Source organism: Dendrobates tinctorius, unplaced genomic scaffold, assembly GCF_039654945.1.
Source record: "Dendrobates tinctorius isolate UK_male_01 unplaced genomic scaffold, ASM3965494v1 ptg000151l, whole genome shotgun sequence".
NCBI classification, from domain to species: Eukaryota; Metazoa; Chordata; class Amphibia; order Anura; family Dendrobatidae; genus Dendrobates; species Dendrobates tinctorius.
This window is the reverse complement of record NW_027361818.1, coordinates 6,775,649-6,847,737: the sequence shown is the minus strand read 5'-3', so window position 1 is coordinate 6,847,737 and position 72,089 is coordinate 6,775,649. Positions and strand designations below refer to the sequence as shown.

At 46.0% G+C, this 72,089-nt stretch overlaps 1 protein-coding gene across 1 annotated transcript; it reads right to left on the bottom strand.

The window, feature by feature from the left end:
* Positions 1-34,856: 34,856 nt before the first annotated feature.
* LOC141049905 (extracellular calcium-sensing receptor-like) lies at positions 34,857-45,089 on the bottom strand. Its single transcript, XM_073546744.1, is given in 5 exon segments — positions 34,857-35,810; positions 43,138-43,520; positions 43,522-43,910; positions 44,194-44,485; positions 44,791-45,089. Coding segments are annotated over 5 exon segments (2,280 nt in total). The 3' UTR covers positions 34,857-34,893.
* Between the last annotated feature and the right edge of the window lie 27,000 nt (positions 45,090-72,089).

The following is a 72,089-nucleotide window of genomic DNA, read 5'->3' as shown; positions in this document are numbered from 1 at the left end:
CGATCCCCAGGATTGGGCGTTTTCTTTGACACCTGAAGATCCTGTTTTGACTAATGTGGATGCATTTTTTCAGGCCTTGGGGTTGTTGTATGATGAACCTAATGCCGTTGATCAAGCTGAGAGAACCCTGTTGGCATTAAACCAGGGTCAGGATCCTGCAGAGTTGTACTGTCAGAAATTCCAAAAGTGGGCGGTCCTTACTACATGGAATGATAGTGCATTGGCAGCTCTCTTTCGGAAAGGTATATCAGAGACTGTAAAAGATGTTATGGTGGGATTTCCTGTTCCCTCTGGACTGGATGATTCTATGTCATTAGCCATTCAAGATCGGCGTTTACGTGAACGTAAAACTACACGGGAGGCGCTGCCACCTGTTGAACAAACGTCTGAACCTATGCAATGTGATGGGGTTTTGTCTAGGGCGCAACATCGGAAGTTTAGAAGGCGTAATAAGCTGTGTTTTTTCTGTGGAGATGCCTCTCATATTATTTCTGTCTGCCCTAAACGAGAGAAACGTTTTGCACACACATTTGATGTGGGCAGTATGCAACCTAAGTTCCTTTTGGCAATTACTCTGATATGCTCCTTGTCCACATTTTACACTAAAGCTTTTGTGGATTCAGGAGCAGCTTTGAATCTAATGGATTTGGACTTTGCTAAACGTTGTGGTTTTTCCATGACGCCTCTGCGGATACCTATTCCTTTGAGGGGTATTGATGCTACTCCTTTGGCGGAGAATAAACCTCAGTTTTGGACCCAGGTGACAATGTGAGTTGCCCCAGACCACCAAGAAAATTGTAAATTTTTGGTGCTGCATAATTTGCATGATACTATTGTTCTGGGGTTCCCCTGGCTGCAAACTCATAACCCAGTTTTGGATTGGAAATCTGTGTCTGTGGTGAGTTGGAGTTGTCAGTGTGTTCTTAGGGACGCTCCTGTTTTCTCCACCTCTCCTCAGTCTCATGATATTCCTGATTTTCTGGCTGATTTTTCTGATGTATTTAGTGAGAGTAAGTCTGCATCTTTGCCTCCTCATAGGAGTTATGACTGTGCAATTGAGTTGATGCCTGGGTGTAAATTTCCCAAGGGTCGGCTTTTCAACTTATCTGTACCCGAACATGATGCTATGAGATCCTATATTAAGGAGTCGTTGGAGAAGGGTCATATTAGACCATCCTCTTCACCATTAGGCGCTGGGTTTTTTTTTGTGGCCAAGAAAGATGGTTCATTAAGACCTTGTATTGATTATCGTTCCCTTAACAAGATGATGGTTAAATATCAGTACCCGTTACCTCTGATGTCTGATTTATTTTCCAGAGTTAAGAGTGCCTGCTGGTTTACTAAGCTTGACCTCAGGGGGGCGTATAATCTTATTCGCATTAAGCACGGGGATGAATGGAAGATGGCGTTTAATACTCCGGAGGGACATTTTGAGTACCTGGTTATGCCTTTTGGGCTCTCTAATGCCCCTTCTGTCTTCCAATCCTTTATGAATGATATTTCCTGAGACTTTGTGGATAAGTTTTTGATCATCTATCTGGATGATATTTTGATCTTTTCTAGTGATTGGGATTCCCATGTGGAACATGTCCGGAGTGTGTTCCGGATTTTGAGGGAGAATTCCCTGTTTGTTAAGGGATCGAAGTGCCTCTTTGGTGTACAGAGGATTTCATTTTTGGGATTTATCTTATCTCCATCGACTATTGAAATGGACCCGGCCAAGGTACAGGCCATTTATGATTGGGTTCAGCCTACTTCTTTGAAGGCTCTCCAGAAGTTTTTGGGTTTTTCTAATTTCTATCGTAAATTTATAGGTAATTTTTCTAGCATTGTCAAACCACTGACTGATCTGACCAAGAAGGGAGCTGATGTGCTGAATTGGTCTCCTGAGGCTGTCTCAGCAATTCAGGAGCTTAAGCGGAGATTTACTTCAGCTCCAGTTTTACGGCAACCTGATGTCTCACTTCCATTTCAAGTGGAGGTAGAAGCTTCTGAGATTGGTGCAGGAGCTGTGTTGTCCCAAAAAGACCCTGTGACTTCTAAGATGAATCCCTGTGCCTTCTTTTCTCGAAAGTTCTCCCCATCTGAACGCAACTATGACGTGGGGAATCGGGAATTGTTGGCCATGAAATGGGCATTTGAGGAGTGGAGACATTGGTTGGAGGGAGCTAGACATCAATTTGTTGTCCTCACCGATCACAAGAATCTGATTTATCTGGAGTCGGCGAAACGCTAGATGGGCCTTGTTTTTCACGCGTTTTAATTTTGTGGTCTCTTTTCTTCCAGGCATTAAGAATGTTAAGGCAGACGCCCTTTCTAGGAGTTTCTTTACTGATTCTCTTAATGTGACCGAGCCTACTACTATCCTAGGTGAGGGGGTAGTTCTTTCTACCATTTCGCCCGATTTGAGACGCGCCCTGGAGGAATTTCAGGAGGATAAACCTGAGCGTTGCCCTATGGGAAGATTGTATGTTCCTGACCAGTGGAGAAAGAGAGTGATGTCTGAAGTCCATTGCTCCGCATTGGCTGGTCATCCAGGTATTTTTGGTACCAGAGATTTGGTGAGTCGGTTGTTTTGGTGGCCTGCCTTATCTCGTGATGTCAGGAATTTTGTACAGTCCTGTGGGACTTGTTCTCGGTCTAAACCCTGTTCTCGTTCTAGTGGGTTGCTGATGCCCCTGCCGGTGCCCAAGAGGCCATGGACCCATATCTCAATGGATTTTATTTCTGATCTTCCTGTCTCTCAGAGAATGACTGTTATCTGGGTGATTTGTGATAGATTTTCGAAGATGGTCCATCTTGTACTACTCCCAAAGTTGCCATCTTCCGCTGAGTTGGTGCCCTTGTTTTTACAACAGGTGGTTCGGTTACACGGGATTCCTGAGAACATTGTGTCCGATAGAGGGGTCCAGTTTGTTTCCAGATTCTGGAAAGCCTTTTGTTCCAATTTGAGAATTCAGTTATCCTTCTCCTCCGCGTTTCATCCCCAGACTAATGGACAGACTGAGAGAACAAACCAGACCCTGGAGTCTTATTTAAGATGTTTTATATCTGCTGATCAAGATGATTGGGTCTCATTTTTGCCCTTGGACGAATTTGCGCTGAACAATAGAGCTAGTTCTGCCACTCTGATGTCACCCTTTTTCTGTAATTTTGGGTTTCATCCTCGATTCTCTTCAGGGCAAGTGGAATCTTCGTCCTGCCCAGGTGTGGACACTGTGGTTGTGAGAATGCAGCAGATATGGGACCAAGTGGTGGATAAGTTGTCACTCTCTCAGGAAAAGGCCCAGCGTTTTTCCAACTGGCGTAGGACCATTGGTCCCCGGTTTAAAGTGGGTGATATGGTTTGGCTGTCGTCTAAGAATATTCCTATGAAGGTTGCATCTCCAAAATTTAAGCCAAGATTTATTGGACCTTATAAGATTTTGGAGATTCTTAATCCTGTTTCTTTTCAATTGGCTCTTCCAGTTACGTTCAAAATCCATAACGTATTTCACAAGTCACTGTTGAAGAGGTTTTTTGAGCCAGTAGTTCCTGTGGTGGCACCTCCTGATCCTGTATTGGTTAAAGGCAATGTGGAATATGAGGTAGAGAAAATATTGGATTCTCGTTTGGTTAGACGGAGACTCCAGTATTTGGTCAAATCGAAGGGTTATGGCCAGGAGGATAATTCTTGGGTCTCTGCCTCTGATTTTCATGCCAATAAATTGGTTCGTGCTTTTCACCGGGCCCATCCTGATCGGCCTGGTGGCATGGATGAGGGTTCGGTGACCCCTCCTCAAGGGGGGGGTACAGTCATGAACTCATTTTCTGCTCCACCAGTTGAGAGTTCACCTTCCGTTCTCCCTCTGGTGGTGACAGGAGGTAGTGCTGTTGGTTTAAGTGGTAGTGATCTGCCACCTGATGAGGAAGATAACGATTGGATCTCTGGAGTATCAGACTGGATATAAGACAGCCAACGCCCTATCCGGGTGCTGGTGATTCAGTCTGCTTCTCAGGTCCTGGACTTCAGCTCTCTTCCAGTCTTCTCAAGTTAAGTTTGTTTTTTGCTAATGTTCACAATTGCGCTTGTTGGTCAATTCAGTTTTTTGTGTAATCAGCCTGCCCCTGCTGGGGCAATGCTGAAATTCCACTCCTATTAATCAGTATTTGCCAATCTGCTTTTTGTCCCTTATTAGATTGGCCTCTTTTTTTGCTCGTTCTCAGAATATTTCAGAGTACTGATATAGGGTTCGAAGTCTAGTGACTTCAGGGTGAATTTTGCTATCAGAAGTGTTGGACAATATTTTTGTATGTTTTTTTTGGCAGATTGCAGACAGTGTCTTTCCTTTTCTGTCCTTTTTAGTTAGCCGGGCCCCATCGTTTGCTCAGCCTATTTTTCTGCCTTTGTTTGTATTTTCATCTTGTTTCACCGTCAATACATGTGGGGGGCTGTCTTTCCTTTGTGGTCTGCTCTGGGGCAGTTAGTTTTCCTCTTTTCCTGCTTTAGGCTTATGTAGTTCCCGGGTTGTGACGAGGCGTCTAGGACCAACGTAGGAACGCGCCATGACTGCTGCTAGTTGTGCGGTTAAGATCAGGGATCTGCAATCTGCATAGTTACCAACTTCTCTGGTTTTCTGAGACTTAGCTTGTTGTCTTTTTTTCCTTCTCGGTTTCCCATTCATAACAGGGTCCTCTGCATGTGTGTCACCTGTATCTGCGGGGGACCCGGTGGTGAAGTGCACACAGGAGAGTGGAGATGGTCTGCAGGAGAGGCTGGAGCAACAGTCTGCAGCTGCCAGCACATGCTCTGCTGAAAAGCAGGGTGTGGTAATTAAACCCTGCAGTATCGCTCTTAAAGGGGCAGCTGCACTGCAAATAGCAACCCCCCCAGCAGAAAGCAGTGTAAAAAACACAAATGGAAATGGAAATAAGAATGGAAGTGGTGCAAGTGGTGTGAATAGTGTCTGTGACAATGGTGAAGGGTCAGGTGTTGGAGGGGCGGATTCTGCTGGAGGTATGGTTGGTGTGAATTCTGCTAGTGAAAATGGTGAGGCTGAGGTCAGTGAGGTGGAGATGGTTGACTGTGAGATTGAGGGTTCATGGAATTTAGGGGTTGATCCATCGCTCCCCTCACCTGCAGGCACCATTAGTTATGCGGCTGTTGCCGGTGGGGTTCTGCGAGGGTCTTCCTCATCTCCGGACCCAATGAATGATGCTTTTTGCCGCCTTTTCCTGGAGGCCCTCAATAAAGGGGAGCGGACGATCTATGTAGAGGGAAGAGAGGTGGAGTTGTCCTACTGGCTAGATAAGTTTGGTGTAGCTACCTTCCAAGAGAAAAGGGGAGGGGAGACCGTGTGGTCCCTCCCGACAGCCTTCGCTGGAGGGGCGATGAGGCGTGTCCATCCAGGACAAATGTGGTGAAGCTCCTCATGAAGATGGACTTCAGGGCTATTGACATCTTTGCTCTGATACATCCTTTTGTGACCTCCACCTTTGATATCAGCTTTGTTCGGCCGAATTGTGAGCTGATAAAGGAAGAGCCTGGCTGGTGAGGGTTTGCTGTGGAGGCAATTTCTCGCCAAAGTGGGCCGAAGAAGGTGACCGTTTTAACGTGTAATGAGTCTCTTTCTGGCATCAATATAATGACCTGGTTGAGCCGGTATGGCAAGGTTGTGGAGGTCCCCAAGAAGAACCGGGACAATTTTGGCATCTGGTCAGGAGGCTGGAAGTTCATGGTAAAGTTGAAGCGTTCAGGGTGCACTGTCACCCACATCCCTTCCTCGGCTTTCCTGGGAAGGGATCGGATTCTGGTCTTCTACCAGGGGCAGCCGAAGGTCTGCCACAGGTGCAGTGATCCTCGCCACTTCAGCGCGGGCTGCAAGGTGCAGAAATGTGCCGTGTGTGGCGAGATGGTAATGGCTGCCCCCTCCTCCGAGGTGACCGCCCATGTCACTGAGGCGCTGGGGGAGGAAGCGGTGAATGAGGAGATCAGACGGATGGAGAATGAGGAGGTGGCTAATATCTCAGATGCCTCCCAATATGAAAGTTTTGATGAGGATGGAGGGGAACAGCCAAAAGAAAGGGGTGACAAGGGTGCCAAGAGTGCAAAAAGTAAAAAAAAGAAGAGCGATGGAAAATCTTCTCCCTCCCTGACCAAGGTGCCTAAGTAAGGTCCCACCGACTCCCCTGTTATCCTCCTCTCTAACCGGTACCAAGCCCTTGACGACCCTGCTGAGACGGGGGTCGGGGGTGAGGTTCCGGAGGTAACATTGGGAGGGTCTTTGGGAGGGGGCGGAATCCCTTCTCCAGAGGGTGTGTCTTCCTCAGGAGGTGGGGCCAACCCTGGGTCCAGAGATGAGAAAGAGGTGGGAGGGATGGATACCTCTGTCTCTCTGAAAAGAAGAGGGGGGGCTTCATCATCCAGAGATGAACGGGCTAGGAAAATGGTTAGAGGGAAGAAAAAGGCCATCTAACTCGATCACTAATGATGACGGCACCCACCCCGTTGACTCTGGCGACCATTAATGTCGCTAATATAAAGTCTGATGTGGCTAGATTTGCGGCCTTTGATTTTCTCACCCGAATTGAGGCTGAAATGTTGTTTTTGCAGGAGACCAGACTTGCGGATATGGAGGCCATATGCAAGGCGGAGAGCGAGTGGAGGTGCGTGTCCTCATACTGGTCTCTCGCGGCTGAGCCGTGTAGCAGGGGGGCAGTCCTTTTTATGACTGCATCGGTTTAATGCCGGATAATTATTGGGGTAGAAATGGTGCCTGGTCTTAGACGTCTTCATGAGGGGACAGGAGCTTCGGCTCATTAACATCTATGGTCCACAGTCAAAGTGGGACCGTAACTGTCTCTTCCTGAAGATTAAGCCCTATCTTTTTACAAGCCGGCAGGTGGTCTTTGGAGGTGACTTTAATACTGGCACAAGGCTTTGTGATAGGGGAGGCTCCATTGACCGGCTGGCTTATGATAGTAATACTCTTAATAACATAGCTAGTGACGCTCGCCTGGTGGATGTCCACATCCGGCACACCCCAGGTCACAGTGGTTTCACCTTTCATAGAGGTAGCTGCAGGTCTAGGATAGAGAGATTTTTTTTGAAGGAGGAAGCCATCTCTTCAGCAGTGTCCGTTGTTGAGGTGGAGTTCTCCGATCACTGTCTGATTTCTTTTTCTCTGAATGTTTCAGAAACATACAGCCACCACTAGATGGAGCTCACTACATACAGATTTATACAGCCACCACTAGGGGGAGCTCACTACATACAGATTTATACAGATACCACTAGAGGGAGCTCACTACATACAGATTTATACACCCACTACTAGGTGGAGCTCAGTACATATAGAACTATACAGCCTACACTAGGGGGAGCTCACTACATATAGATTTATACAGCCACCACTAGGGGAAGCTCACTACATACAGCTTTATACAGCCACCACTAGAGGGAGCTCACTACATACAGATTTATACAGCCTCCACTAGGGGGAGCTCACTACATACAGATTTATACAGCCACCACTAAGGGGAGCTCAGTACATACAGATATATACAGCCACCACTAGAGGTAGCTCACTACATACAGATTTATACAGTCACCACTAGAGGGAGCTCACTACATAGAGATTTATACAGTCACCACTAGAGGGAACTCACTACATACAGATTTATACAGCCTCCACTAGGGGGAGCTCACTACATACAGATCTATACAGCCACCACTAGTGGGAGCTCACTACATACAGATTTATACAGTCACCACTAGAGGGAGCTCACTACATACAGAATTATACAGCCACAACAGGGGGAGCTCACTACATACAGATTTATACAGCCACCACTAGAGGGAGCTCACTACATACAGAGTTATACAGCCACAACAGGGGGAGCTCACTGGTAACAGATTTATCAAGCTAGCACCAGAGGGAGCTCACTTCATAGAGATGTGTAAGGGTGTGTGCACACATTGCGGATTCTGCTGCGTAGTTTTCCGTGCAGATTTGTCTAAACCCGCAGGTAAATCCGCAGGTCAAAAGACCTGCGGTTTATCTGCGGATTAGCCTGCGGTTTTCCCCTGCGGTTTGACACCTGTCATGGAGCAGGTGCTATACCGCTGCGGAATCCGCACAAAGAATTGACATGCTGCGGTTTTGAAACCGCAGCAAATCCGCGTGGAAAAATCCGCTCTGTGTGCACTGTGGTTTTCATTTTCCATTGCTTTTAACGGTACTGTACTTTGCTGATGCCTGGGGCTCTGGAAGAGCAGAAACTGCTGCGGATCAGCAGGACCAAATCCTCTGCGATCCGCAGCAGAATCTGCCACGTGTGCACACACCCTAAAGCCGCAATTAGTGATCCTGCTGACTATGCCAAATGTAAAGTCTCTGAGAGCGGTGGAACTGCTGTAGTGACGCTTTACAGACCAGTGTGCTGTAGGGTGTGGGGTGCATCACACTCGTAGGCTGCACATCTCCGCTGCCTCCAGGCTTCTGTCCTCAGGAGCCGCCGCACACATTGCATGGGACACCAAGTCCCTTGTAACAGTCAAAGTTTTACTAAGCAGCCCAAGTTCATCAGGTTGGAGAGGGCACATGAATTCGCACAGCTCCTAACATAGTAACATAGTTAGCAGGGCCGAAAAAAGCCGTGTGTCCATCCAGTTCAGACTATATTCCATCAGAATAAATCCCCAGATCTACGTCCTTCTAAAGAACCTAATAACAATAATAATCTTTATATAGCGCCAACATATTCCGCAGCGCTTTACAGTTTAGCAGTTCCAAACACAAGTCATAGGTAACAACGTTAATAATACAATAATTAAAGCACAATAAGACGCCCCTGTTCGCGAGAGCTTACAATCTACAATGAGGTGGGGGAGATACAGAGGACAGGTGTGTATATACAATGGTGTATTTACAATGATGGTCCAGCCATCTTGAGGGAGTGAGGGATGGATGGGGATTGTGAATGGGCTACACACGCACACTTACACATAGAATGACTGTCATTAGTGAATGTGATAGGCCGCTCTGAACAATGTGTTTTGAGGGAGCGCCTAAAACTATGCAAATTGTGGTTAGTCCTAATTTCTTGGGGTAGAGCATTCCAGAGGATTGGTGCAGCGTGGGAGAAGTCTTGGAGTGGGAGGTACGGATTATTGCAGAGGTTAGTCAAAAGTCATTTGCAGAGCACAGCGGTCGGTTAGGTCAATAGACAGAAATGAGGGAGGAGATGTAGGGGGGTGCTGCACTGTGGAGAGCTTTGTGGGTGAGAACAAGTACTTTGAATTGGATCCTATAATGAATGGGCAGCCAGTGTAAGGACTGGCGAAGAGTGGACTTATCCGATTACCGATTAGCCAGATAGATGACCCTGGCTGCTGCATTAAGTATAGACTGGAGAGGGGATAGTCGAGTAACGGGGAGGCCAATTAATAGAGCGTTGCAGTAATTCAGGCGGGAGTGGATCAATGCTACAATGAGGGTTTTTGTTGTTTCCATGGTGAGAAAAGGGCGGATTCTAGAGATGTTCTTTAGGTGTAAGCGGCAAGAGCGGACAAGAGATTGTATATGGGATGTGAAGGAGAGATTGGTGTCAAACATAACGCCCAGACAGCGTGCCTGCTGCCGGGGTGTTATGGTGCCACCCACGGAGAGGGAAATGTCAGATTTAGGGAGGTTATTAGACGGCGGGAGAAGAAGTTCAGTTTTGGAGAGGTTGAGTTTCAGATAGAGAACGGACATGATGTTGGAGACTGCGGACAGACAGTCACTTTCGTTCTGTAGTACAGCGGGGGTAGGGTCGGGGAATGACGTGTATAGTTGTGTGTCATCAGCATAAAGATGGTACTGAAAGCCAAATCTGCTGATCGTCTGTCCATTTGGGGCCGTGTAGAGAGAGAAGAGAAGGGGGCCAAAGACTGAGCCCTGAGGTACCCCGACTGCAAGAGGAAGAGGAAATGACGTGGAGCCAGAGAACAAAACACTGAAGGAGCGGTCAGAAAGATAGGAAGAGAACCCGGAGAGAGCAGTGTCCTTAATGCCTAGTGACTGGAGCCTAGAGAGTAGGAGATGGTGGTCAACAGGGTCGAAAGCTGCAGATAGATCAAGAAGAATGAGCAGAGAGTGGTCACCGTTACGTTTTGCTGTCAGAAGGTCATTGGTCACTTTGATACGTGCAGTTTCAGTCGAATGTAGGGGGAGGAAGCCGGACTGTGAAGGGTCTAGGAGGGAGTGAGTGGAGAGGTAATGGGTAAGGCAGGAGTAAACTATGCGCTCCAAAAGTTTAGAGATGAAGGGGAGATTGGAGACTGGTCTGTAGTTGTTTGTGCAGGATGGGTCGAGAGTGGCTTTCTTTAATAATGGAGTAATGATGGCATGTTTGAAGGAGGAAGGGAAAATGCCCGAGGAGAGGGAGAGATTAAAGATTGCAGTTAGGTGAGTTGTGACGACTGGAGAGAGACTGGAGGAGATGTGAGGGAATGGGGTCGGTAGTGCATGTGGTCGGACGAGAGGAAGAGAGGAGTCTGGAGACTTCATCTTCTGTGATGGGATCAAATGTGGAAGATGAGCCAGGGGAGATGCATGAAGGGATGGGAGTCACAGCACTTGGTGGTTGGGAGCAGATTTCCTGACAGATATTATCTATTTTTTCTGTGAAGTGGTAGGCCAGGTCATCAGCACAAATGTCTGTGATAGGGGCTTGTGCTTTTGGCCAGAGGAGGGAGTGAAAAGTTTTGAAAAGTTTCTTGGGGTAATAACTGTAAGATACAATATTGCTACGCTCCAGGAAGACATCCAGGCCTCTCTTGAACCCCTCGACTGAGTTTGCCATCACCACCTCCTCAGGCAAAGAATTCCAGATTCTCACTGCCCTAACAGTAAAGAATCCTCTTCTATGTTGGTGAAGAAACCTTCTCTCCTCCAGACTCAGAGAATGCCCCCTTGTGACCGTCACCTTCCTTGGTATAAACAGATCCTCGGAGAGATATTTGTATTGTCCCCTTATATACTTATACATGGTTATTAGATCGCCCCTCAGTCATCTTTTTTCTAGACTAAATAATCCTAATTTTGCTAATCTCTCTGGGCATTGTAGTCCCCCGTCCCCTTTATTAATTTTGTCTCCCTCCTTTGTACTCGCTCTAGTTCCATTATATCCTTCCTGAGCACTGGTGCCCAAAACTGTACACAGTACTCCATGTGCAACCAGGGATTTGTACAGAGGCAGTATAATGCTCTCATCATATGTATCCAGACCTCTTTTAATGCACCCCATGATCCTGTTTGCCTTGGCAGCCGCTGCCTGGCACTGGCTGCTCCAGGTAAGTTTATCATTAGTTAGGATCCCCAAGTCCTTCTCCATGTCATATTTACCCAGTGGTTTCCCGTCAGTGTGTAATGGTGATATTGATTCCTTCTTCCCATGTGTATAACCTTACATTTATCATTGTTAAACAGCATCTGCCACCTTTCGGCCCAAGTTTCCAACCTATCCAGATCCATCTGTAGCAGAATACTATCTTCTCTTGTATTGACTGCTTTACATAGTTTTGTATCATCTGCAAATATTGATATTTTACTGTGCAAACCTTCTACCATATCGTTAATAAATATGTTGAAGAGAAGAGGTCCCAACACTGACCCCTGCGGTCCCCACTGGTCACAGCGACCCAGATAGAGAATATACCATTTATAACCCCCCTCTGCTTTCTATCACTCAGCCAGTTACTTACCCATTTACACACATTTTCCCCCAGACACAGCATTCTCATTTTGTGTACCAACCTCTTGTGTGGCACGGTATCAAACGCTTTGGAAAAATCAAGATCTACCACATCCAATGACTCACCTTGGTCCAGTCTATAGCTTACCTCTTCATAAAAGCTGATTAGATTGGAGTGACAGGAGCGATTCCTCATAAACCCATGCTGATATGGAGTTACACAGTTATTCTCAGTGAGATCATCCAGAATAACATCCCTCAGAAACCCTTCAAATATCTCACCAACAATAGAGGTTAGACTTACTGGCCTATAATGTCCAGGTTCACTTTTAGAGCCTTTGTGAATATTGGTACCACATTTGCTATGTGCCAGTCCTGTGGAACAGACCCCGTCGCTATAGAGTCCCTAAATATAAGAAATAATGGCTTGTCTATTACATGACTTAGTTCTCTTAGTGCTCGTAGGTGTATGCCATCCACACCCGGAGATTTATCTATTGTAATCTTATGTAGCCGGTTTCGCCCCTCTTCTTGGGTTAGATTGGTGACCCTTAATATCAGGTTTTCTTGGTCTCCCTGCATTTCATTTTCCACCGTGAATACCATGGAGAAGAATGTGTTTAATATATTACCTTTTTCCTCGTCACACAGTTTTATAAGGGGCCTACACTGTCACTTATGATTCTTTTACTATTGATATAGGTGAAGAACAGTTTGGGATTAGTGTTACTCTCCTTAGCAATGTGCTTCTCGGTTTCCTTTTTGGCAGCTTTAATTAGTTTTTTATATGAAGTATTCTTCTCCCTATAGTTCTTAGATCCTCAGGGGGGCCATCCTGCTTTAGTAGTGTCAATGCTTTCTTGTTACTGGTAATTGCCCCTCTTACTTCTTTCTTTAGCCACATTGGGTTTTTCCTATTTCTTGTCCTTTTATTCCCACAAGGTATAAACCGCTTACAGTGCCTATTAAGGATGTTCTTACACATTTCCCATTTATTATCTGTATTCTTATTTCTGAGGACATTGCCCCAGTCACCCAGATTAAGGGCATCTCTCAGCTGGTCACACTCCTCTTCTGTTCTGACATCCATTCGTTTTTGACTACCCCAAGCCCACTGACTCTGTTAGTCCCAGGGATTTCTCCTTCTCCATTCCAGCAGTGCATTCAGGACTGGCCACCTGCCCCCCATGTAATTCCATATCCACCGACCTTGTGATGTCAGAAGACCAGGCCCACTCCTTGGTACCTGGCCTGAGCCCTAGGCTCCTGACTCTGCAGAACTGTCCATCAGCCAGCTCTATTAGGTCTACCCTGAATATTGGACCCACGCCACCCCTAGCAGCCCACCGCACCTGATCTTGGCCTTCACTATGCACGTCACGAGCTGACACTGAACTCCCTCTATCCAGTAAGCTCCCCCTTTTTATTAACACTGGTGCCCCCCCACTGGGCTAGTTCTGTCCTTAACCATTTCCTATCTTACACGCTAAACCTCCTATCCTTATTCTATACCGTACACCATCCTGTGCTTATCCTTATGCCATCCTCACATTATACACTAACACTTTACATGCTGCACATCACCATAATACTTTACGTTGGACAATGGACAGCACCTCCAAAAGGGTACCACTGCTCTAACATTGATAGTGGACTTACGGTTCCTCCTCAGCGCCATTGCCCCCGGTGTGTAATGTCCTGCCCCATTACAGCAGGATGGACTGACTGGATTGTAGCCGTCTTTCTTGTCTCAGGGGAATTCAAATGAAGCTTAAGGAGAACTTTCCACCATTTCTACAGACTATATTGGCCAAATCTTGATAAAAGGGCTGAAGATGTGAATAATATGTTTTATTTCTCATCTCCAGTGCGGAGATATTAGCTGCGTTCTGTGATTACACAAGCCGGGAGGGGAGCAGAGCTGGGTGCGTCCATCTGTAGCATTGGTGAATAATGGCCACCACCGGGGAGCGATGCAGAGCAGTGTAAGTAACGGTGCTGATGACCTGTACTTCCACAGCCTAGAAGAGCTACAGAACTTACAAGACATGGGCCTGTATGCTTTCAGATGCCAAAGCAGAATGTCTGTTCCAGTTGAGTCCTGGAACTGCATCAAGCTAAGCAATGAAGTGGAGACCACGTAATATTACAGAGCAGGGGGCCAAGTGCTGAGGAGGAGGGGACAGAGAAGTCACTTCTGCTCTCCTGACCCCATAATTGCAGAGTACAGAGGAGGAGTCTTGGTTTGGTGATTCCAGGAGGACATTACCCCCTGACTGTATTGTGCCCCCTGTACAGATAGAGGAGGGGTATAATAATGCTAAGTGCTGTTATCAGGGGGCGGCCGCGGACCCTCAGCTCCAGTGATGGGAAATCTTAATCTTCAGAACAAGACAATGTGGACAATTGTAGCTTCAGCTTTGTGGGAACAGTCTGGGAAGACCTTTATCTGCCCCCCATGACTGTGCCCCGTGCACAAGGTCCATACAGACATGGAGGGACATGAGTGGCCGCACAGAGCCCGGACCCCCAACCCCAACCAACTCCTATGATGGAGACTGTGAGACTGCGAGCCAGGCCTCCCCCAACTTCTGAATGACTATGCTCTTCTGAATGACTATGAAACATTCCCACAGTCGCCTCCAAAATCTTGTAGAAAACCCAGAAGAGTGGGAGCTAATACATCTAAAGAGGGGAACTCCATATTAATGTCTATGGATATATATTTAGGACACAGAAGCCTCTGGGGGAGGATGTGGAGGGGCACATACTTTCCTCATACATTATATATCGTGCTGCTAATTATAATGCAAATTGGATTTAACGGTCATGAAGAAGTAATTTTATTTTTCCCTTAACCTCATGGATGGTTTGTGTCTTGGGGTCTTTGGATCATTGAAATCAATTTCAGACCCCTGTGATAATTATCTGCCAGGTGCCCAATTACAGGAAAACTACTTAAGAAGGACGAGCCAAATTATTAAACAGCTGCAGGTTTCAGAACTTCACAAGTGCCCATACATCTGACCAACCTGCATGTTGGTCAGATGTATGGGCCCTTGTGAAGTTCTAGATTCTATAAAGACACATGTCCCCCTCTTGGCTCCTTCTTGTATCAATCTCTCCCATCCCAAGCCCCATGCTATGACATTTCCCCCATCCTGGGCCCCTTCCTGGTATAATGTCCCCCATTTTGGTATAATTTCCCCCATTTTTCTGATTAATTATTATTATTTCTATAGCGCCATTGGTTCCATGGTGCTGTACATGAAAAGGGTTTACATACAAATTACAGATATCAAAGTAAACAAACTAACAATCACAGACTGATACAGAGGGGAGAGGACCCTGCCCTTTCGGGCTTACATGCTACAGGATGGTGGGGAAGGAGACAGTAGGTTGGGGGGTTGCAGCAGTTCCGGTGTTGGTTGACGTGATATCTCCGGTAGTGGTGAGGAGCAGCGGGGTCATTTCAGGCTGTAGGCTTTCTTGAAGAGGTGGGTTTCCAGGTTCCATCTGAAGGATCCAAATGTGGTTGATAGTCGGACATGTTGGGGCAAAGAATTCCAGAGGATGGGGGATATTCCGGAGAAGTCTTGGAGGCGGTTGGGTGAGGAGCAAATAAGTGTGGAGGAGAGAAGGAGGTCTTGGGATGACCGTAGATTACGTGAGGGAAGATATCAGGAGATTAGTTCAGAGACATATGGGGAGACAGGTTGCAGATGGCCTTGTAGGTCAGTTTTAGTAATTTGAACTGGGTATGCTAAGGGAGTTGGAGCCAGTGAAGAGATTTGCAGAGGGGAGAAGCGGAGGAGTAGCGAGGAGAGAGATGAATTAGTCGGGCAGCAAAGTTAAGGATGGACTGGAGAGGTGCGAAGGTATTAGCAGGGAGACCACAGAAAAGGATGTTGCAATAGCCGAGGCGGGAGATGATGAGGGCGTGCACAAGCATTTTAGTAGATTGAGGGTTGTGGAAAGAATGGATTCTGGAAATATTTTTGAGCTTGAGGCGACAGGAGGTAGAAAGAGCTTGAATGTGTGGTTTGAAGGACAGGGCAGAGTCAAGGGTTACTCCGAAGCAGCGGACTTCTGGTACTGGGGAAAGCGTGATGTCATTAAATGTGATAGATAGGTCAGGTAAGGAAGATCTGGGATGGGGGAAAGATGATGAGTTCAGATTTGTCCACATTGAGCTTGAGGAACCAAGAGGAGAAGAAGGAGGATATGGCTGATAGACACTCCGGGATTCTGGACAGCCGAGAGGTGACGTCTGGGCCAAAGAGGTAGATCTGAGTGTCGTAAGCATAAAGGTGGTACTGGAATCCATGGGACTTTATGAGTTGACCCAGACCAAGTGTATAGATTGAGAACACAGCCTTGGGGGACTCCAACAGAGAGAGGGTGGGATGAGGAGGTAGTGTGGGAGTGGGAGACGCTGAATGTGCGGTTTGAAAAGTATAAGGAGATCCAGTATAGGGCGAGCTCTTTGATGCCAAAGGAGGAAAGGATCTGTAGTAGGAGGCAGTGGTCAACTGTGTCGAATGCAGAGGACAGGTCTAGAAAGAGACGTACAGAGTGTTCTCCGTTAGCTTTGGCTGGAAGTAGGTCATTAGTAATTTTGGTCAGGGCTGTCTCAGTGGAGTGATGGGGGCGGAAACCAGATTGTAGATTGTCAAAGAGCAAGTTAGATGAGAGGTGGGAGGAAAGTTCAGGGTGGACGTGCAGCTCCAGGAGGATTAATGTCCCTTATTTTGGTATAATGTCCCTATTCTGATATACTTCGGCATTCCAGTGTGATATCCCCAATTTTGATATAATGTCCCTCATCCTGGTATAATGTCCCCATTCTGTTATAATGTTAACAATTCTGGTATAATGTCCTATGTCAAGACCAGGTAGGACAGGGTAAGCCCTAGCACTGCAAATTTTGATTAAATGTACCTGCAGTTATTTGTTAAGAACAAGGATATGGATATATCAGCATGGAATGTGTGATGGCTGGTGAGTGACTAGCCAAAATGTGAGCTGCAGCTGGGAGAGAGACAAGCCAGGGTCTCTCTCTGAGTTGGATACTGCTTGTGTCAGCAGTGTCTGCTGGACGATGAAGCAGAAGTGAGCGTGTTGAAGCTCGTGAGTGACCAGCCAAGATGTGAGCTGTACTTGGGAGAGACTAGTGAGCGTCTTTCTCTGAATGGAGTGAATGGGAATTCACTTGAGGAGCTAAGCAGTCTTTGGTTCTAGAGAGAAAAGGGACCGTTCAATGGTGGGAGCTGGAGAGATCTTATACTGACCTGTGTGTGGGTGGACATATACCTGCCACAGTATTGGATGCATACCTACTGGAGTATTGAATGTATACCTTCTGGAGTATTGGCCGTGTACCTGCCATATTTACTGTACTTTCCTGCTGTGTTTCCCTTTGTGCCGAAGCAATGCTGTTTTGTGTTAAAGTCCCTCTGGACTTTATGGATCTTGTCATGGTGTGATATGCTATGTGGGTATCATTTTGTGTATGTTTCTATTTCACTGATTTTCATAGTGTTTTTCTTATTGCCTTGTGTGTCTGCAGCCTGACTGTATCTATGTCTCTTGATCACCCCCTGTAGTTCCTTAATCCCCCAGGCACCTTTGTCAGGTCTGAAAAGGCCTGGAAACCACCCCAACCTGTCTGACTACTCCTGGACATAGGAAGGGGGCTGGAAAGGACAGGAGGGGGGAAGTCAGTTCCTGTGAGGAGAGCATCATGTGAACACAGCATGTCAGAGAGAAAGGGAAGCGTATCGTATGGACTTTTTATCCTCTGTCTGCTGAATTATTGGACTCTCATCTCCCTGGACATTTTATCCGGTTACTGAACTTCATTCGTGTTCTGGACTACTGTATCCTCAGTGTAGTGGATTGTTTATGGACCTTCTAATTTTGCCTGTAATAAAGGTCTTGGGATTGTTCACACTTCCCTCGCTCTGTGTGATACCGGAGAAGGACCCCGTGACAAATCTAATAAACCTTTGTTTGTTGGACTATAAACATTGCCTGTATGAATAAAAATATCCAGAAGGAAAAAATGCAGCACTTTTCAACTCCATTGAAAAAACCATAGTCCTTTATTGAGTCATTTGGACAAGGTTAAATTCGATTTTTACTCTGTTTCAGCCCACGGACGTGCTGCGTTTAACAGGTGGGGTATGTGGCACCCCAGGGGAGTCCAGTCGCCACAGAGATACTGCACCTCACCCAGAGGTGTGGTATACCACTCCCCAGGTAAGGTGGGGGCACCTCACAGGACTCTAACACCTGCATCCAACACACCCAGCACACACACCCTATAGCAGCAGGGCATCTGGATGGACCCCACAGGAGGAGGATCTCAACTCCGCCTGGGTAGTGAAAGGGTGTTAGGAGGTGGGTGGAGCTAGTGAATGAGAGCGGGAGAACAGAGTTCTGCATCACACCATCAGTCCCAGAGGATCTGAACTGCAGCATCGGCTAACACCTTTATTGCCAAGTACCAAAGGTGGCGTCTTGAAGTTATCTACACATAGACTTTCTTCCTCATCAATTCTTATTTTTACATGGATACTCAGGGCCACGGACAGGGTCACTGCTGCCGTGACACATCCCTTTAAGACACTGGCCCGGTACCAAGTCAATGCCATGGCCCTGGGGGCGCCCCAACAGCGCATGTGCGCAGTAGAGAGAGCCAGTTCATGCCACGTGTTCAGCGTGGATAACCAGGCCCTTAAGAGATCTCATCCAGCACACAGGTGCGTCTCATCCAGCACACAGGTGCGTCTCATCCACCACACAGATCTCATCCAGCACACAGGTGCATCTCATCCAGCACACAGGTGCATCTCATCCACCACACAGGTGGATGGATGAGACGCACCTGTGTGCTGGATGAGATCTATATGGTGGATGAGACGCACCTGTGTGCTGGATGAGATCTATATGGTGGATGAGACGCACCTGTGTGCTGGATGAGACGCACCTGTGTGCTGGATGAGATCTATATGGTGGATGAGACGCACCTGTGTGCTGGATGAGACGCACCTGTGTGCTGGATGAGATCTATATGGTGGATGAGACGCACCTGTGTGCTGGATGAGACGCACCTGTGTGCTGGATGAGATCTGTGGAGAATAGCCATTTTAACCGCTGATATTCTCCCAAATAGGGATAGTGGTATGTTATTCCATTTACTAAGTATTTGCTTCAATTCCGAAAACAATTGGGGGGTAATTATGTTTGAATAATAAGTTGTATCTAGAGGTCAGCTGCACTTCCAAATATTTCAGGGCAGTATCCTGCCATTTGTAGTTATAATTACCTTTTAAGGAGCTTAATGATCTGTCTGGAATATTAAGGGGAAGAGCCTCCGTTTTTGCTTTATTTATTTTCCATAACAAGTATTTTAAGCCCTGCAAAACCACACACCCTTGTTCGTGTGACAACTCCTGGAGTGGACCCTCCGGGCCGTGATACCAACCCACCACGGGCGAGCTGACCTAGTGAGGAGCACCCCCTATACAGGGAGCGTCAGGGGTGGACCAAGGGGGATAAAGTACAACGACTGCTAGAATCAGGTGGCAGGCTCGAAGGAGGCATGAGAAACGGTGTTAAGAAGGGTGAAGACCGAGGCAGGCAGGGTACATGAATATGTAAAGCGTGTACACGGGAGCATGCAGGGTATGGAAGTGCATAAAGCGTGTACACGGGAGCACGCAGGGTACAGGATGGTGCAGGACGCGTACTGGGAAGCACATCTGGGTACAGAATGGTGCAGGACGTGTACTGTAAGCACGCCAGGGTACAAGACAGAGCAGAGCGTGTGCTGGGAAGCATGCCAGAGTACAAGGTTGTGGACCTAAGAACAGCGAGCCACCATGCAGGCACCAAGAAGGCCTAGCAAGGAAGCAAAAGCAATAATCAGGCGCCGCCTACAGGATCATTAGGCGGGAAGATGTGTGATTTTGGTCAGTAAGGATGTGATGTCAGGTACAGACAGGTAGATCTGCGTGTCATCGGCATAGTGATGAGATTGCAAACCGTGCCATTACATCAGCTGTCCCAGGCCAAAGGTGTAGATGGAGAAGAGTAGGGGTGAGGAGGTGGTGTGGGAGAGGGAGACAATGAATGTCCCCCTAATAGTCTTGTTGGTTTATAAAGACTCTGCCGATAACCCCAAAAAGGCCATTTGCACCACGGGCCAGGGGTAGCAAAACTACCAGCCTTACCACCACCAGCATGATCAGGCACATGGCTGCAAAGCACCCGACTTTGTTAGTTGAACACCAGGCTCCATGAACAGTGCCTGTGCGTGATACCACTGTTTCTTCCGCTGTTGTGCGTGCAAGCCAATCCCCTGTCCATGGTGCATGCAAAGATGCCTCCTGTCATGCATCTGTAGTTGCACACAAACTCAACTAGCACCATTAGCAAGCACGTCCATGTCCTTGTTCCTACGCAGCATTCAGTCTTCCATACCCCAGTCCTTGGAATGCAAGCGGAAATACACAGCCAACGCCACAGTACTAAATTCACACATTTCTCATCTGCTTGAAATGTTGCATTTTAGGCTCATGGGAGACGGAAGCTTTCCGCAACCTGATGGCGGTGACTGTAACTAGGTACTCAGTCCACACCTGCAACTCTTTCTCCCGGTCTGCCGTCACGACATTGCGCAAGCAAGCACGTGTCCCACAACGTTACCCGGGCCCTCAACAATGCTCTTACTGGGAAAGTGCAACTAACCACAGACACTTGGACAAGTCCTTGTGGGCAGGGATGGTACATCTCGCTGTCGGCACACTGGGTTAATTAATTAACACTCATGTCAACAGGTGAAACATATCAAAATTCAACTTCCCTTTATGGGAGGCGCTCTCTTGCTTTACCGTTACATAATAACATTATCTTATATTATCTATATTTATTACTATCTTACATCCTACATAGTTATCCATTCCTATCTTTTATTATTCCAAAGTGCTACTGATAGCAACCGTTACCAGCTGTGGGGTTCGCTACCAAGTCAGGGCACACTATCCCTGCAAACATACCATCATTATTCTTTGCATTTCACACCTACCTATACAATATTGAACCCTTTGGGTGACAACCGTTGCTTTTGGTTCGTCACTTGCTTTGGACACTTTGTCCCTGAAACAATACTTTTATTAGACATTAACATATTCTACAAATGGTACCTGCTACCTATAACTTCTTATATTCTACCAATGTTATTCTACAGCTTCATAATAATAATTCTATACACTATCAATATACATTTTCCTAAGCATGGCATGATATTTACAATCATGTTAACATTTTTATTAGTTACAATCAAAAAGCTGTGATTATTTGAAGTAAATGGCAGATACTGTCCCAGCCGGGGTATCTTCTACTGTCCTTGTGCTGTGTGAAGGACCCACTCAAAACCTCCAACGGTGGTCCTGGGTGGGCTGCAGGACATAACTGGTCTTCCCCTTTGACCTCATCTTCGGCCACACCCAACAGGTTTTGCTTCAGGTCTATTGTGGTTGTGCAATGATGAAGAATCTTCTGTAAAATCAAGAAGGAGCACCTGAACAGGTGCTAAACTATGTACAAATTAAGTGTCCATGATTTCTCATTCTCACTTATCCTATGAAATCAGTATAAAACTTGCAAAACCATCTTGGGTTAACTTTTCAGACTTTAAACATTTAACTATATACAGTCACATTTGGATTACTTTACTATCTTTTTGCTGTGTGGTGCATCTTCCAGAATGGGAAGAAGCATCTTTTGCTGTGGTCACAACAGATGACTTGCTTGCTGCAGCAGGGATAGATTCTGCTTGTGAGCCTGTTGCTGCTGCTGTGGTGGCAGACAGGAGTACTACAGCTCCCTGGTTTTCATTTCTAGCTAGCAGTTCTGTTGGCACCTGAGGTCTATCAGCCTCTGAATCAGAGTCAGTTACAGTACCTGCTTTGATGGCTTCTCCAGTGTCGGTGTTATCTGTTGCAGCTTCGGGCGAAGGGGGTACCGATGGCGTGGATACCCGAGACCCGGCGGCTTTCTCCAAAACTTTCTGCTTCCACTGGGTGATGGCAGCCAATTGCATGCGCAGGAAGCGGTGCATCAGCTCATCCATTTCTCCTTCCAGGAGCGCCAGATCAGTTGCAGATGACCCGGTGGAGCCTCTATCTTCCTGGCCGGGGGAGCCTCCAGCTTTCACCCCGCACCCAGCAGGCCTCCATCCACCGCTCGCCATGGCATCTTCCTCATGCTCTTCCTTCTCTTCTGCTTTGCTTCCCGCGGCTGGGCCTTTCCCCACCCCTGTCCAGAGGCGGTGCCTTTTTCCTTTGCCACCATACCAGGCCAGGAGGCGGACACCTCTGGCTGTCGGCCATGATGCTGTAGCATAAAAGTACAGGCAGGGGATGTTCATGGTGTTTCGCGCCATTATCTGGGTACCGCCCATGACGGCATGCCTCACTGCACACCACATGGAACTGCAATGGCAGTCATCTTTACAGTCCAACAAATTCCTTTGTACATTCTGTTAGGCGCACGGGACCCCTGTTAAAGGGTCGGTTCATCCTGTTTGGCAATTTCACAGTTCAATAAAGTCTCTGGCACACAGGACCCGGTGATACCAGGTTTCGATATCTCCCCATTGTGGTCCCTCCTGGAGACCTGAAGGGTATTCAGTCTTCTATCATCCACTTTATCTGGGCCCATAAAAGGCACAGGATCAAAAACCAAATTATGTTAGCTAGCAGAGATAGAGGAGGTTTGGGTGTTCCAGATATTACCAAATATTATTGGGCAACTCATTTGAGATGTATCCCAGCCTGATCTGCACCTAGAGCATTCTCTAGGTGGATGGAGATTGAGAAGTTGTGGATGGCTCCAATCCACCCCAACTCTTATCTATGGACAACTACCTCAAATAAACTCGACTCACACACGTTGGGACCAATAGCTTTCACTAAGAGGATTTGGAATACCTGTATGAAAAAATTCCCACTGATGTCGAAATGCTCTTCACTATCCTCCTTTTTGTTTAATCCCATACTACCAGACAGCTTTAGGGGGAACTTGATTAAGTTGTGGTTTGATAAGCGACTTTTTTGTTTTGCTGATATAGTTGATAGTCACTCTAGATCCTTGTTACCTTTTGATAAGATACAATCGGGCTTCGACTTACCTTCAAACTCTTTCTATCGGTATTTACAAATTAGGCATTATATGCAGTCTCTTTACTCTTCCTTAGTAGTCTCCAAACCAACCCGCTTTGAGAGACTCTGCAGGGCAGGAGTATCGACCAAGGGTCTTATGTCTGATATCTATAGGATTTTATTAGACCTGTATCCGGAGGAGTCTCCAAGACACTCCTATATGGACAGGTGGGAGGGTTTTTTGGGGGAATCTCTTTCTCCGGGTGTGTGGCAGGGGGTCTGGAGGAGAGCAGCTAAGACTTCCACTTGTTATACGTATAAGGAAAACCAGTTTAAATTACTTATGTTTTGGTACCATACTCCTTCGCTTTTGCATAAATTTAATCCTAATATATCTGGGCAATGTTGGAGATGCGGTTCTGATGATGGAGACCTAACCCATATTTTTTGGACTTGTTCAATTATACAAGGGTTTTGGAGTAGGGTCAAAACTTTAATCTTCGAAGTTACCGGTCTTCATATTCCATTAGACCCTAATTTCTACTTGCTCAATATCCCCCCATTCCAGATTGGAAGTAGGATTCAGCAGATTCTTTTACATCTGACCACAGCCGCAAGGGAGGGCTAAATTAACCCTTCACGGTTGAGCCAGTGATTTCCAAATTATTCCAGTGTTGCTAGCAGCTCAAATGACCACACGGAGACTGAGGTCTCTGTACGGGAGAATCGAGGTAGATCACTAAGCCCCTTTATTTTAGTCACATCTTTTATAATCTTTTGCTTAATTATGCAAGGTTCTCAAGTGCCAATAGCATCATTTCACTTTATAAGCCAATAATATTGCAAGAAAACCGGAAACTACATATATGTCTGTACATAGATAGCGTAGAAAGTAGTATAATGGCATATTCTTCAGAGTTTTACACCCCCGCCTCCCTTATCTTATACAGATGAGAACAGTCTGGTTTCATGACAGCCCATGCCAATTACAAAAATTTATCTTACAGCAACAAAAAAACGGAGAAACGAAACCTTACAGAGAAATGGAGAAGTGAAACTTAAGCTCTGATTTTAGTATTAACCCTTCACATTCCCCCCTAGATAAAATTTTTTAACACATATGCAGCATCAGAGGTGCTATCCCAAGCTAACAGCTTGAGGGGTACTGGTCTTCACATGACTGATGCCCTGTTACCAGTCATGGCTGTCGCGGCGCACCCATCCCCCCTGTATACTGCAGTTCACGAATAACAATTTTTGATGACGGTGATGGGGAACTTTTGTAGGTAGCCATGTGCTTGGCTTCAACATCTTCATCAAGTAGCCTTTTGAGATCGGTGCAGAGAAGAGCAGGGGCAACGACACCTTTGGTATCATCATTAGCTGGCTTAGTGCAGAATTTCCTAATACATACAGAAATACACCAAAGAACAAGTTTTAGTATCACATATACAACAAGGATACAGGCAGCAATGCGTAACAAGCTTTGTAAGATCCCAGCTATCCAGCCCCCAATTCCTTTAAGTCAATTGGCTGGATTGAGAAAGGAGAAGGTGTCTGACCACCAACTGTCCTTATTACGATCATTGTCTTTATTGTATTGATCTCTGAGTCTTTGAATATCTTCTAACTTTAACTTCTACCAATAATAATAATATGAAAAATGCGGAAAACCAAAACATTATGCCCCTTCATTTGCTATTGGCTTGTTGGGTGATGAGGAGAACTTGATAGGGACCGTCATACAAGGGTTCTAGTCCGTGCTTCCTGACATGCCTCTTCACGACTACCAAATCACCAGGCTTCAGGTTATGACAAGTGCCGGTTTCTGCTGAATCTGGAAAAGAAAAGGAAACTAGAACATAGGTGTTAGCAAGATTTTTACTAAGCTGAATAACATATTGAACAACACGGTCAGTTTCTTCTGATAACTGCTGGGGCTGGAAATTTGCAACTGGGGGCCTAGCACCAAACAATATCTCATATGGGGACAGGCCATATTTTACAATAGGGGTACTACGAATGTGGTATAGTACAGTGGGTAGGAGCTCTGGCCATGGAGCCATAGTCTCCTGCATCATTTTGGTCAATTGTCCCTTCAGTGTGCCATTCAGCCTCTCAACTTCCCCACTGGATTGTGGGTGGTACGGAGTATGGAGGGCTACAGTGGATCCAAGCATTGTCAGAACTTCTTGGTACACATGAGAAGAAAAGGCCGGGCCTTGATCACTTTCAACAACTTCTGGAATCCCATATCTGCATATAACTTCCATCACCAGTTTCTTCGCTGTGGTCTTTGCAGTCTTGTTGGTAACAGTTAATGCTTCCGGCCAACTGGAGAACATGTCAACAGCAACCAAACAGTATTTATACCTTCCAGACGTAGGTAACGTGATATGGTCCACCTGGAGCCTTTGGAAAGGATAGTCGGGCTTAGCAAGATGCTTCGGGGGCACACGTTGAAGTTGACCGGGATTGCAAGTCTGACAGATATTACAGGCACGGTTGAGCGCTGACAAAACTGTGGAAATTCCCGGGGCCCAGTAGAATTTTTGCACCAGTGCGAGGGCCTGATTCTTTCCTCGATGTGTAGGCCCATATGGCAATAGCAGGGTACATCCGCTTAGGGAGACACACAGGTTGGTCCTTTTTCCAGAGACCATTATCCGTTTGTGCCCCATCAGTCTTCCATTGCTTCACCTCTTCCTTTGGAGACATTCTCTGCATCGTCATTAAGCGGTCTCGCGGGGTCCGACAGAAAACTTCAGTCTGTTGTAGATCATCAGGTTCTTGTAGGGTCAGTGCTTCTTGTAACTGTTTACGTTGAGAGCATGTGGTCACCATAGTTGGTATGGTTGGTTCAACGGGTAAGAGAGCGGTGGCTTTTGCTTGCATATCCGCAAATGTGTTGCCAACAGTTTGTGGACTGGTCCTAGGACCGTGCTCCTTAATTTTGATAATAGCCACCTGAGTAGGTAATTTGATCGAGTCCCTGAGGGTTTTAACAGCTTCAGCATTTTTCACTGGGGTTCCGGCAGCAGAAATAAACCCTTGATTGGCCCATAGAGCCCCAAAATCGTGAGCAATACCAAATGCATACCGTGAGTCCGTGTATATATTAGCCCGTCTGTTCTTGGCCAAAGTACATGCAGTAGACAGAGCCTGAAGTTCTGCTTCTTGTGCTGACTGTGAGGGCGGGAGCGCAGCTGCGTGCACTACAGTGTCCTCTGTGGTAACAGCGTATCCCGTGTGGAATCTACCAAACTCGTCAGCATATCTTGAACCATCCGTGTATAACACCAGATCAGGATTTGGGAGTGGATTCTCACTGACATTTGGTGGAGTAGCTGTTTCTTCAGTCAGAAGTTGGGAACAATCATATTGGAGGTAATCCTCATCACTACCATCTTTCCTTATAGTTCATTATACGTCTTTCAAGGCGTTGTAAAGGGATTGCATTATGCGGGATGCATCCGGTATCCACTGACAACAATAAGTACATAAGAAAACGCTGGAGTTCAGATCCATCTTTTGGGAAAGGAAGGGAGCTGACAGCTATTATTCTTCTGCGAGGTGTCTGGCATCCTGAAGGAGACAGTGACCCAAGAATATTACTTGACCAAGGCAGAACTGAAATTTCGAGGCCGAAACCCGACAGTTCAGTGCTGCCAGATGTTTAAGGAGGCTAACAGTGGCAGCAATGGCAAAAGACACCTGCTCATATTTTTTCAAACTCGTTGGGACTGTTTTGGGCCCCTTGTGGCATAACTGTCCATATTAACTGTTCCCTGCTAAGTGAATGCAAATAGAAACTGGCAGTCTGGGTGTAACGGAATGCTAAAGAAGGCATTGTCAAGATCAATAACTGTAAACCAAGCAGCATCCTGGGGTATTTGGGACAAAAGAGTATGAGGATTAGGCACCAGGTTTGAGAAACTTTATACTTTTACTGGTTCTACAGGCATTTTCCCTATATCATTTGACCCTTTAGACCAGAGTTTAGATGGTATCTCTGAGAGGTATGGGGTGAGTCATTGATCCTCAGGCAATATTGGGGGTGGATCTGAGCCTATCAGGGCCATCATAACTGTAGGAAGGGCATGCAAAATGCAGATTTCCTCACTGTCTTCATCTACATAGGGATTATATAACGTAAGAACCATCTGACCATCATCTTGGAATTGTATTCTGGAGCGGAACTGTGATAATAAATCTACCTCTAGTAAATTTACTGGACATGTGGGAGAGATCATGAACTGAGCAGTAACGAGAATTAGCAGGGAGGGGCTGAGGAGCAAGATTCCCACTAGCTGAAGTCTGAGGAAGGGGGGCGAGAGTTTGCTGTGTGCTCCAGTGATACTCAATGATACTGATAAGAGACTGGCTGTGTGCTCGCAGCTGCGGTGGGGCGAAGGGGGACATGGTGTGGGCAAAGATGGGAGGGGTACTGGAGCAGCTGCAGCTGCTAGCTTGCTTTTTTTTTCCTCTCTCTCCTGAACAGAGCAGGTTAAAGTCTGAAAACTTTTTTACTTTCAATGCATCATCCGGGGTGGAATTCTCAACGTCAAGTCTAACTGAAATTATTGCCTCTTGCAATTCGGGTCTGAGGCCGGACATGAAAGCTGCCACAAAAAGATGTGTATGGGCTTCATTATACAGTGAGAATCCCAGATCTCTAAATACTACCATGAGACGCCCATAGAACTTCTCGGCATTCTCCCCCTTGGCTTGTGTGACATCTGTGAGAGCGGTAGCTTGGTCCGCTAATTTATCTTGTGCCCAAACCTTCAAAGCATTGCAGAAATCAACACCACTCTCATAAGTTCCCCCATCTAGATCCACATTATACATTATGCCACCCTCCATAATTGGAAAATACCCCTCCCCAGCTTTTACTTGAAGTATGTGTAATAGATCTCTTCGGGGAGTGGAATAAATGTCTCGATTTGATGCCATTTGCCTGTAGAAAGCCATGGGGGAAGTCTCTGGATCGGGTAATTGATTGCGAACAGTGTCTATTTGTGATGGAGTGAAGGGATTATACTCATAACCACTAGCAATATTAGACATAGCGGGGACTGAGGCTAGCGGCGGATGATAATAGGTAACGTCAGAGTTTAACAAAGGAAAGGTGGGGGTGGGGGCTGCTTCTTCCGGTCTCCTTGTGCCACAATTATAACAGACCTCTCTCCACTGAGGATTAGTAACTACACATACAGCACAGATCCACCCGGCAGGATCATAGGGTGGGGGAATACTGAGTTTCGATAGTCCAGGATACATCGGTGCCTTAGGGTTAAAGGGTACAGAGCTTACAGTCGGGAGGAGAGGCTTGATTTCCTGGGGAGGGACCTTATCATCTAGCAGGGAAACTTCTTGTTTCAAATCATCACTTAACAAGTCGTCTGCCTAACACATTAGTATCACTAATCTCAATTCCTTCTTAATCAATCACATTCTCATACCACAGTCACTTGCTTGAACCACAATACATCCAGTCCCTGTCATAATAGACAATTTTTCCTTCTTCAACATAGCAGTAACAGAAACAATCAGAATTCACTTGCTGTTCAATTTCCACATAACCTTCATTATACAATTCATGTGCCAAGCCACGGAATTCCTCAGCGCCTTTAAGTAATCCATCATCAGTCAACCTTTTAACTCCTTCATCCCATAGCATAGGCTACAACCTCCCGCCCTTAGGAAATCCCAGAATCGAAAATATTTTTCCTGCATTCCTGACACATTTCTTTCCTCGTCTTTGAATCATAAGACTAACAGTATCTGATCCTTCACACAATTCCAAACTTTCCTTTTTCTTCCACAGAAACATAATTCTCTCCTTTAGAGCTAAATATCCTGACAAATTGTGCACAATACTGGAGCAGCTGTCTCCGTTTGTTCCACAGGGTCAATAATCCCCCTCTGGCATTGCCCAAAATTCGTGGTACTCAGTGAAAGGAGGAGGGCATCTCAGACTATCCCTCCGGACACCTCTGGTTATATATATCTATCTATATATACCTGAGTTACGTATCCTACCCATCTTCGATCACATGACCACGCCTGATAACTAACAATGACCAGGAATTCAGGATATTTTGACTATAAAGAGAGTCACAATCACTGGTCAATCCGGGGTGTCTGTCCCTTATGAGGTACGGTTCGAGCACTGGGCCCCCAACGGGACTACACCTCTATATGATTCCACCCATGAATCACCCCACCACGGGGACAAACCTCAGATCCTCTTTGCAGCAACAAGCACAGGAAAACCACACCAACGGTCAGTCTGAACAGTATAACTGCCAACTTACCGTGGTCATGGGGGGTGATCAGTCCCAATTTTCCAGCACCTGTGTCCGCTCCGAGGGTCCTTTGTCTTGTTGTCCTCCGGGGGCAGAGGCATCCCTGTTCAGGGGGCCCCACGTTGCACGCCACTGTTGAGGTAGCTATTTAGGGAGGGCTAAATTAACCCTTCACGGTTGAGCCAGTGATTTCCAAATTATTCCAGTGTTGCTAGCAACTCAAATGACCACACGGAGACTGGGGTCTCTGTACGGGAGGATCGAGGCAGATCACTAAGCCCCTTTATTTTAGTCACATCTTTTATAATCTTTTGCTTAACTATGCAAGGTTCTCAAGTACCAATAGCATCATTTCACTTTGTAAGCCAATAATATTGCAAGAAAACCGGAAACTACATATGTCCGTACCTAGATAGCGTAGAAAGTAGTATAATGGCATATTCTTCAGAGTTTTACACCCCCCGCCTCCCTTATCTTATACAGATGAGAACAGTCCAGTCTGGTTTCATGACAGCCCATGCCAATTACAAAAATTTATCTTACAGCAATAAAAAAACGGAGAAACGAAACCTTACAGAGAAATGGAGAAGTGAAACTTAAGCTCTGATTTTAGTATTAACCCTTCACAGAAGTAGGATTCAGCAGATTCTTTTACATCTGACCACAGCCGCAAGATGTTTAATAGCAAGGAAGTGGAGGCTGGCTTATCCTCCGTCACTTAATGAGTTGCATTCCCGCATACAGGACATACGAAGTATGGAACATCTCACTGTTTTAATAAATAATACGTTTGAAAGTTTTGAAGCAACGTGGAATCTGTGGGACGTATACTGGGCTCGGAAGGCTTACTATCGATATTTACTCAGCAAAATGTGCCATCTTTCCCTGGGATCTTTCCTCCTTCCCTCCCTCGTGTTTCACTGTCTTGTCAATTACATTTGTCTCTATTATGTTTGTTAACTGTTTTGCATTGAATGATTACATGCATTGTATCTTGATGTGTTATCATTCTGTAAATTTCTATTCGAAAATCAATAAATATCCAGTTATATAAAAAAAAATACTTGTTATGGAAAAGGTTGAGGTGTACCCCACAGGTGAACATGTTTGCCAGCCAACACACTTAGTGTATGGGCATTACAAGTATAGGAGACTCGCTCCTTTTTAATGGGACATTTTTTGTTAAGATGCCCTCCTCCATGTTTCTTCCAAGGGGAGATTGTGGTTATTGGGGTGCATATGACTTGGTAGCAGGGCAGGCCTTGCAGTAAATGCAACATTTTTTAGGGAAGCCCTCCTTGACATCTCGTGAAAGGGGTATTGGGGTGTGTCATAATTCTTGGCAGCCTATCCACTCACTGCATAGGCTATAACAGTTTAGGAGACCTACTGTTTAATAATGGCCCTTTAAGCAGATTAATGCTGCCTGATGCCCCTGTAAAAATAGGCTCTGTGACTTTAACAGTCCCTCCTTCAGAAATGATACAAGATGTGTCTGCTTATGTGTCACACACCACTTGGCCAGTTAGGGTTGTTAAAGGTTACAATGAGATTTCACAGTAAATGCATTAGTATTGGTTGGAAAGCAATGTTAAAGTTGAAAAATGCTTCAAAAACGTTGCGTCTGAACATAGCCCAAGTGGGGGAGGAGCATTTTGGTCTGGGGCTATTTATTTTGCCTTATATACAAGTCATTAACCTGGAAAGGATGTACCTTAACATATTTCCCAGCAAAATCTGTTTTGGTTTCGTTTTGGTATGTTTTTTGGTGACCCGTTAAAAATGGCATGAAACTCTGACAACATTGGTTAAAGCTGTGAAATAGAAGTCAGGAATTCTTCCAGGGGTGATCACCATGATGTCCCTGTGTCATTTGAGCAGTGTTTCCAAAATTTTCTGATGCTTTTAGACTTTAAAAGGACCCCCGGGGGGATCGCGGTAAAAATGCTCGGGTCTCCCATAGACTTACATTGGGCTCATTTTTCTGTCCGAGTACGCGAGTATTCCAATTTACTCGACCCGAACAACGAGCACCCGAGCATTTTATTGCTCGCCCATCGCTAGGCCCCACAAAACCAAGTTTGAAATGCGCATATCAGGAGACGGGAGAGAATACACAACACTGAATGGATGCAGTACAAAGTCATAGTTCTGGCTCTTGAGCTGTGCACTTTTAAGAGGTCTGTTGAGAAATCTATGGAGGACCCAGAACCCACAACTCTGCTCAAAATTAATGGGCCTAAAACATATATCTCCCAAAAGTTAAGTTTATCTTTAAATGTTTAACCCCTTAACAACATAATTCTGGTACTAAATTCATGCACTGATGGTGGTTCTGGAGAAGTAGTCATGCACTGATGGTGGTTCTGATTATGTAGTCATGCACTGATGGTGATTCTTGTGATGTAGTCATGCACTGATAGTGGTTCTGGTGATGTAGTCATGCACTGATGTACTCGTACTGATATAGTCATGCACTGAAATAAATAAAATTTTCCTGATCAACCCATTCAGTGATTCCATCATAGAAGGAAATTAGATTAGTCTGGCATGACTTCTTTGCTACAAACCAATCCTGGCTCTGGTTAATTACTGTATTCTTCTTCAGGTACTTACATACATGCTGTTTAATAGTTTGTTCAAAGATCTTTCCCGATATAGAAGTAAGGCTCACTGGCTGAAACTTCCTGGCTCCATCTTCTTTCCTTTTTTGAAGACAGAAGCAATGTTTGCCCTTCTTGAATCTTCTGGGACTTCACCTGATTGAGATGGGCGGACTCCATCTGAGTGATCATACTATCATATACTTATGGGCTATTACTATGCAGTAACTGATGGTCACAGATAAGTACAAAATTTGGCTTTTGATGTGGGGGTTCACATTTATGCATAGATGGGCATCTGTATATCTGCCTAAGGTATCGATAGTGGTGTTTAGCCACTGACTGTTTGTATGCATTCATCAGTATGTGAACCTGTTACCATATGTGATCCTTTTTTGTTGTCTACGGATTTGTTCTGAGGGTACACTGCTGTTGTCTAGAGTCCAGGATCGAAGGCTTTAATTCATCTTTATATGTGGATGTCAGCAGATATGTTGGTATAATTACCCTTGCACGCAAAAATGGCATCACTGTAGCAACATGATGGGTCAGTAGACATATTTGCTGTGACTAATCATATATTGCATATCTATTTTAGTGGATTTTTCTTTTTGGGAAGGGACTTTTTAGGTTGTATCATACAATTAATCTAATATGTATTTAATATAAGTGGTGTGAAGCAACTTAGGCTGCATGACCCTTTACTCTTTCTGAACACCTATATCTGATTGTATAAAATATTCTATTGCATCCATGAAGATCTCATAACAAGTGGATACAGGCCGCCTGGCTCTCTTTTTCTGATCTTACGTCTTATAGGGAGATATAGGAGAATAGGGACAGCCGACGCACGAGCGGGGGAGCCATTCTCCTATTTCTTAGGGTGCCAACCTCCGCACCTAGGAAGGTGTTCAGTTAGGCCAAGCTATCTATAGGGCCAGATCACTCTTTTCCACACTCCGGCTGAGTGTAATTGTAATTAGTGTGCAGCACTACATATCAATCTTGTACTTAATAAAAGTTGCATTTTAATAGGGTTTTTTTCAGTAAGTCGACTTCACCTTTTCTCCAGGAATTTTCAAAGATTCGGCTAGTGGTTCTGCAATTTACTCTGCTAACTCTTTCAGCAGAAAGATCCAGATCACTATCCACATCAATGTCCACATCTTTTCTTACTCTAATTTAATCTCTAATTAATAGCTGCCTACTAGTGATGAGCGAGTATTCTCGTTGCTCGGGTTTTTCCGAGCATGCTCGGGTGTCCTCCGAGTATTTTGGCGTGCTCGGAGATTTAGTTTTCATCTTATCTGCATGATTTGCGACTGCTAGACAGCTTGAATACTTGTGTGGAATGCCTGTTTGTATTCAGCCTGTCTACAAGGTGCAAATCATGTAGATAAGATGAAGAAAACTTAATCTCCGAGCACGCTAAAATATTGGAGGACACCAGAGCATGCTCTGTAAAACCCAAGCAACGAGTATATGGGTCGCCCTCCCAGGGCTGTGGGGTACTCGGTACCGGGTCGGGGTCTGCGGGATGTGTCACAGCAGCAGTGACCCGGTCCGTGGCCCTGGGTGCCCAATTAATAGGGGAAGATTGAATGGTGGAATGTAGTTAATGGAATAGTTCGTGACGCCACCTGTGGTGTTCGGCAAGTGAGATGTTAAACTGATGATATGGTGCAGCAAAGATGTAAAAGCTCCCCACAGGTGAAGCTATAGTCCCAGGGCAGTGTAGATGTGGTTGGCACGGGGATGTAGCAGTGCCGGAAGGGTAGGAAGCAGACAAGACACAGCGGGGTGCAATTTCTGTACCTTTCCTTGATAAATGCAGTCCAGGGTCCTGATTACAGATGGTACCGGAGCAGGCTAGCCTGGAAGCATTTCAGGATTCTCTCTCTGCAGATGGGCTGTGCAGTCTCCTTCCTAGCACCTATTTGAATGAAGTACTCCTAGTGCTGAATTACACTGAAGTTCCTCCTAATTCTCTTCTACTAGCACTCCTCGTATGGCAGACAGCTGTAGCCGCTATTCCACTCTTGGCTCACTCTGTGCTTTTGTGCCTCCGAGTCTTAGATGGGGGTAGGGCATTTGCAGCCTCCTACTCCTCTGGTGTCTGTTGCAGGACCATTAGTGTCCGTACAACCGTGGAAACCAGGCTCCAGTTCATGCGCTCTCGCTGTGAGGGAGCACTCTTTCCTCAGCTCAACCCCCAGTTTCTCTCCACACGTCTGCACACGTGGACCTCCTCACACTAACTGACCACTCCTTCCTCTTAGCCCTCAGAGAGCACTCCTCCCTTCAAATCCGGTTCAGAGTCCCCTCTGCTGGCCTGGAGTGTAACTGTGCTGCATGTATAGGTTAACTGCGAGAGAGACCCTTCACTGCTTCCAAGCCTGGCATTACCCTCCCTGGAGGAAGGCAAAGCCACTGTGGCGGCCATACTCATGGGGGCGCCACATATACTCGCTCATCACTACTGTCTACAAATATCTGAAGGGATCTCACAATGTAGAGGGATCATCCTCATTCTCATTTGCACATGGAAACAGGAGAAGCAATGGAATGAAACTGAAAGGGAGAAGATACAGATTAGATAAGCAAACTAAAGGGCAAGACATAGGATATGAATGATTGCCATGGGCATGTTGTGTGCTATTGTATTATCAGTCAGGCCTTTATTTCTCGCCAAGCACTGGAGGACAGAGGGATGTGCGGAAAGAGGAGTTGGGGTTGAAACAAAAGTTGAAATTTTTTTTTAGTATTAAATCTCTAGACTGGTTGAGCTGACGTTAGTCCAGTGTGTAGGGTGGCCTTAACTAGTATCTGAAGATTATAACCACTTTTAGTATGACTTACAAGTAGAGGCGTGTGCAGTTAAAGTGTCTAGGGCAATATATTTGCAAATACGGCTTTGTTCTTACAATATAGAATACATTAAATAATGACACTTTCAAACATATATTTATAGTTGAATGGCTTAATTTTACATAATGTTTTTCCTATTAGAATCTATTATTATTATTATTATAATCTAGTAGGGTTTTCTGGTAGAATTGAAGTGATCATATATGGTCAAAGTCAAGGATAGAACTAGGATGTCCTACCTTGACCAAACTCTTTTCTCATTACATTTTGCCTTACATTCAAGTGAGGTCGAAATAATATAATGAAACATTTGGGTAAGAATATACAAACAACAGCCCAACTGGAGGAAAGGATGGCAAAGATCTCTGTGGCCACTGTGTACTTCCCACGGGAGCTGAGAGTTGCTGGGATGAAGGAAATCCAGACACAAATGAAGGCCAACATACTAAATGTAATGTACTTGGCCTCATTGAAACTGTCAGGAAGTCTCCTAGCCAAGAAGGCCACGATGAAGCTGACAGTGGCCAGAAGACCCAAATACCCCAACATAACCCAAAACGCAAAAGGGGAACCCTCATTACAGTTAAGAATGAGAACCATAGAAAGAGTCTGGGTGTCATACTCAGGAAAGGGAGGAGCGTAGGAAAGCCAAGTCACACAGACAGATATCTGGATGAGAACACAAATCACAATAACAGAGTAGGATACTTTCCCCCCAGTCCATCGTCGTAATCTAGTTCCAGGCTTGGTGGCCTTGAAAGCAATAACCACTGTTATTGTTTTGGCCAAGACGCAAGAGATGCACAGAGTAAATGCCAAGCCAAATGCCACCTGACGGAAGAGGCACTTCTCAGGATCTGGATATCCAATGAAAGCAAATGAACTAAGAAAGCAGAAAAATAAGGCAATGAGGAGAAGACAGCTAAGGGACCAGTTATTGGCTCGGACGATTGGTGTTGTGTTGTAACGAATAAAGATGCCTAGAACTCCAATGGGGAAGACAGATGAAACAATAGACAGCGCTGCCAAGCTGATACCCATGGCTTCATCATAGGAGAGAAATTCAATGGTTCTTCGTAAGCACATGTCCTGCTGGGTATTGGGCCAAGTATCCCAAGAGCATTTTTGGCACTCCACAGCATCTAGAGAAGAATATTTTTTTGTAAACTATAAACTAAAAAATACATCATACTTTTACACTGTTATTTTGGTACCTGTCTCATTTGCAATCTCTCCTATTGGGCATTGGACACAGTCGAAGCAACACGTTGGCTTTCCTGGAATTGTTGCCTTTCTAGATCCCAAAGGACAACTCGGACTGCATTTTGATTGAGGAGTCTAAACACAGAAATTTATCATATGGACAATTACATATTGAAAGCGAGAAAGCAAAGTATTAGAGAATACCAAGGCAGAGCTTGACATTTCACCTCTAAGTTTTCTACCAAATCTTGAACAATATTGACCTTTACCTAAAAGGGTGGGAGGGCAATGGGTAAAGAGAATAGGCAGGTGCCTAGGGCTCTGTTTTAATTGGGAGGACTAAATGTACGGATTAAAGAAACTCTATTCTATTCTTCCATCCTTGTCAATGCAAATGCACTCTCATTTGGTTTAGTTTGCGTGTGTTCTGAATAAGGGAGCAAATCACTAGTAACTGCTTATCTTCCCTAAGAACAAAATGATATAGCATGCTAAAAACCAACAGTCCCATGGCATCTGCCTTTGGTCAAGGTAGAGTTGCCCTCAAACACATAGATCCAGTGGACTCTATAACAATATAGTGACAATTTCTACATGCGGTCCTCCATTGAGAACTGCACATGTTGTGGGGATACTGGGTGGAGGGAAAGGTGGCATATGTAGAGAAGGAGATGGGAGACAATAGTGAAGGAATTGGGAGACAATGGGCTGTTGATGTCCATCAATGAGCTATCTAGCTCCCAAATTAAATATGGAGGGAAGGTAAAGAGGAATATTTAGATTTCCCCGAAAGGGGAGCAGCTTGTCTCACCCATGCCATGATTCTACATTTAAGTCTATTTGTCCTCCCATGGTGTATATATAGGAGGAAAGTAAAAATATTGGTAATTTTTTTTTGTAAGGTCCACATTTTTTAGACATGCTCTGTCGGTCCTTAGGTCTAGGGAGATTTACAAGTTAAGAGGCGTGGAGCTCCTGAGCGCCAAAAAGAAAGCAGGCTCCTTTTCCCAATCATGTATAATTTATAGCACTGGTCCCTTCCTCTTCTTGAAGTAGAAATCTTCTAGACATCAAGGACTGGGATCTAAGGGGTAGGGTTTCTCCTTGTGGAGAGTGACAACCCACGCCTGGCATGTCAGAGTGAGAAGACTTGTACACCATGCATGTGTAAGGGGTTACAAGGACTGTTGTGTTTCCCAAACATGTCCCGGTAAAGTATTATTGTTGTACATAATAGTGTATATTTTCTCATGACCTGTATTGTATATATTCTTGTCTGTATGTTTAAGGTTGCCTTGTAAAGCTGCTATGTATATAGTGTTCTTAATTGTGTTCTGATATTTGAATGTTTTGTAAAAGAATATTGTATTTCCATAGTTGTCTAGGGACAGTGTAGTTACTTAGTTTGGCCAATTGAGGGGGAACATGACACCTTTGTTTAAATGAGTAGTGTATACAGGTAACTGTAGGAGGGGTTACTGTGGGTAAGGCAGGGACAGCTTCCTGGTTAGAATTCATTAGGGCCATGGCACCCATAGAGCTCGGGTGGGCTTAAGGCCCGGGGAGCACAGCAACCCCACAATGTTTGGAAGCAAAGTGCCCAGCCATCCAGAGTCTGCAGTGAAGGACAGAGGTACAGCTGAAGTGGCAGTGTGACCACAGTGTGGAGTTGAAGACAGAGTAAAGGTCCTAGGCAGAACAAGGGACACAGGTCGCTCATAGTGTGGCAGGTCATTGCCTGGGCCGATGCCCATAGATCCTGGACAAAACGGACAAGAGAACCCCCAATCGTAGAGACTCTGGACAGAGAGGACGCTGTGTTACCGCAGAAAGGGATAAGATCCAGTAATGTACTAATGGATGTAGAGCAGAAGGCAGAGGGAGGAAGCAATGTGAACTGTGTGGAAACTAATGCTGATGTTGTCACTGACCAGGATGTGCTGCGAAATGCAACAAGTAAAGTTCTACGTTGTAAGTTTGAATTGGACTCTGTCTCTTACTGTACAACAACGTTAGCTGTAGAACTTCAGCAAGCCTGATGGGACCCCGACGGTACAGAAGGTGTAGCAGAAAGTATGCTGACGAAGGGACAGCGTTTTCATGTGACGGGAGACAAGATCATGGTAAAACACATAGTCTCAGCCATGGCTACGGCCCTGGCCCTCCCTCCCACATGTTCCTCTATGAAATTAAATTTGAAAATTGCCTCACTCTGACATGCCAGTCCTGACTTGTCACTCTACACAAGGAGAAATCTAACCCCTTAGATCCTAGTCTTAAGCCTCTCACCCAGCCAAATCAGATCTCAAACATTAAACTTAAGAGGGACAGCACCCCGAAAACTATGTTTGTGAATTGAGATTCTGATTTGGATTTTATCCTAAGTCATTTTGCAAGGCTCGATAAAGGGTTGATGTTGACTTTTAGGATTGCTACTGTTATGGACCTAATAAAATAAACATAGAGACTAGGTGCGTTCACAGTCCGGGGTCCACCATGCAGAGGTGTTAACTGCTGCTAGACAATAACGGACAGTGTGTGGTAGAGGATGGCCGAACTCACGCGGGTGAAAGTCACCTGGTGTGAACTGAGGCGGACTCTGTTACTTCACAGAGGCTACCCTAACAGGCGTAAGAACCGTAACCTGTTCAGCCTCACAGACTACGGCTAAGAGAGCGCTAGTATGACGTCACAGGACACTGCCCCAAAACACGGGGTCAGCGCCCCTCTAGACCCACTCGCGCATGGAACCGCTACTGTGGCACCAGGGGTAGACCATTAAGAAATGCTGAACCATGTTAAAAGTCACAGGGTGCAGCAGACACTTGCTTACCGCACTGAGTGTGTACAGCACCGCACTGGTGGACGCCACTAACCAGCCTATGCTTAGAGCTGAAAAGCGCACTATCTGCACACGGTGCCGCTCTGACGGACGCTGCAGTAATGCGGTACCGAGGAGCCATGTGCTGAATGGCGCCCTCAGGTGCTAATGTATGAACGTAGCTGAGAGCACTGCGGCGCTAGGCAGTGCCAGTACTCGGTGCTGACTCAAAAACCCTAAACACTACCAACATGCATATCAAAGGGAGGGGAATTATAATGAGTCATTCACCAGTCTCAAACATCCATCATCGTACACAACACTTTAGCAACAAGACACTATATTAGCGCATGGCCGGATGGCCATGCAAACCTTTTATATTTGCAGCCTTTCGGGACCTTTCTGATGGTCCAATCAGAGCAGCAACAGGGCCTGCGCATGTGACCTCCGACCTCCAATGAGAGGTCGTCCAACGGGCATGCTCAGTAGGGGAAAAGAAGGACTTAGTCCCAGGAGCGTCTGCTTGCTGCTGACCCATGCATGATACAATAGCAGAGCCAGGAGGAGTAACCAGACGCCTAGCATTAGCCTGGGCAAGGCGCTGGGACCGACGTCTTTGCTGAACAGGCTCCTCTCCTGCTGGAGAGGAATGGGAAACCGCAGAAGGCAGGGTTCGGGCTTCCTCCTGTGCAGCAGCAGGAACCCGATGCCTAACAGCTACATCCAATAGGTGGCGCTAGAGTTAAAGTCCTGTTCCTTTTTGAAAAGGCAATTTGCACATTTATTTTCCAGAAGAGCATGCATGGCCTTTAACTCTTCTCACTCTGACATGCCAAGCCTGTCTTGTCACTCTTCACAAGTAGAATCCTTCCCCTTTAGATCCCAGTATTAAGCCTCTCACATAGCCAAATCAGATCCCATGCTTTGTAGTGATGAGGGCAACACCCAAAACACCGTGTCTGCCAATTGAGACTCTGGTTTGGCTTTTTTCCTAAGTCATATGGCAAAGCTCGTTAAAGGGTCAATATTGACCTTTTAGAATTGCTACTTCCAATAGGTGGCATTAGAGTTCAAGTGCTCTTCCTCTCTGAAGAGGAAATTTGCAGACTTCAAGGTCTAAGTGTGACCACATTCTCTGTAGTCTCTACAGTTACCTCCATTACTTAACATAATTAAGGCTCAGTGGTCCATTATTTTATTAGCTAAGGGTAATAATAATAATAATAATCTTTATTTATATAGCGCCAACATATTCCGCAGCGCTTTACAGTTGAATAGTTTGAAACACAACAGTCATAAGTAACAACGTTAACAATACAATAATTAAAGCGAAATAAGACGACCCTTCTCGTGGAGCTTACAATCTACAATGAGGTGGGGGAGATACAAAGCACAGGTTTGTATTTACAATGATGTATTTACAATGACGGTCCAGCCATCTTCAGGGGGTGGGGGTTAGATGGAGATAGTGAATGGGCTACACACAACAAACATGACTTTGATTACTGAATGTGATAGGCCGCTCTGAACAAATGTGTTTTGAGCGAGCGCCTAAAACTATGCAAATTGTGGATGGTCCTAATATCTTGGGGTAGAGCATTCCAGAGGATTGGCGCAGCACGGGAGAAGTCTTGGAGTCGGGAGTGGGAGGTACGGATTAGGGCAGAGGTTAGTCAAAAGTCATTTGCAGAGCGCAGCGGTCGGTTAGGCCGATAGACAGAAATGAGGGAGGAGATTAAGGGGGTGCCGCACTGTGGAGAGCTTTGTGGGTGAGAACAAGTACTTTGAATTGTACCCTGTAATGAATTGGCAGCCAGTGTAACGACTGGCGAAGAGCGGACGCGTCTGAGTAACGATTAGCCAGATGGACAACCCTGGCTGCTGCATTAAGGATAGACTGGAGAGGGGAGAGTCGAGTGAGAGGGAGGCCAATTAATAGAGCATTACAGTAGTCCAGGCGGGAGTGGATCAGGGCGACAGTGAGAGTTTTTGTTGTTTCCATGGTGAGAAAAGGGTACAAAATTAACCATCTGTGATAGTTTGGTAAAATGACCACTGTATGAAGACTTGGCCAAACAATAGCTCTTGTCTCAGTTTCACCGAAAGGAAAGCACTACAAGGCTCCACCTGCAAAATATCCCATACCCTGACCCCAATCTACTTGCATTAAACCTGTGCAGAACATAATGCCCTACCTCATTACTCCATATAATGGCTGTAGTGTTCATTTTCATTTGATTCCCTTCCATGGAACTGGAATCATAACTTCCCACTGTCTTCTGCACCATGGAACCAGTGGAGCTTAGTTGCCAGTTTACAATGTCGTAGAGGGCTGGAGGATCCCTTTTATCGTCAAAAAATATGTGAGTATTGTCTTTAGTCTCAAAATCTACAGTTTTAATATAATGAAGGATCTGAAGAAATATAAAAGATTAATTAATTTATTTTATAATCAATGACGTCGCAAATGTAGCATTTTTAAGCGTGAGATCATCTTCTGTTTACTCAAGTACCACAAAGAAGGGCTTACTCACCTATTGACTACTGAAATCTTTCTCCAGAAGGAGAGGAATCGCCAACCTATTCTCTAACCCACTGAGTCAGAAGTCTCTGCTGGAGTTTCTGAACCTTACAGCTCCAATGCAAAATGTTTAAAATCTAGTGTTGAGCATTCCGATACTGCAAATATCGGGTATCGGCCGATATTCGCTGTATCAGAATTCCGATACCGAGTACCGATATTTTTTTAATATCGGATACCGGAATCGGAAGTTCCCATAATGCAATGAGCCACTGTTGTGGCTGTGATTGGCTGCTGAAATAATGTCATCATGATGCGCTGTCTGTGCGCATCATGATGCGCGGTCTGTGCCGACTGCCGAGGGTCTGTACGGGCCTGCCGGGGGCCTGTGCCGGCTGCCGGGGGTCTGTAGGGCCTGCCGGGGGCCTGTGCCGGCTGCCGAGGGTCTGTACGGGCCTGCCGGGGACCTGTAGCGGCTGTCAGGGGTTTGTGCGGGCCTACCGGGGGCTTGTGCCAGCTGCTGGGGGTCTGTACGGGCCTGCCGGGGGCCTGTGCCAGCTGCCGGGGGTCTGTACGGGCCTGCCTGGGGCCTGTGCCAGCTGTCGGGGGTCTGTACGTGCCTGCCGGGGGCCTGTGCCGGCTGCCGGGGTCTGTGCGGGCCTGCCGGGGGTCTTGTGTGTGTGCAGGCATCGTCTGTAGTATGTATGTATGTTGTATGAATGTAGTATATATGAAGTATGTATGTAGTATGTATGTTGTATGAATGTTGTATATATGTAGTATGTATGTAGTATTTTTTTTTTTTTTTTACATTCAACACATGGGCACTACTACTGTCCTATCATTGGCTAATGTGTCAATCACTGTCATTGTAGCAGGCATAGCCCTATGGGACTTGTAGTCCCATCGGATGATGCCTGCACACAGACATTAAGACCCCCGGCAGGCCGGTACAGACCCCCGGCAGCCGGCACAGACCCCCGGCAGGCCCGTACAGACCCCCAGCAGTCCGCACAGACCCCCGGCAGCCAGCACAGACCCCCGGCAGGCCCGCACAGACCCCCGGCAGCCGGCACAGACCCCCGGCAGGCCCGCACAGACCCCCAGCAGACAGCACAGACCCCCGGCAGGCCCGTACAGACCCCCGGCAGTCCGCACAGACCCCCGGCAGGCCCGCACAGACCCCCGGCAGTCTGCACAGACCCCCGGCAGGCCCGTACAGACCCCCGGCAAGCCCGCACAGACCCCGCCCGCACACACAGACACGCACAGTGTCCGCCTACGCACCGCCCACACTCTTCCCCCCTCCCAAACAGGATGTGCAAGTACAGAAAAGGGATTTTTTAATTCCGATATTTCTGTCCCATTGACTTGAATGGGACTTCCGGTATCGGAATCGGCGATACCTGATATTTTTTGGGTATCGGCCTATCCAATCCGATCCGATATTTCGCAATATCGGACGGTATCGCTCAACACTATTAAAAACCCATAAACACAGTTTACTAATGTTGGTATATCTGATTTAGGACTGCTGATTCTTTTGGTCACCAGAGATATCTCATAGAGAACACAGGAGCACTCGGCATAGAGACCACTCCTGTGTATGAGAGACATGGGAAATATAACTGCTGTATAACCAATGAGCCAAACAATTGTTCATCAGACAGCTATCTAAGGTGTATTGGGCCCCTACCTACCATAAATACTGGCGTCTTCTTCATGTATGCAAAGCCCTATAGTTCTGCTCAGCCATGTGGCCTGGGTGTAACATACCTCTTTACCTTCTGTAATTACAGTATACCCTAGCAAAAACTCATCTATGCTTATGTGTTGGAGCCCAGAAGACATTAGTAGTCACAAATATAAATGTGCAACTTCTTTACCTGCCAAGGACGTAAGGATGAGATTTTGGCACAAGTACTATGAAGGAAAGGTCCCTTTCCTGGCTCACACTGCAGCAAGTTATGTATGGCCCATGCAAAGGCATAAACTGCTGTGTAGACGTTAAATGTTATTCTAAGGTCCACGTTAGTCATGACAAGCTCTAATTTTTCATCTCTGATACATTCATTGATGGTTTCGTTGAGCATTCCATCAGCTCTAGTGTTTCGGTTAGTCCACTTGCAAGAAAATGTCTCCTCCCAAAGCTCAAGTAAAAAGTGATCACGAGGAGACTTTAATGGGTGTAAGCTATTTAGATGTTCTACAAACCCAGGCATCTGTCCCCCATGAATAGCAAAACCTATAGTACCCATCAAGACTGATTGGAACTTTTCTTTATTAAGAAAGGAAGAAGTTGACCATGATCCAGATTTTCCCGGTTACATTTTGTTTGGCCAACTCTTCCACCACAGGCATGAAATCAGAATCTGAAGACAAGACTAGCACCACCTTGGCTGATGACTCTTTGATAACATTAACGATATGTGGAGCACCTCTGTTGGGTTGTCCAGTCATGATATTCTCAATGAAGGCCACACAAGCTCCAGCTTGGACTATTTTTTGCTTTACTATCTGAATGCCTGGTTGACCATAATCATTATCAACAGCCAATAACCCGACCCATGTCCATCCAAAGTACAAGATTAACTCAGCTAGACCTCGATATTGAAATGTGTCACTTGGAACTGTACGGAAAAACGAAGGGAACAAGTTCTTATTGCTGAGGAGAGGACTGGTGGAGATATAACTTATCTGTAAATAAATGAGAGAAAAAGAACTTTGTTAACAAATACAGTGTAGGCTTCTCCTTTTTGAGGATCATCAGGATTTTTTTGTACTGTTTTGGCCCTTGTCGTATAAGTCAACCAATTCAAGCAGGGTCAGATAAAAACACATTTGTGTAAATATTGTAGTTGCATAGACACAACATGTGGTGAGCAAGGGGGGATATGTGGACAAGGACTTATTTAAAGAAAGAAGAACAACTTTGTGGCATAAACTGCTCCTCAAACAGTTTTGGCAATGTTCACCTTACCTGCGGATATCTGTGTAGACCCAACATTTGAGCCATGAAGATTGAGCGTGTAGACGCAGCATCACCAACAATCCCAGCCAGTGTTCCTTCTTCACCACAACGATAATTTGGGACACTTGGTTCCCTTCCAGATAACATCCACAAGGTGCCTTCTGCTGCTCTTCTCAAGACAATACAAGTGTCATATATCTGGAATCCCAGAGTGATATTGGGAAGAAGATCTGGATTTTTATTGATCTCCTCCAAGGCGAATATAAAAGCCTGCATGATCTGGTAGGATTTAACGTCAAATCTAAAGGAGTAAAAATGTAGATGGTTAAAGGTTTTTTGAATATACAGTATCTATGTATGCATGTAGTAGAACTTGTTCTACTTATCTCTAAAATGTATTGTAACTAGGTCCTTTCCTTTTCAAGGTTACCTCATTATTGAGGCATGTTGGTACTTTATATACATCTCCAGGTTTTTAGATCTACTTACAACAGTCATAAATTGGATATTTGGTGCTGATGAGTCCTCGCCACTTGTACTTGACTTGATATCTTCTTTTGCCCAATCAAAACAAATAAAACCCTTATAGATTTTGGAAAGACTTACTGTTGGCATTTCAGATCTTCTGGTTTGCTTGTAAAATGATTTTCTGAATAAACTCTTTTCATATGAATGGAGAATGTGCCTCCTATGATCAGGTCCCCAAACTGACCTAGATACCAGCTGATATTGCCTCCAGGTATATGGCAGCCGGCAGTGGACGTCACGCCTTCACTCACTTGCACAGCGCAGGTATACAAAAGCCAAACCTCACGAAACAACAGGGATGTGATCTTATATAGCCATTGCATATGGCGCAAGGTTACATTCAGATCTGACAGATCAAAAGTCAGATAATATGTCATGATTGGGTTTCACATATAAATATGGGACTTGAAAGTTAGTAAGGTGAGGAAGACCACCCAAAGAGCCACAACTAATTCTGTCTTCTATTAAAATAGCTGAAAATTTTCCAATAAAGCAAGGTTCTCCTCACATATTATACAAATCAGTTATGTCACTAGGAAAAGGGAAATATAGGACTTCGCTTAGTCTTAGTCTCACATAGACAGTAAGAGACCTGCCTTAGGGAACTGGGCACATTGAAGTAAAGTGGTTATACGTAGATCCCACTCCCCTCCCTTTCCTTTCTTTTCTCCTTTAGTTTCTATTCCCCTTATTTTTTCTTACCTTCTCTTTACCTCTTTTTGTTATTCTCCCATACGTTTCTCTTTCCTCCCTTTCCTGTCCCCCCTCACATTCTCCTCCTTTCCCTTCCTTTTCTATCCCCCTTCATATCTCCTCCCTTCCTTTCGCCCTTTTTACTCTTTTGGAAAACTTAGATCCACCTAAACAATGAGATTCTCTGTGTCCGTTTACTCACGAAATGTCCTTTTAGTGCTAAAAATATCAACAAATCTTGTCTTTTTTTCTACTAGCAGAGAACCATGTATTCCACCAGTACAAAATTCCCCTAAAATAAAAAGATATTTCAGTCTATAACATATCTAGAACATAGTCGATCCCAGGCACCTTAGTGTCTTAGAGCTTAGTCTCGGTCATATTAGTAAAAGTATTCCACGCACACCACACACACACGACGTCCGTCTAACAGCGAACGTTGGAATAGGAGTTTATATACCTATAGCATTGCTTCATCCTGGGTGATTAGAGGGCAATTATTGTAACCAGCTGGAAATAGAAAGGATGATGTCAACACAGCTAAATATCCCAAGTGACTTGTCATCATCTTATAGTAATAAAGTCTACAACCGTCTCGTAATGCAATTATCCAACTGAAATAAAACATATGTTAAAAGTGATGCTCTGCTTGGAGGCAAGTCACTGACATTTTGGCGGAGATGATCTTCGTTACATGACATCTTATAAAACTTAATTTTATCTTTTAATTTTTTAAACTAAATTACAATTCTATCAGAATTCTTTAACCGTTCAACCATACCGGGACCAGACTAGACCACATTGAGGCCTCCAGAGGAGAAGTGACTGGTGGTCCAACCTTCGGCCGCACAGTGTTGGTGAATATCTGCTTTACTTCCATCACACCTTCTACCAGATTTCATAAGAACTGTCGTTACTTGTGACCACTATGACTTCCACGATCAGAGCCTCAGGTGGGTCCACCAGAACATCTCATCTTTGGTGATTCAGTCTTCAGTGTCTTTTTGTCATTTTTTTTCCAATAGTTCTGATCACCGGCAATTTTTTTTTTTTACAATTTTTTTTAAAAAAAGAAACAATGGAGAAGTTGGACTTTTTTTCATCATTTTTACCACACTTGGATTTTTTTTCCCATTTTTCAGTAAACTATATGGAAAATTAAATTGTGCCATATAAAACTATAACTCGTCCAGTAGAAAGCAAAAACAAATGAACAAAACCTCTTATATGTCTTTGTAGATGTAGAACTAAATTTATGGCTCCTGGAATAAGGAACGAAAAAAACAAAAGTTCAAAAAACAAAATTGGACCCATGAGGTGAGCGGACAGAGTTGCAATATCAACGCCTATCCTGTAGACAGGTATGGTCAGGTTTATTGAAAGAAGCAGCCATTCTTGAACAACACCAGGACAGTGGCATACTGGTAATAGCGACAGACCAGGGAATGAACGGATCACAGATAAACAGACCATGTAATGAACAGACCACGGAATGAACAGATCACGGAATCAACAGACCATGGAATCAACAGACCATGGAATGGAATGACACATTAGATACAGGAAGTGCGTTTACAGGTTAATATTGTAAGGTAGCGCTGTCATTCGGGTAGGGGATACTCACATGGCATCCAATAAATCACATCCGGCACAGGTTTTCGATAAAACAATCATGGTCCAAGCGGTTTATTTAGGCATCATAAACCATGACCAGCAACATAAAGTTCATATTAAAAGCATAGCGTCCATGACAGAACTTCACTCTGTTATCCCTGTGGTCACACAGGTTATGCCATACGCAGGCTCTCTTAGCATCACAGTTATATCCCCTCTCTGGGTTTACCTCATGGCCGCTTCCCCATGCTGCAGACGTCCATTCACTTCAGGGAACTATCAGGCACGTGCAGCCATTAAACAAAGAGTTCACTTGCTGTCAGGAAGACAGCCCCATCTCTCTCAGACAGGACCTTCCAAAATGGACCAGTATTGAGACTGGTGGATGGGGACAACAAATAATGAATTGGGGTGGGACAGCAAATAATAAATTGAGGGTGTGGGGAGTAAATGATGCACTGAATGTGGGGCTAGAGAAGTTGATACTGAATTAGAAGGTGGGGTGGGAGAGAGAAGATATGACATCATGAATTGGGGCAGAAGGGGCATGTAAATAAAATGAATTAGGGGGAGAGTAAGGTACATAGTGGGGGACCGTTGAGGATGCAGTGACTGGTATTGAATTTAGAGGAGGAATACAGGGGTTAATTAATTCATATATTTATTAGGTGGGGAAAGTGGCTATTTATAGTTGGTGGGGGCACAGTGGTGGATTGCAATTTATATTTTGCTTTGTGTTATTTTATTCAGAGACAAGTCCTGGCTGGAATAAGTGAGGGCCATCTGCTCTGGATGAAGAAGAAAAGAAAGATGAAGTACTTCAACTAGAGATGTAACTGGTAAGTCAGTGTGCTACCTGTCCACTGACACTGTATACTATATACAGAGATCCTGTCTATAATGTCACTGGTGATTCCTGTATTACCTGTACACTGACACTATATACAGAGCTCCTGTGTATAATGTCACTGGTGATTACTGTATTACCTGTACACTTTACACTATATACAGAGCTCCTGTGTATAATGTCACTGGTGATCGCTGTATTACCTGTACACTGACACTATATACAGAGCTCCTGTGTATAATGTCACTGGTGATCTCTGTATTACCTGTACACTGACACTATATACAGAGCTCCTGTGTATAATATCACTGGTGATCACTGTATTACCTGTAGACTGACACTATATACAGAGCTCCTGTGTATAATGTCACTGGTGATCCCTGTATTACCTGTACACTGACACTATATACAGAGCTCCTGTGTATAATGTCACTGGTGATCACTGTATTACTGTACACTGACACTATATACAGAGCTCCTGTGTATAATGTCACTGGTGATCACTGTATTTCCTGTACACTGACATTATATTCAGAGCTCCTGTGTATAATGTTACTGGTGATCCCTGTATTACCTATACACTATATACAGAGCTCCTGTGTATAATGTCACTGGTGATCACTGTATTTCCTGTACACTGACATTATATTCAGAGCTCCTGTGTATAATGTCACCGGTGATCCCTGTATTACCTGTACGCTGACACTATATTCAGAGCTCATGTGCATAATGTCACTGGTGATCAATGTATTACCTGTACACTGACACTATATACAGAGCTCCTGTGTATAATGTGACTGGTGATCACTGTATTACCTGTAGACTGACACTATATTCAGAGCTCCTGTGTATAATGTCACTGGTGATCCCTGTATTACCTGTAGACTGACACTATATACAGAGCTCCTGTGTATAATGTCACTGGTGATCTCTGTATTACCTGTACACTGACACTATATACAATGCTCCTGTGTATAATGTCACTGGTGATCACTGTATTACCTGTACACTGACACTATATACAGAGCTCCTGTGTATAATGTCACTGGTGATCTCTGTATTACCTGTACACTGACACTATATACAGAGCTCATGTGTATAATGTCACTGGTGATCACTGTATTATCTGTACACTGACACTATATACAGAGCTCCTGTGTATAATGTGACTGGTGATCACTGTATTACCTGTAGACTGACACTATATACAGAGCTCCTGTGTATAATGTCACTGGTGATCACTGTATTTCCTGTACACTGACATTATATTCAGAGCTCCTGTGTATAATGTCACCGGTGATCCCTGTATTACCTGTACGCTGACACTATATTCAGAGCTCATGTGCATAATGTCACTGGTGATCAATGTATTACCTGTACACTGACACTATATATTCAGAGCTCCTGTGTATAATGTCACTGGTGATCCCTGTATTACCTGTAGACTGACACTATATACAGAGCTCTTGTGTATAATGTCACTGGTGATTACTGTATTACCTGTACACTGACACTATATTCAGAGTTCCTGTGTAACAATTATATGGGTACTACAGAATCTGATTGCGTGGGATAATATGACACCGAGACCAAAGTTGATGCAAATAAATATAATTAACAAGTGCAACAAAAGTAACAGGGCACTTCCTGCAATAGTAACGAAAACACAGCACAATATGGAATGATGCCAGTAAAGCAAAACTAACAGAGAACATCCTGCAATTGTAACGAAAACATACAGTGCCTTGCGAAAGTATTTGGACCCCTGGAACTTTTCAACCTTTTCCCACATATCATGCTTCAAACATAAAGATACCAAATGTAAATTTTTGGTGAAGAATCAACAACAAGTGGGACACAATTGTGAAGTTGAACCAAATTTATTGGTTATTTTAAATTTTTGTGGAAATTCAAAAACTGAAAAGTGGGGCGTGCAATATTATTTGGCTCCTTTAACTTAATACTTTGTTGCGCCACCTTTTGCTGCGACTACAGCTGTAAGTCGCTTGGGGTATGTCTCTATCAGTTTTGTACATCGACAGACTGAAATTCTTGCTCAATCTTGCTGGCAAACAGCTCGAGCTCAGTGAGGTTGGATGGAGATCGTTTGTGAACAGCAGTTTTCAGCTCTTTCCACAGATTCTCGATTGGATTCAGGTCTGGACTGTGACTTGGCCATTCTAACACCTGGATATGTTTATTTGTGAACCATTCCATTGTAGATTTTGCTTTATGTTTGGGATCATTGTCTTGTTGGAAGACAAATCTCTCTCCCAGTCTCAAGTCTTTTGCAGACTCCAACATTTTTTCTTCAAGAATAGTCCTGTATTTGGCTCCGTCCATCTTCCCATCAATTTTAACCATCTTCCCTGTCCCTGCTGAAGAAAATAAGGACCAAACCATGATGCTGCCACCCACATGTTTGACAGTGGGGATGGTGTGTTCACGGTGATGTGCTGTGTTGCCTTTACGCAAAACATATCGTTTGGCATTGCTGCCAAAAAGTTTGATTTTGGTTTCATCTGACCATAGCACCTTCTTCCACATGTTTGGTGTGTCTCCCAGGTGGCTTGTTGCAAACTTTAAACAATACTTTTTACGGATATCTTTGAGAAATGGCTTTCTTCTTGCCCCTCTTCCATAAAGGCCAGATTTGTGCAGTGTACAACTGATTGTTGTCCTATGGACAGACTGTCCCACCTCAGCTGTAGGTCTCTGCTGTTCATCCAGAGTGATCATGGGCCTCTTGGCTGCATCTCTGATCAGTCTTCTCCTTGTTTGAGATGAAAGTTTAGAGGGACGGTCGGGTCTTGGTAGATTTGCAGTGGTCTGATACTCCTTCCATTACAATATGATCGCTTGCACAGTGCTCCTTGGGATGTTTAAAGTTTTGGAAATCATTTTGTATCCAAATCCGGCTTTAAACTTCTCCACCACAGTATCACGGACCTGCCTGTTGTGTTCCTTGGTCTTCATGATGCTCTCTGTGCATCAAACAGAACCCTGAGACGATCACAGAGCAGGTGCATTTATACGGAGACTTGATTACACACAGGTGGATTATATTTATCATCATTAGTCATTTAGGACAACATTGGATCATTCAGAGATCCACAATGAACTTCTGGAGTCAGATTGCTGCACTGAAAGTAAAGGGGCCGAATAATATTGCGTGCCCCACTTTTCAGTTTTTGAATTTCCACAAAAATTTAAAATAACCAATAAATTTCAATAGGAAAGAGTGTACACTGGCGCTACCTATCTAGAAACTACAACTCAGATGCAGATGGTGAGAGGACAGGACTGTGTCGGGATTCCTGTTATAAACTTAAATAGACCGTGTAACTATGTAATTCACCACGCTATACTGAGCAGATATACAGAAAAAAGAAAAAAGGTCCTTAATAAAGGATTATGGGTTTAATTGTTGGTACTTACTTAGGGTGAAGCAGTAGTAGAATGTTCTATGTAGGTTGAGATGTCTAAGTAGCGAATAATTCGTGAATTATCCTGTAGTGATGGTTTCTTATGGTAGCCGATGATGCTGGTGGGGTAATAAGGGTAAAAATTAAAGTAGTAATATATAATGTTAATAATCCACACTGCACCTCGTATATCAACTGTACTTACTGGTTACTTCTAAGCGTTTCTATTCCGTTTAGAATGGTACAGTGGTCCCTTTCTGGTGGACCAGCTTATGGTCACTGTTACAAATCAAATTCAACTCCTTTTTTTAAACAGTACCGTGATATTGGTCCACCAGAACGGGACCACTGTACCATTCTAAACGGAATAGAGACGCTTAGAAGTAACCAGTAAGTACAGTTGATATACGAGGTGCAGTGTGGATTATTAACATTATATATTATTACTTTAATTTTATCATCGGCTACCATAAGAAACCATCACTACAGGATAATTCACGGATTATTCGCTACTTAGACATCTCAACCTACATAGAACATTCTACTACTGCTTCACTCTAAGTAAGTACCAACAATTAAACCCATAATCCTTTATTAAGGACCTTTTTTCTTTTTTCTGTATATCTGCTCAGTATAGCGTGGTGAATTACATAGTTACACAACCAATAAATTTCGTTCAACTTCACAATTGTGTCCCACTTGTTGTTGATTCTTCACCAAAAATTTACATTTGGTATCTTTATGTTTGAAGCATGATATGTGGGAAAAGGTTGAATAGTTCCAGGGGCCCGAACACTTTTGCAAGGCACTGTAGCTCCAACTAGAAGTCCAGACAGTAGTTAAGCACAGACAGCATCAGGAAGATGCCCAGAGGACTGTAGGCAGCAGAACGAGGAGAGGCAGAGCACCGCGTAACGAGCAGCAGTAGAAGGGAGTCCACCAGCAGACAGGCAGGAGCTCAGGAGCCAACAGCAACAAAATACTCAGGCAAAGAGGAGCACACGACCAGGATTTAAATAATCAGGACAGACAGGAAGTTCCATGGCAGGGCGAGATACAAGACTCCATATTGGATCAGGGCAAACAGGCACAACAGAAATTCCAGAATCCTTACATCCTGTGCATAATGTCACTGGTAATCCCTGTATTACTTGTACACTATAAAATATATACAAAGCTCCTGTGTATAATATCACTGGTGATCACTGTATTACCTGTACACTGATACTATATACAGAGCTCCTGTATATGATGTCACTGGTGATCACTGTATTACCTGTACACTCACACTATATACAGAGCTCATGTGTATAATGTCACTGGTGATCACTGTATTACCTGTACACTGACACTATATACATATTTCCAGTGTATGATGTCACTGGTGATCACTATTACCTGTACACTCACACTATATACAGAGCTCATGTGTATAATGTCACTGGTGATCACTGTATTACCTGTACACTGACACTATATACAGAGCTACTGTGTATTATGGCACTTATTATTGTGTTTGTTTTTTTAATGATCAGTATTGTAGTATTTTGTCACTATGTGTTGGTAATATGTGGTCTGATCATGGTGTGGTGGTATTTGATTTTTGTATGTGGTATTATTCAGTCACCATGTGGTGGTAATATGTGGTCTGGTCATAGTGTGGCGGTATTTGTTCCTTAAATGTGGTATTATTCGATTACTATATGATGTTAATATGTGTTGTTCGATGGGAACTGTCAATGAGTGATTGGTGAGTACATAGTACAGAAGAGGAGTTTTTCCAAGAGTGGGCAGTGCAACGAGGCTGGGGTGGAGCCTGGGTGGAGTCACAATGGGGCCCGAAAATTTTGACAGTCTGGGGCCCTGAAACTCCTAGTGGCAGCCATGCATGGGGTGGTCATATTTTTTCAGGAGCATTATAATGACATTGTTATCTTTAAGGGTGTCATGTCTGGAGAAGTCCATACAAAAGGGAAGTCTGCAGAGGTGAGCTCTGGCTGTGAAAAGTCATTGTGGCATCAGGACCATGTGAAGAAGAAATAATGAAAAGAACTCCAATCAGAGAAGAAGTTGCCTATAAAGGTACCTGGATATATTACTGCTGGAAAAGTGCTTTAAATCTAACGTCCGTGACCCTACTCTTATACATACCCTCCCCTTCTATTGCCGCCGCTCCCATTGGTCTCTGGCAGTTTGTGACCTGCCTGATTGCTCCAGGGATTCATGAAGCGAGCCTGAGGTCACAACTCAATACAAATTTATGAGAGCCTTGTTCTCGCCCTCATAGATTTGCAATGAGAGCGTGTGACGTAGCTTCTGACTTCCGGACAGTCAGAACTTGCAACCACAAGGTGGTGCCACGGGACAGGAGTGGCACCGAAAAAAGGTGAAGATGCATGAGGACATTACAGTAGAAGCACCACTCTAGTGCTGAAAAAAAAGTTGGAATGGTGCTTTAATAGCCTGTTTAGGCTGAGCTCACTGTCATATGCGCAGAACGATTGTGCGCATAAGAAGAATAGCATTGTTCTCTGAAGCACTTGTGTACACAGGATGATGTGCTGCAGAGAATGATGATATTTAAGAAAGTATTAAAATCATTTCACCCAACATGTGGCCGATATTTGGTTTCTGATTATCAGCCGCAGAGTAAATGCACCTTAAAGAATAAATAAGCTTTCAGGATATTTTTTTAAGATGTCTTAGGTCAATTAATTTTGAGCGGTTCAGTGGGAGATGCAGTCATGAGACCCCAATAGTGATGAGCGAACGTGCTCGCCACTACTTGGTACACGCCCGAGTATCACTGTGTGTGTACTCAGCGAGTACCGAGTATTTCCAGGACTACTCAGTGGGAACCCGAGTCTCCACCCAGCAATTTTAGCAGCCTTTAGAGACCCAACGTTAGGCATTGGGTTTCTTCCCCTTCACAAGAGGAGTCCCAAGCCTTGCCTTCTGTGGACTCCCATTCAGTCTCGCCTTAGAGTTGGCTGCTCAGCAAAGACATTGATCTTGCTCAGGCTAGGGCTGTCAGTTTGGTTGCTGCTGCCACCTCTGGCCCAGCTATAGCAATCCTCACTAGCCAGCAGCAAGCAGCTCCTGGGACTAAGTCCTTCTTTCAGCCTACTGAGCATGCCCTCTCATTGGAGGTCGGGGGTCACATGCTCAGGTCCTGTTGTTGCTCCAATTGGACTACCAGAAAGGTCCCGGAAGGCTGCAACTATAAAAGGTTCGTATGGCCGCCCAGCCATGCGCTAGTGTAGACCATGAGGTGTGTGTCTTGTATGCATGTATGATTGTCTCTGGTGAATGACTCATTTTGAAACCCCTACCCTTGGTATGCATGTGTTGTTCAGCCCTGCCAGATAGCGCTGAGGCTGATAAGGGACGTCGTCAATCCTAGCGACAGCGCCAAGTAGTGGCATTGCCTATGCGCCACTGTGCATTCAGTCTGTACAAGTCTCTGCAGTACTGCATCTATAGCAGCGTCCTTCAGAGCGGTGCGGTGCACAAATAGTGCGCTTTCCTTGCTCTTGCTTAGGGTGGTTAGTGGCATCCGCCAGAGCGGCACTGCACGCACATAGTGTGGTGAATCTACTATTAGTTTTTCCCTGGCACCGCAGTTGCGGCGCCGAATGCTAGTGGGTCTAGAGGGACTCTAACCACGTGTCCTTGGGGCAGGGTCCTGTGACCAAAACACTAGTGTTCACTCTGTGGTATTGCGGCCCTGTGACGCAACAGGATGCGCCTTCTACATACCGGGTGAAGTTAACCCCGTGTGTTTGTTATACCGCCATTTGAGTCCGTCAAATGAGCTAACATCTCTGCACGGTGGACCCCGGGCTGCGAATGCACTTTTATACCACCTTCTTATTACTTGGTGCGTTCCGCTAGCCCTAACATTACACTAGTGCCAGGGTCTGGCTAGTAATGGCAGATGAGCTGCGACTCCATAGGTACATGCAGCAGCTGGAGGGCAGGTTGGCGGCTCTCGAGCGTTCAACCTCAGCTGTGGATGTTAGCGCGGTTGCTGTTCAGGCAACCACAGAGGCTGCCTCCCGTGTGTCCACTGACATCCCTGCCCTGACATTGTCCAGCCTCCCGCTGCCCGAGAAGTTCTCGGGCAATAGTGCCTCTTGTAGGGGTTTTTGTGAGCCAGTGTAATATACAGCTAGAGCTGCTGGCTAAACAATTCCCCTCCGAGCTGGCTAAGATGGGATTTGTCATTTCCTTCCTGTCAGGCAGGGCTTTGGAGTGGGCCACACCGCTGTGGGAGTGTGGCAATCACGTGGTGCAGAGTGTCTCACAGTTTTTAGCCACTCTGAAGCAGGTTTTCTTGGGACCGTGAGTCACCCATGATACCGCGCTCCAGCTGCTGGCATTGTCACAGGGCTCGTCCTTAGTCAGCCATTATGCCATCCAGTTCTGGACTCAGATAAGGTCCCCTTTCCGGTGTTCTGGGGAGGTCTGGCTGACCACGTGAAGGACGCCCTGGCCACCAGGGAGGTTCTCGCCACACTCGAGGAGCTTATCACCATCTCCACCCGTATAGACCTTCGTTTCACTGAGCGATGGTTGAAGCTGGCCCAGTTTAGGCAGAGTTTTAGGTTGGCACCTAGTTTTGCTAAACCTCTGGAATCTCCCGATCGGGCGTCCGAGCCCCAAGAGGCCATGGGGGTTTCTCGCGCGGGATCCAGGTCCCGGTCCGCTCGAGCACCCGTACTCTGTCATGATTGCCGGCAGCCTGGTCACCTTGCCAACAGGTACCCACAGTGGTCAGGAAAACGCTAGTGGTCATTGGAGGAGGCTTACTAGAGTCAGCGGTGTTTTCCTCCAAGCTGTCCTTTAAGGGGATGCTTGAATTTGGCTCATCCACTCTTGCGGTGGAGGTTTGCATGGACTCTGGAGCGGAGGGCAATTTTATGTGGTCTGCCTTCGCTTAACGGCACGCAATACCCCTGGTTATGTTATCTAAACCAGTCACTGTCAGAGTGGTGAACGGCGCGACTCTACCCTTACAGATCACCCACTCTCAGTGTCTCCTTCCCATCAGGAGACGATATCCCTCCTCATCATGCCTGAGGGTATCGATCAGGTCCTTTTAGGGGTCTCCTGTCCTATTGACCTCTTGCCTGGTGCTGAGCCTCCCGGGGGTCGAGTCTATCCCCTATCTCTCCCAGAGACAGAGGCCCTGTCTCAATACATCAGGGAGAATCTGGCAAGAGGATTCATTAGGAAGTCAGTGTCACCAGCGGGGGGGGCGGGATTCTTCTTTGTCCAAAAGAAGAATGGAGAACTATGTCCCTGCCTCAATTACAGGGGTCTTAACGTTATCACCGTTAAGAATAAGTACCCTCTGACCCTGATTTCGGAACTGTTCGATAGGCTACGGGGAGCCAGGGTCTTCACTAAGCTAGATCTGCAGGGGGCTTATAACCTGATACGCATCCCTGAGGGGGATGAATGGAAGACTGCATTTAACACCAGGGATGGCCATTATGAGTATTTGGTCATGACTTTTGGGCTCTGTAAAGCTCCCGCCGTCTTCCAAGACTTTGTAAATCTCTTATGGATTAAAATTCTTGGACTTATGTGCGCTGCTAGACAGAATATCAAATCCAGATCATGTAGATAAATTAACCTTTTATTTCCCAACGCGTTTTGAAGTCCATAACACTTCTTCCTCAGGGGATGACATATATGAGTAAGTAGAGCTGTTTCCAGTTTTATACATCCACATTTTGAAAATTGGCGCCAATGATAACATGTGATACAGCGCAAAAGTCAAAGTTCAAACAGATCAAATGTCATGAAAATATCAGAATAATTTATCTTTAGTTGATAAAACCTATTGTTCTTTTATTCATTTTACAGAGAAAGCTATTAAAAAGCAGAAAAAAGAAAAAAAGAGAAAGAATGATAAAAATATAAAAAGCGAACTCACGCCATAGAAAAAGCAAGGAGAAGGACCCACAGTCCAACACCCACACCATCACACCAGACAAGAATATGTCCTGGAGGAGAAAAAGAAAAGAAAAAGAAAAAAGAAAAAAAGGGGAATTGAAGATATATATGAATATATATATGTAAATGTATATATAAAAAGATTAAAAATACAAGTATCAAGAATATATGTTAATAAAATACTTTTAAAATTCTTTGTGAATAAAGGAATTGATCTTTTTAAAGAATTTATGTGTCCATCAATTTATTTCTTTCCTCTGAAATTGGATAAACAACTAGCTCTTGGTGAGGGAACAGGACCCACAGGGAACTGATTCAGTATTCACAAGAATGACCTGGATTGCTTCCCGTGTTTGACAAAAAAGGAAGAAAAAAGAAGAAATTGATGTTCTCAGCCACAAGAAGAATTTGAGAACACATCATAAGAAATACACCTAACGGAATCACCAGTAAAATCAATACACACCATTTTGTTAATAAAAGTTCAAAATACAATACATTTTGTATAATAAAAAGTCGCACCTAAAAAATTACACTAAAAGTAAAAATGTGATAAAAAACTTTTAAAACATAATATGAAGGTATATTAACAAAATTATTGTGAACGAAAGATGTCGATTAAATTGTATTTTAAAGAAAAACTTCCAAGATTTTGTTTAATCCATTGGGTTTCAGAGTATTTAATCTATATATCCAGAAAATCTCTTTTCTGTTCAATTGCCCTATTCTATCTGGATGATCACTGTGAATATCTTCAATTGGGCTTATTTTTAGTCCATACAGACTTTTATTATGTTTTATAGAAAAGTGTCTGGACATATAAAACATCTGAGGGTTAATTCTCATAGGTATAATATTAAAAGAGGCTTCTTACAGCATGGTTTGTCCAGACACTTTTCTATAAAACATAATAAAAGTCTGTATGGACTAAAAATAAGCCCAATTGAAGATATTCCCAGTGATCATCCAGATAGAATAGGGCAATTGAACAGAAAAGAGATTTCTCCTTCGTCTCATTGGGGGACACAGAGACTGTGGGTGTGTGCTTCTGCTGTCTGGAGGCTGACACTAAGTATACAAAAAAAGAGTTAGCTCCTCCTCCGCCGCATACACCCTCGCCCCCAGACCGGGCGTAACTCAGTTTTTTGCTTAGTGTCTGATGGAGGCACACGCAGTCTGGAGCTCCAGACTAGGTTTTGTTTTTTTTTTTTTTTTTCCTCTATGAAGATAAGACAGGGGCGACGGATCCTATAGAGAGGATCCGATCTCCCCAAATCATCAACGGGCGACCACGTGTGAGTAACCCTCCACGTGTTTCTCTCCCGCACCGAGGGACACATCTGGGACTTTTCCCCAGACAACTATTTTTCTTTTTTATTTTGAAAGAGGCGGCAACGCATCCTGATAAGAGGATTGCGGTTTCCCCATCGTCCCCAACGGGCGAGCACGTGTGAGCGATCCTCCACGTTGTTCTCTCCTGCAACGTGGAAATGCCCCTACCACCCCTAGGTAGTGAGTCCAGGGGTGGAGTTGGAGGCGCAGGTAAGCCAGGGATTGAAGCGGAGAGAGAGCGGTACAGTAGCCTCCCCCTCCCTGCCTAGGGATGGGGTTGAGAAGCACCTCCGTGGAGCCCCCTCGGCGGCCCGGCTCACCTTTGGTTGATCAGGCCGGGACCAGGTAGTCCGTCTCTCACCCGGCGCTGCCCCCGGTGGAAGCAGGGGAATGGGCGGCCCCCGCTGTATGGGGAGATCCGTGAGCGCGCGCCCGCCCGCCGACTTGTTGGGCAGAATGCCGGGGGCGGAGAGCGGCGGGCGCGCACAGTGACCGGGGAGCTCCCGCCCCCTCCCTCCAACGCCGCACGTGGAGTGCGGCCAGAGCCCCGCGGGCGGCCACGGTCCCCGCTGTATGGGGAGGTCCGGAGTCCGCGCGCCCGCCCGCCGACTTCCGGGGATGGCCGGAAGCCCCGCCCACTAACTTCCGGGGGCGGAGAGCGGCGGGCGCGCACAGTGACCGGGGAGCTCCCGCCCCCTCCCTCCAACGCCGCACGTGGAGGGCGGCCAGAGACCCGCGGGCGGCCACGGTCCCCGCTGTATGGGGAGGTCCGGAGTCCGCGCGCCCGCCCGCCGACTTCCGGGGATAGCCGGAAGCCCCGCCCACTAACTTCCGGGGGCGGAGAGCGGCGGGCGCGCACAGTTACCGGGGACCTCCCGCCCCACTCCTTGCATTTCCTCGCCGAAGTGGGGCCGGAAGCCGCCCCCTATCTCCTGGAGTGCGAGTGCCCCAGCGGGTAACGCTGCACGGAAGAGACGCAAAGTTGGGCCATTACCGGTGGGTAAGTGCATCCCCGTTGCGAGTGCCGCACTAGTAGTCAAGGAAGGGGTTATCCTCCTCCTCCTACCCTACCTTGCAATATGTCTGGCAAAGGGAAAGCTCACTCTTTCCTATACGCTGTTTGCGTTTCCTGTGGGGTCAGGCTGCCTAAAGCACAGCCGGGTAAATTTTGTGAAGCCTGCGAGTCGGAGCGAGCCCAGGAGCCCCCCATTGTTGCAGAGCCCAGAGGTCAGGACCCTCCAGAATGGGCAGTGTCTTTATCAAACTCTATGATATCCCTTACAAAGGCAATTGAGTCTCTCCAAGGCCCAGGTAGGGACAAGGATGGTGGTCTGCCAGCGGAAGACAGCTCGTCCACGTCTCAGGACCCTCCGACCGTTAGAGGCCGCTCCAGCACCAGACAAGCTCATAGCAAAAGAGCTCGTTCCCCGTCGGCCGGACCCTCTGGGGCTTCGGTGGCGGGTATTAGGGTATCTCGTTCCCCGTCGCCGAGCTCAGGAAGCGAGCAGGATGAGGGCGAGGAGGAGGAGGAGACCTGGAATCCAGAAAGCCTGGGATACCAAGACTCGGTGGACAGCCTCATTGAGGCAGTCAACCAGACTTTAGAGATCGAGGACGATGTGTCCACGGCCTCAGGTCACAAGGTCTCCTTCAAAAAGACCAGGCGACCGCATAGAAGGTTTGCCACGCATCCGGAGTTCGAGGAGCTAGTTCAGAAACATAGGGAACACCCGGATAAGCGTTTTGCAATGCAAAAAGCACTGCAAGCTAAGTATCCGTTTCCTCCTGAACTCCATAAGGGATGGGTGGAGTCGCCAGTAGTGGACCCACCGGTATCTCGTTTAGCGTCAAGATCGCTATTGTCGATACCCAGCGGTTCTTCTATCAAGGACCCAACTGATCGCCTTATAGAGGGGCTTGCCCGCTCAGTGTATGAGGCAGCGGGATCGGCCCTTGCCCCCTCCTTTGCGGCTACTTGGGTGGCTAAGGCCATGGTTTCGTGGGCGGACGCTCTGCAGAATGCCCTCCAAGACAGAGACCTGCCTGCGGAGGTCTTGGAGGTGACAAATCAGATCTTAGGGGCAAGTGATTTTCTCGTCAGCGCCTCTCTGGACGCGGCCGAGTGTTCTGCGGTGGCAGCAGCAAATGCGATCGCCATTAGGCGAGCATTATGGCTGAGATTGTGGAAGGCGGATTCTATCTCCAAAAAGTCCTTGACCTCATTGCCTTTTCAGGGCAATCGGTTGTTCGGTGAGAAGCTTGATAAGCTTATCTCAGAAGCCACAGGGGGGAGGAGTAGTTTCCTCCCGCAGCAGAGGACTTGGCCAGCATTCAGGCAGACGCAGAGGCGTTTTCGGCCTTTTCGTAACCCCTGGAGGGGGTCTTCGGCCAGAGCATCCACCTCCGCAAATGATGGTCAGATTAGGGAAAGGCAAATCTCTTACAGAGCCAATCCGCTGGGTAGAGGCCGAGGCCGTTTGCCCAGAACAAGGGGGGCCAGATCCCAAAAGCCTCCAGCAAAATGACTCGAGGCGCTTAGTACCTTCGGACGACAGAGTGGGCGGACGCCTACTAAAGTTCAGCCACGTTTGGGTCGCAGTGGCACGCGACGCTTGGGTGGCAGAATTGATATCGTCCGGGTACAAGATAGAGTTTCTCGGACTCCCGCCACGGCGATTCTTCCGTTCCCGGCTTTCCGGAACAGAGTCGCAGGCGGAGAGTGTGTTACAGGCCATAATGACGCTACAGCGCAACGGGGTCATTGTCCCAGTACCGAAAAGCGAAGAGACACAAGGTTTTTACTCCAACCTGTTTTCGGTCCCCAAAAAGGACGGGACAGTAAGGCCAGTATTAGATTTAAAAATCCTAAACAAATTCATCAGAGTCAGGCGGTTCCGGATGGAATCCCTCCGTTCGGTCATTGCAGCCATGGATCCAGGGGAGTTCCTGGCCTCAATCGATGTGCAGGATGCATATCTGCACATTCCGATTTTTCCTCCACACCAGAGGTTCCTGCGTTTTGCGATCGGAGGGCGACATTTTCAATTTGTTGCTCTACCCTTCGGTCTGGCCACTGCTCCCAGAGTCTTTACGAAGATAATGGCGGTGGTTATGGCCATCCTGCATGCTCGGGGCATAACGGTACTACCTTACCTGGACGACCTTTTGGTAAAGGGGCCGTCCTTTCAGGCGTGCCAGGAGAATGTCAGTATCACGCTGGATACCCTGGCGCGTCTAGGCTGGTTGATCAATCGGAACAAATCGTCCTTGGTTCCAGCCCAGAGAATTGTATTCCTAGGCATGGTTTTCAACACCTCCCGGGGGCTGGTGATCCTCCCTCAGGACAAAGCGCGAAAGATCAAACAGGGGGTACGGAACCTTCTACAGCCAGGCTCCAGATCCATCCGGTACGGCATGAGTGTGTTGGGCAGAATGGTGGCGGCGATGGAGGCAATCCCGTTTGCCCAGTTCCATCTCCGTCCGCTTCAGCATGCGCTCTTGTCAGCATGGGACAGAAGGTTGCTATCCCTCAGTCATCGGTGCAATTTGTCTCCGCTGGTCCGACAATCACTCCGGTGGTGGACTCGCGACTCGTCTCTTGTCCAGGGGAAACCTTTTCCCCCGGAACAGTGGTTGGTGGTGACGACCGATGCAAGCCTGCAAGGTTGGGGAGCAGTTTTCCAGAGTCACACAGCCCAGGGGCGGTGGTCCATTCAGGAGATAATTCTCCCGATCAACATTCTGGAGATACGGGCAATACGATTGGCCCTGCAACATTTTCAGTGTTTCCTGAGACACCGGCCGGTGCGCATTCAGTCGGACAATGCTACAGCAGTAGCATATGTCAACCATCAGGGGGGCACGCGCAGCCAAACAGCCATGCGCGAGGTTGGACTGGTACTGCGTTGGGCCGAAAAGAACCACGTGGTAATTTCAGCGGTGCACATTCCGGGAGTCGAAAACTGGGCGGCAGATTTTCTCAGCCGACAGGGGGTCGCGGCAGGGGAATGGTCCCTGCACCCCGAGGTTTTTCAACAGATCTGCCAACGGTGGGGGACACCAGACGTGGACCTTATGGCATCCAGAGAGAACGCCAAAGTGCAAAGGTTCGTCGCTCGATCCCTCGACCCGCAGGCGATCGCAGCAGACGCTCTGGTGCTTCCATGGAGCCAGTTTCGTCTCCCATACTTGTTCCCCCCGCTACCTCTGCTTCCAAGGGTCATCAGAAAGTTAAGGAGAGAGAAGGTTCCAGCAATTCTGCTAGCGCCAGACTGGCCTCGGAGGGCCTGGTATGCAGATCTGGTTCAGCTAGTGGTGGACGTACCCTGGCGTCTACCAGATCGACCGGACTTGCTGTCCCAGGGGCCGATCTACCATCCGAACTTAGGGGCCCTGTGTTTGACGGCGTGGCCATTGAATCTTGGCTGTTAACACAGGCAGGATTCAGGCGCGATGTGGTGGCCACGATGGTGAGTGCCCGAAAGCCTTCCTCGGCGAAGGTATATCATCGGACTTGGGAAGTTTTTTTCCGTTGGTGTAGGGATCGCGGAGTGGCTCCTCTGGTTTTTTCAACCCCCAACGTACTGGCTTTTTTGCAGGCAGGGCTGGACGCAGGGCTGGCTCCAAGTTCGCTCAGGACGCAAATCTCGGCCCTGTCGGTCCTTTTTCAACGAAAGGTCGCTTCGGTCTGGCAGGTTAAAACGTTTATGCAGGGGGTCGCACATTTAGTACCCCCCTATAAGGCGCCGACGGAATCATGGGATCTGAACTTGGTGCTCAGAGCCCTTCAGGAGCCCCCCTTCGAACCCTTACAAGAAGTCTCCTTACCTTACCTGTCCAGAAAAGTCGTTCTTCTGGTAGCTATTACGTCTATTAGGCGGGTTTCGGAATTGGCGGCTTTATCTTGTAAACCGCCGTTCTTGACTTTTTATAAGGATAAGGTAGTTTTAAGGCCAGCTCCCCCCTTCTTGCCGAAGGTTGTCTCTGCATTCCATATCAACGAAGACATTGTCTTACCTTCGTTTTGCCCGGCACCGGTGCACAAGGTAGAAAAGGCTTTGCACACACTGGATCTGGTAAGAGCTCTTAGGAGGTATGTGACAAGGACAGCATCTTTCCGCCGGACAGACTCTCTATTCGTGATCCCAGAAGGGAGACGGAAGGGGCTTGCTGCGTCCAAAGCGACTTTGGCCAGATGGGTTCGCCTGACGATTCAGGAATCTTATGAAATCAGTGGCACGCCGGTTCCGGCAGGGATCAAGGCACACTCGGCTCGAGCAGTGGGTGCCTCATGGGCACTGCGACACCAAGCTTCAGCGGAACAGGTGTGCAAAGCAGCTACCTGGTCCAGTTTGCATACGTTTGTCAAACATTATAACGTACATACCCAGGCATCCTCGGATGCAAGCCTGGGAAGAAAGATTCTTCAGGCAGCAGTTGCGCACCTCTAATCAGGGGCGCAAAGTAGCATGGATTGGGTGAGCTAAGATCCCGCCCAGGGACTGCTTTAGAACGTCCCACAGTCTCTGTGTCCCCCAATGAGACGAAGGAGAAACATGGATTTTTGTGAGTACTCACCGTAAAATCCTTTTCTCCGAGACGCTCATTGGGGGACACAGCACCCACCCTACTAGCCAGTTGGCTTTTGCTTATTTTAAGTTATACAAATCCTTATGTAAGGATCAGGGTGGTCCCTTTTCCAGACGTATAATTTCTTGCCTGAGTTTAAGGCGCGTTCTCCTACTGCTTATGCACTAAACTGAGTTACGCCCGGTCTGGGGGCGAGGGTGTATGCGGCGGAGGAGGAGCTAACTCTTTTTTTGTATACTTAGTGTCAGCCTCCAGACGGCAGAAGCACACACCCACAGTCTCTGTGTCCCCCAATGAGCGTCTCGGAGAAAAGGATTTTACGGTGAGTACTCACAAAAATCCATGTTTTCTGGATATATAGATTAAATACTCTGAAACCCAATGGATTAAACGAAATCTCGGAAGTTTTTCTTTAAAATACAATTTAATCGATATCTTTCGTTCAGAATAATTTTTTAATATACCTTCATATTGTGTTTTAAAAGTTTTTTATCACATTTTTGCTTTTAGTGTAATTTTTTAGGTGCGACTTTTTATTATACAAAATGTATTCTATTTTGAACTTTTATTAACAAAATGGTGTGTATTGATTTTACTGGTGACTTCGTTGTGTGTATTTCTTATGATGTTTTTTCAAAGTCTTCTTGTGGCTGAGAACATCAATTGCTTCTTTTTTCTCAAACACGGGAAGCGATCCAGGTCATTCTTGTGAATGCTAAATCAGTTCCCTGTGGGTCCTATTCCCTCACCAAGAGTTAGTTGTTTTTCCGATTTTGGAGGAAAGAAATAAATTGATGGACACATAAATTCTTTAAAATGATCAATTCCTTTATTCACAAAGAATTTTATAAGTATTTTATTAACATATATTCTTGATACTCGTATTTTTAATCTTTTTATATATACATATATTCATATATATCTTCAATTCCCCTTTTTTCTTTTTTTCTTTTTCTTTTCTTTTTCTGCTCCAGGACATATTCTTGTCTGGTGTGATGGTATGGGTGTTGGACTGTGGGTCCTTCTCCTTGCTTTTTCTACGGCGTGAGTTCGCTTTTTATATTTTTATCATTCTTTTCTTTTTTTCTTTTTTCTGCTTTTTAATAGCTTTCTCTGTAAAATGAATAAAAGAACAATAGGTTTTATCAACTAAAGATAAATTATTCTGATATTTTCATGACATTTGATCTATTTGAACTTTGACTTTTGCGTTGTATCACATGTTATCATTGGCGCCAATTTTCAAAATGTGGATGTATAAAATGGGAAACAGCTCTATCTACTCATATATGTCATCCCCTGAGGAAGAAGTGTTATGGACTTCGAAATGCGTTGGGAAATAAAAGGTTAATTTATCTACGTGATCTGGATTTGATATTCTGTCTAGCAGCGCACATAAGTCCAAGAATTTTATTCCATAAGAGATTTACGTGGCAGTCACTGTGTGGACCGTTGGACGTGCAGCAGGCTGACAAATTGATCCTATATGCTCAGCTCTCTCCTTGAAAGGGTGAGTATATCTCTTTATTATCCTTCATAAGTCACCCGGATAAGACCCTATTGCGCTCTGTTTTCCTATAGTTTGAATCATTAAGACTTTGTAAATGACATCTTTCGGGATATGCTCTCCACCTTGGTGGTTGTTTATCTGAATGATATTCTCATCTACTCTCCAGATTTGGACTCCCACTGGAGTGAGGTTTGCAAAGTCTTCGGCCACTTATGGACAAACTCCCTCTATGTCAAGTTGGAGAAGTGCCTGCTCGAGCAGGAGTCCTTGCCTTTCCTGGGCTATATCATCTCTGCCCAGGGTTTGGCTATGGATCCTGCCAAGCTGCAGGCGGTAATGGACTGGCAGGAACCCCACTCTCTCAAAGCGGTGCAACGCTTTTTGGGGTTTGTTAATTACTATCGCCAGTTCATTCCCCACTTCTCCACCTTGGCAGCCCCCTTAGTTGCCCTCACCAAGAAGGGAGCAAATCCCAAGTTGTAGTCAGAACAGGTCTCCAAGGCCTTCTGCTCTATCAAGTACCATTTTGCTAGTGCTCCCATTCTACATTGTCCCGATGTAGATAAGCCCTTCATCATGAAGGTGGATGCCTCTTCCGTCGGTCCCGGAGTGGTCCTCTTCCAAAAGGACACTCAAGGTTGGAAGCAGCCTTGCTTCTTCTTTTCTAAGACCTTTTCACCGGCGGAGAAGAACTATTCCATCGGGGACAGGGAGTTGCTAGCTATGAAGTTGGCCTTCTCGGAATGGAGACACCTCCTGGAGGGGGCTCGGTTCCCCTTCCAAGTGTTTGCCAACCACAAAAACTTGGTGTATTTGCGGACAGCCCAGGGGCTAAATTCTCGCCAGGCCAGATGGTCCCTGTTCTTCTCCCGGTTCCACTTTACACTCCACTTTCTCTCCGGAGAGAAGATCGTCTGTGCCGATGTTCTCTCCCACTCCGTAGTGTCATCGGAGGAGGAGGAGGCAGAGCTTCAGCTGATTGTCCCATCTGAGAGGCTGATGGCCGTGGCTCCGGTCGCCCTCGAGTCGGTACCTCCGGGCAAGACATTTGTCCCTGCTCGTCTGCGGCCGGAGGTCCTCTCTTGTGCTCACTCATCCAGGGTGGGTGGACATTTTGGGACAAAGCGGACATCTGAGCTCCTAGCGAGGACGTACTGGGGGCCGCATATGGCCTGTGATGTCAGAGACTATATTCAGGTGTGCGTCTCCTGCGCCAAGAATAGGTCTCCTCGGCAACGGCCCGCTGGGCTACTTTACCCCCTGCCGGTGGTGGACAGTCCCTGGGAGATGGTCGGCATGGACTTTGTGGTGGGTCTGCCCAAGTCCTGTGGCAGCACTGTCATTTGGGTTGTCACCGACCATTTCTCCAAAATGCTGGTGCCTCTTTCGCTGCAACTGTCTGCACAGGACTTGGCAGCCTTGTTCATCAAGCATGTTTTTCGCCTACACGCTATGCCGGACAAGATTGTCAGTGACCGGGGTCCACAGTTTGCATCTCGGTTCTGGAGAGAGCTCTGTTGCTTGCTCAGCATTGAGATAAATCTCTCTTCATCCTATCACGAGACAAATGGGTTGGTAGAGATGGCCAACCAGAACCTGGTCAAATACCTACGACATTTTGTCTCGGCCAGGCAGGATGACTGGGAATCCCTGATACCGTGGGCGGAATTCACTTTGAACAACGCTGTGGCCAACTCCACTGATCAGATCCCATTCCTCCTTAACTATGCCCTGCTCCGACCTTTGCTCCCGGCAACTTAGTGTGGCTCTCCACCCGTAACATCCGGCTGCGGGCTGAGTCCACTAAGTTCGCAACTCACTATTTAGGCCCCTTCAAGGTCCTCGAACAGGTAAATCCCATGGTCTATCACCTGGCGCTTCCTCCATGCCTGGGTATCACTGACACCTTCCACGTGTCCCTCCTTAAGCCCATCCACATGTTCCTGTTTTCTGAGTCATCTGCCGGGACCTTAGGCTTGACAAAGCTGGTACATGGCAGAAAATATTATCTGGTGGATTGGAAGGGTCATGGTCCAGAGGATAGGACCTGGGAACCTGTGGAGAACATTCGCGCTTCTTTGCTCATTGTGGCCATTGAGCGTAGCGAGGCTAAGGAGGGAGAGGGCCCTTGGAGGGGGGGTAATGTTAGGCGTCGGGTTTCTTCCCCTGCACAGGAGGAATTCCGAGCCTTGCCTTCTGCTGTCTCCCATTCAGTCTCAACTGCAGAGGAGGCTGCTCAGTAGAGACGTCGATCCCGGAGTCTTGCTCACGCCAGGGCTGTCAGTTTGGTTGCTGCTGCACCTCTGGTCCAGCTATAGCAATCTGCACTAGCCAGCAGCAAGCAGTCCTTCTTTCAGCCTACAGAGAGAGCCTCTCATTGGAGGTCGGGGGTCACATGCTCAGGTCCTGTTGCTGCTTCAATTGAACCACCAGGAAGGTCCCGGAAGGCTGCAACTATAAATGTTTTGCATGGCCGCCCAGCCATGCGCTAGTGTAAACCATGAGGTGTGTGTCTTGTATGCATGTATAATTGTCTCTGGTGAATGACTCATTATGAAACCCCTACTCTTGGTATGCATGTGTTGTTCAGGCCTGTCAGATAGCACTGAGGCTGATAGGGGACGTAGTCAATCCTAGCGACAGCGCCAAGTAGTGGCATTGCCTATGCACCACTGTGCATTCAGTCTGCACAAGACTCTACAGTACTGTGTCTACAGCAGCATCCCTCAGAGCAGCGCTGTGCACAAATAGTGCGCTTTCCTTGCCCTAACTTAAGATGGTTAGTGGCGTCCACCAGAGCGGCACTGCACGCACATAGTGCGGTGAATCTTAGTTTTTCCCTGGCATCACAGTTGCGGCGCCGAATGCTAGTGGGTCTAGAGGGACTCTAACCCCGTGTCCTTGGGCAGGGTCCTGTGACCAAAACACTAGTGTTCACTCTGCGGTATAGCGGCCCTGTGACGCAACAGGGTGCGCCTCTTACATACCGGGTGAAGTTAACCCTGTGTGTTCGTTATACCGCCATTTGTGTCCGTCATTACCGAGCAGCAGCTAACATCTCTGTACGGTGGGCCCAGGGCTGCGAACACACCTTTATACCACCTTTTTATTACTTGGTGCGTTCCGCTAGCCCTAACACCCAATCACTGTGCAGGGATTGTCTGCCAGGCCATGAAACGCCGCAGCCATCTTTGTTGTGGTCGTGCAATGATTGGCTGGCCGCACAGCATCATCAGGGGTATAAGAGACCGGACGCCGCCCTGCTCGGTGCATTCAGCTCCGGATTGAGAGAGGGTAGGGAGAGCGGCTGCCTTGATAGGGTCAGAGTTAGTGTGGGGTCTACCATCCTAAATAATCACATCCAGCTAAATCAACAGGCCTTCTAAGGACTAATTCCGAAGTATATAGGTTCCAGTGTTAGGCAGGGTAGTGTACGTCGCTGTATACACATCAGTGCAAGGCCTGCAGGCACTGTATGTGTGTATATAGAGCATTGCATACATCAAGAGGGTCCATTCCCTTCCTGTGTTCTGGTGCTGCTGCTACCTGTGGGATATATTAGCCGTATATAGCTAGCCCCAGGTGCAATTGAAATACAGGCCACACATTTGTCGTAGTGGTATCTCGGTGCCAGCTCATATCTGTGCGTGCTCAAACTTTGGCCAGTTTACAGCTGTTTTATTTTTTTTGTGCTGGCTGTCACTTTGGTTTAAATATAGCAGTATTTAGCCCACAAAAAAGGCCACACATTTATTGGAATGGTATCTCCCTTTGCAGCTCATATCTATGTGTGCTCAAACTTTTGCCCGTTTACGGCGCTTTTCTTTCTTTTTCCTGGGTGAAACCGTATGTATATACAGCACTATGTTGCATTCTTTTAAAAAGCAGGCCACATTTTAGAGTGGGGTCTATCTGTGACACACCTCATACATCCGTGTTCCAAAAATTCCGGTATTTTAGGCCTAAATTCCCTTTTTGGGCCAGTCTGTCACTCTCGTTATATACACGCAGTGCCTGGGCTGACAAACATTTCCCCATGGGGGGTACCTTTTTTAAAATTCTACTATGGGCATCATAGACACCCTTGCCAAAAATTGGACTGCTTGTAGCAGCACAGAACACGTTAACCCTGGTGATTTAGTGGCGGAGAATGAGGAGACATAATGCTGAAGCATACTGAAATCAAACAAATCAATAAAAAATGTGAAGACACCTATGAAGGAAAAAAACAAAAGTGAGGGGCGAACACAGGTTCATAAATATGAAGCCAGAATGTGTCCAACGAGATATGTTTGTCCCTATTAACAGCTCAGAGACAGGGATATAAATTAAAAAATAATATAATATTTCAATATTTTTCTATTGTAGAGGTATACACTAGGTCCTAGAAGGATGGTCCAGAGATAGTAAAACTTGAAAATATAAGAATAAATGGAAAGAATATACGTACCTCTCATTTTTATGAAAGTTCCCCCTGGGGGAGTAACATTTGTTTTGGCTTCAAATTAGTTATGGGCATCATAAAAACACCCTTGCACAAAAATTGAGTGACTTTTGCATCATGGAATACATTCACCCTGGTGTTCTACTGGTTGTGGATGATGAGGATGGAGATATGGAGGAGGATAACACCAAACAGACCAAATCATGAAGCAGATACCCATGTGTGGTTGTGAAGAGGTGCATGAGAGTACACCTCCCCAAAAAAGACAATGTATTTGAGGTTATGTTTCGCTGCTTTCATTTGGTGGTGTACAGAAGTCTGTACAATCCAGGCCTTGTTCATTTTTATAAGAGTCAGCCTGTCAGCATTGTCAGTTGACAGGCGGATGAGCTTATCTGTAGTAATTCCACCAGCGGCACTAAAAACCCCCTCTGACAGAACACTAGCAGCAGGGCAGGCCAGGACCTCCAAGGCATAGAGAGCCAGTTCATGCCACGTGTCCAGCTTGGATACCCAATAATTAAAAGGCACAGAGGAATCCCGGAGGACGTTTGTACGATCTGCAAAGTACTCCCTCAGCATATTACCAAACATTGCACTTCTTGTGCCAGCACCCCTTGCCTCTGTGCCAGCACGATGGGAGGGTCTGAGAAAAGTGTCTCAGAACTTTCCCCTGCCTGAGCTGGATTGTACTTCTGTCTCTATCGCTTGGACTCCTTGGTTGTACAACAAACTCAGATGTCTGCTGTCAGCGTTCTCACATGGGAATTTTTTCAGTAATTCCGCTACAAGGGCCCTCTGGTACAGCAACATTTTTGTTCACCTCTATGCCTCTGGAAAGAGATTGAAAGTTCTCCTTGTAGAGTTGTTCTAGAAGTGTCACCAACCAGTAATGAGTGTCACTGAAAAAGTTTATAATACGAGGGTCACGGGAAACGCAGCGCAACATAAAGTCAGCCCAATGCGTCCCAGACTGCTAACAGGCAACACTTCCGTGTCCTCACCAACAGAACGACTGACCATGCTATCCTCCTCCTCCTTCTCCTCAGGCCTACAACACTTACAACGAACCTCAGCAAGATCATAGTACAAACATCATTGTAAATACCTTCTTGTAAATACACCCCTGTAGTTTTATGCTCCCCCACCGCATTTTAGATTGTAAGTTGTCACGAGCATGAGTGTTTTGTTTGGTTTAAATTATTGTTATCGTTATTACTTAGTATAGATTGTAAGTTGTCATGAACAGGATTGTTTTGTTTGGTTTAAATTATTGTTATCGTTGTTACTTAGTGTAGATTGTAAGCTGTCACGACCAGGGTAATTTTATTTTGGTTTACTTATTGGATTATTGTTATCGTTGTTATTTAGGACTGTTGTGTTTGAAACTGTTAAACTGTAAATATGCTTTCGCTCTATAATAAGTTTCAGGATTCAAATTAGAACACAGATAAGCAGGATGGAAACGTTAGTTACGTTGTCATTGACGCTCACCCTCTTGGTGGATTTCTCAAAGTTTTGGAGGATGGTACACATGTCAGACATCCATGTCCACACCTCAGTTGTTATGTGTGAAGACTGAACTGAATACAGACAACCTTGTTGATGCTGCTAGATTAGTCACCAACTGCCCTCTTCTGCTCAGAAATCCTTTCCTACATCTGCAGTGTATAGTTCCAAGGCCTGGGGGCATCACACACCAGTCAGTGATCCAGAAGCAGCAAGCCCTGCTGAATCATGGCAAGTGCAGATGAAGCTGTAGCTGACTTTCTAAAATAGGTATTTAGAGCATTGCATTTTTACCAGCAGATCTGCCAGCTCCGTGTCGCTATTCAAAAAACATTGACGAATTTGGTTAAGCGCATGAGCCAGGCATGGCATGTGTGTGAGCTCGCCTCGCCAAAGAGCAGCCACCAGGTTACACCCTTTGTCACACACAAACATGCCTGACTGTGGGTT